The following is a 72,089-nucleotide window of genomic DNA, read 5'->3' as shown; positions in this document are numbered from 1 at the left end:
ACGCCACAGCACGGAGATGAGCACTGAGGCCATGCGCCCATTATATCCCAATCCAACCCAACGCCAACCTAAATAAGGGCAACGCAATCTCATATGACCTATTATACGCCAACCAAACCCTAACTTAAGTTAAAAAAAAAAAAACGAACCTAACCTAACCTAAGTTTCCGTCAACTTAATCCTGTCGAACCTAAACTAAATCGACATTTTAGAGAAGAAAATCAGAGGAGAGGGAGAAAGTTACCTATAGGGGGAACTTGAATAATACGATTAGTGATGCATTTTTTTATTCATTTTCATTTATTTATTTTATTTATTAACTAACGTTATATAGTTATCCGCCTGTCAATATTAAGTCTTTTGTCATTATTTTCGTTCCTTTACCTTTTTTGTATTAATCCAATCAGCACCGTAACGCATCTCCATATTCATTTTGCTGACTACTTGGTGATTTTTATACGGCTTTAGAGACTTATGTGAGGTTGAAATAGTGAAGACTCTGGCCATTAATTTCCTGACCTCCATAGACCCTTCCTAATGTAAATAAATCGTCGAATCATACTTAAAACTCATGATGATAATGCGTCTCAGTACTAAAGGGGTTCAATTTTGCTCCCCGCGTCTCCACAGAACAGCGGCGCAGCAAAACATCCACGTCTCTCTTGACCCATCTTTTTTTAGGGCTTCGTTTTTTTTTTTTTTTTTGTATATCCTCTCTCTCTCTCTCTCTCTCTCTCTCTCTGGCGGTAATCACATCACTGTAGTCTCTCCCAGGAAGCACAGTCCCTAGGCTCGCTGCAGCTTCTACAGCCGGTTCTAGGTCTGAGAAGTGGTGGGACTCTACGGCGCGGATTGAACGTCGCTAAATTGCTCCTGCGACGTTCAGTCCGTTTTGTTAGCGGACCGAGCGACAAATAAGCTGCCTGAGACCCCAATGCACCACACTTCCTACCAGGTGTCTTAATCCTTTAATTGCTCACACACACGTGCTCGCTGCATCTACACTCCATAGAAATGCGGTATGTAAGCAATTAAAGGATTAAGACGACCTGGTAGGAAGTGTAGTGCATTGGGGTTTCAGGCAGCTTAATAAGTTTACTACCTGCACCCTCTCGATGTTCGGTCCGCTAACAAAACGGACTGATCAAAATAAGATTACTGGTGACAATTTCACACCACTAATAAGCAAATGGTGAATTTTGGAGTACCATTAATGACAAGAGACTTTCCTCAGTTGCCACAGACGAACCTGAACTATTGGGTGGAGGAAGATGACAGGGCAGCATGCAGAATCCTTGTCACACAGGCCAGGAGGATCTTGGGCAACTCCTTAGCAAAACGTGTGGTGAGGCAGCGTGGCGAGATGGTAAGTGTGGCTGATATTGTGTCGTGCTGTGTGGCTGTGGTGGAGGTCTCGTCTTGTTTTGAATGAAAAAAGTTTGTCAAGGGAAGAGTATTGTTATACAAGAGTTTCAAGAGTTTACTTCACTTGTATATAATTTTTCTTTTGCTTTTCTGTTTTATTTATCTAGTGAAAAAAAAATGCCTACTTGTATATAATTTTTCTTTTGCTTTTTTGTTTTCTCTCTTATCAGTGAAAAAAATTGCCAAGGGAAAAGTATTATTAGACAGTTTAGAGCCAATTTACTACACTTTTACTTGTTTTCTCGTGCTTTACTCTTGATCTTCTCTTATCTATTTTTATCAGTTTCCTTCATTCCTCTTACCCATTCTCCTCACACTCTCATTGTTTCTTTCAAGGACATTTCTTTCTCTGTTCCTCCATAGATTAAGTTTTTGTAAATGTTTCACTGTTACTGTCAAAACTGATGGCTAATTTCTCCCGTAGTGTTAATGTGTTCTATCCCAGATGAAAACAGCAAAACTCCTTTCTTTATTATCAAAACACAACACTTCATTAAAACTGTCCTTGCTTCCCTTCACCAGTTATATCCACCTTGATCATCTCTACTACACCTACCTGTCTTCTTTCACCCACTCAGGTACAACACCAAAGCAAACCTAAATTCTTCTCCAAAACAACTCTACCTTTCAATCAGAACAATAACACATGCCATTTAAGAAACCCTACTTTCCTTTAAACACTCCTTCCCTGTTTTTACTTCTAGATACACCAAAATAGTTATTTTTTCCCATAAAAAATATATACACTCTTTTCAACCAGAACAAAAACACTCCATTTAACGAACCTTACTTCCTTTTACTTTACTCCTACATACACTAACAAATTTAAATTCTCCAAAACAAAACTATAATTTAAATACTATATCTTCTCTCAACCAGAACAATAACACACTTCATTAAACATTACTTCTCTTTAAATCCTCCTTCCATTAGCTTTATTCCTAGACACTTTAAGACAAATTCTTTCTCCAAAACAAACCTAACCAAAAAAATCACTTATACTTTCTCTCAGCCAGAACAATAACTCGCTCCATTTAACATTACTTCCCTTTGAATCCTCCTTCCCTTAGCTTTATTCCAACTCCACACCACTGCAACACCAAAACTTAAATTCTTCCCAAAAGCAAAATCCCCCAAAACATACTTGCACTCAACTAGAACACAACACATCAACTAAAACTATCCTTCCATCTAAACCTACCTTCCTTGCCTCCATCCAGATACAACCCAAAATTGCCTTAAATTCTTTATAAACAAAACCCCAGACCTAAATAAACTACCAGAACACAAGTAACCTCACTTCCTTTAAACTTACCTTTCTTACCTCCTCCCAGATACAACAGCAGTACAGACCTCAATATGCTGGGAAACCACTAGATCTCCCATGCCAACAGCCAACCAAGGGCAGGGTGAACAGGCTTGGTGCAGGCTGAGGAAGAGTTCCATCTCTACTCCTCTGAGGTGCACCAAGCTAATAGTGTCTTCCTTGTCCCCAAGATCATAAGAATTCCACTGGAGTGTGTGTTCTTCAGTACAAGGTGAGGCAGTGAGTGGGAGAGGGAGATGGGGAAACATTTGAAATGTTTCCCATTTTATTATCTTGTATATGTATCTAGACTTGTTGTTATTAGGGATTGTTTGGTGTTATATGCATGAATTTTGAGAGGAGAGTGATTGTCAGGGAGTTATTGCATGAATTTTGAGAGGAGAGTGATTGTCAGGGAGTTATGTTATGGGAGTTTATTGTGAACTAGAGAGAAAACAAGATCAATAAATTAAAGTAAAAATGATATATAATAATTATTATTCTAAATATTAATTATTATTATCATTCTAGAGTTTCGTTTGATAAAGTATAAAGCAAGAGAAAAAATTATATTGAAACGAAACTCATTCTCTCTAAATTTTATTTAAATTATAATAATTTTCCTCTTACTTTGCTTCTATTAATTCCCTTTATTCCACTTACCTCCTTGTATCCAATTCCCTTTATTCCTTCCTTATTGACCCCTTACCTGCATCCTTCCCTCATCCCAGGCACACTGTGACAAGAAAAGTGTTGGCAGTGCTTTAGCTGAAAGAATGAGTGTGCTGTCCTGCTGCTTACTCACTGCTGCTATGGCCACCCTGGAGAGACTAAGCATATTGACACGGGACCACCACAGTGACTTATCCATAGAGCACCTCACAGCATTGGGTAAGAGAGTGATGCACTTAACACCACACTTCACCAAGGTGGTGAAAGGAGGGATTGGTAGAGACTATTATTTTTCCCCATAAATATAGATTTTATCAATTTTCTCTCCAACACACAGCACTCAGATAAAACTATTACTTTCCCTCCTAACCTTTCAGTGTTTTCCCTCCAAACATTACAATTCTCTTCTGTTTTCCTCCAAGATTTAGCATTACAATTTTTTACACTTTCCCAGGTGTGTTGACCTGATGATCCTTTCCACCTCAGCAGTGTTAACACGAAGTTGTAGGATCTTCCTGAGCAGCATTGACCTCCACTCCAGGACACTGGAAGTCAAACCCCACCAGTAATCTCTTGGCAATGGCTTTTTATGACAGTTACAGCAATAAACTTACTTGACTTCTGCTATGACAAGAATCTCAATTATAGATATGTTATCTATATAAGTTTAGTGGAGGTAAGTTAAAGAAAGGGAATGAATATTCACTACCTTTCAAACATGTACAAATGGCTCCTTACTTCATGAAGCAGCCTTCCTACTTCAATTAGTACATATGGCTCCTTAGTACATGAAGCAGCCTTCCTACTTCAATTATTAATCATATAATACTGTTATTGTTAGTAGTAGTATTACCATAAAATATTTTAAGATCATTCCTGGCCTTCCTACCTCTATTAATATAATCATAATATTGTTACTAGTGTTAGTAGTACCATCATAGTATATTTTAAGATCACTTCTGGTAAAAATCTTCTTATCAAATCCTATATTTATGATTTCTCTATATCCTTACCCTAATTCTTCCATTATCATTTTTACTTGCTGTCAATAAAGTGGATCATTATTTCTTGGACCAAAAGAAGTAATGTTCTTATGAGCTTAACAAATCATGTCATATTTTTCATAGTGATTATGAATATATGACAAAAAAAGATCATCATATTACGACAGAAAACAATTTGATCGAGTAAAAATCAATGTCCAAGAAACTGCAAATGTCGTGTAGTTTGACTCATGAACTTCTCTTTAGTCAGCTGAGTCACGTACCTGGTCTTCCCTACTGAGTGCGGCCGTTAGTAGGGTCTATAGGCATCCTTGGGTCGCTTGAGCTGAACCTTTAGGCGCTTCATGCCGATCTTTTTTTTTTTTTTTTTTTTTTACATTACAAGGGCACTGGCCAAGGGAAAACAAAGTGTTGGAAAAAAAATCCCGCTGGTTGCCAGGCCCTGTTAAGAGGAAAGTAGGAGAAGAGAAAAACAAAAAATCTAAAAGGAGGGTCCAGTTAACGTAAGAGGTGTCTTGACACTCCTCTTTTGAAAGAGTTTAAGTCATAGGCAGGTGGAAATACAGACACAGGTAGAGAGTTCCAGAGTTTACCAGTGTAGGGAATGAAGGAGTGAAGATACTGGTTAACTCTTGCATTAGGAAGATGGACAGAATAGGGATGAGAAGAAGTAGAGAGTCTTGTGCAGCGAGGCCGCAGGAGGGGAAGGCATGCAGTTAGCAAGTTCAGAAGAGCAGACAGCATGAAAACAGCGGTAGAAGACAGATAAAGATGCAACATTGCGGCGGTGACTTAAAGAATCAAGACAGTCAGTTAGAGGAGAAGAGTTGATAAGACGAAAAGCTTTAGATTCCACCTTGTTTAGTAAAGCTGTGTGTGTGGATCCCCCCCAGACATGAGAGCCATACTCCATACACGGGCGGATAAGGCCCTGTACAGAGCAAGCAGCTGGGAGGGAGAGAAAATGGACGAAGACGCCACAGGACACCTAACTTCTTGGAAGCTGATTTAGCAAGAGTAGAGATGTGAAATTTCCAGTTTAGATTTTTAGTGAAGGATAGACCGAGTGTGTTTAATGTAGAGGAGAGGGAAGTTGAGTGTTATTGAAGAAGAGAGGATAGTTGTCTGGAAGGTTATGTCGAGTAGATAGTTGTAGAAATTGAGTTTTTGAGGCATTGAACAAAACCAGGTTTTCTCTGCCCCAATCAGAAACAAGTGAAAGATCAGAAGTTAGGCGTCCTATAGCATCTCGCCTTGAGTCATTTAATTGTTGTTGGGTTGGGCGTCTGTTGAACGCTGTTGAATAATGCAAGGTGGTATCATCAGCATAGGAGTGGATAGGGCATTGAGTCAGATTTAGGAGATCATTGATGAATAATAGAAAGAGAGTGGGTGATAGGACAGAACCCTGTGGAACACCACTGTTGATAGTTTTAGAGGAAGAACAGTGACCGTCTACTACAGCAGCAATAGAACGATCGGAAAGGAAACTGGAGATGAAGGTACAGAGAGAAGGATAGAATCCGTAGGAGGGTAGTTTAGAAATTAAAGATTTGTGCCAGACTCTATCGAAGGCTTTCGATATGTCAAGGCCGACAGCAAAGGTTTCACCGAAGTCCCTAAAAGAGGATGACCAAGATTCAGTTAGGAAAGTAAGAAGATCACCAGTAGATCTGCCTTTACGGAAACCATACTGGCAATCAGAGAGAAGGTTGTGAGCTGATAGATGCCTCATTATCTTCCTATTAAGGATAGACTCAAAGGCTTTAGAAAGGCAGGAAATCAAAGCTATAGGGCGGTAGTTAGAAGGATTGGAGTGGTCACCTTTTTTAGGGACAGGTTGAATGTGAGCAAACTTCCAGCAAGAAGGATAAATAGAAGTAGAGAGACACAGATGAAAGAGTTTGACCAGGCAGTGAGCGAGTTCGGAAGCACAGTTTTTGAGAACAACAGGAGGGACTCCATCCGGACCGTAAGCCTTCCGAGAATCAAGGCCAGAGAGGGCCAGGAAAACGTCTTTATAAAGAATTTTAATTTTAGGGATGAAGTAGTCAGAGGGTGGAGGAGTAGGAGGAATATGCCCAGAATCATCCAAAGTTGAGTTGGTAGCAAAGGTTTGAGCGAAGAGTTCAGCTTTAGAAAAGAAGAGACAGCTGTAGAGCCATCTGGATGAAGTAAAGGAGGGAAAGACGAAGAAGTAAAGTTGTTAGAGATATTATTGGCTAGATGCCAGAAATCTCGAGAGGAGTTAGAATTGGAAAGACTTTGACATTTTCTATTGATGAAAGAGTTTTTAGTAAGTTGGAGAATAGATTTGGCATGATTACGGGCAGAAATATATAGGGCATGAGTTTCAGCAGTTGGATGGCTACGGAACCGTTTGTGAGCCGCCTCTCTATCATTGACAGCACGAGAACAAGCAGAGTTAAACCAAGGCTTTTTAGCTTTAGGGTTAGAGAAAGTATGAGGAATGTATAGCTCCATGCCAGAGATAATCACCTCTGTTATGCGCTCGGCACAAAGAGAAGGATCTCTGACATGAAAACAATAATCATCCCAAGGGAAATCAGAATAGTACTGCCTTAGTTCCTCCCACTTAGCAGAGTTAAAATGCCAGAAGCACCTCCGCTTAGGCGGGTCCTGAGGCTGCACTGGAGTGATAGAACAGGTAACGGAAATTAGATTGTGGTCGGAGGAGCCCAACGGAGAGGAAAGTTTAACAGAGTAAGCAGAAGGGTTGGAGGTTAGGAAAAGATCAAGAATGTTGGGCGTGTCTCCAAGGCGGTCAGGAATACGGGTAGGGAACTGCACTAGCTGCTCTAGGTCATGAAGGATAGCAAAGTTGAAGGTTTGTTCACCAGGTTGGTCAGTGAAAGAAGATGAAAGCCAAAGCTGGTGGTGAACATTGAAATCCCCTAAAATGGAGATCTCAGCAAAAGGAAAGTGAGATAAGATGTGCTCCACCTTAGAAGTCAAATAGTCAAAGAATTTTACATAGTCAGAGGAAAGCCATTCATTGCTTGGATTACTGCTCGAGCTGAGGCAGGGTTGTCTAAGCTCATGAACCCTGAAAATGATGGTAAGGTTACTTGTGTGGTTTGTAAAATGGCACTATACCTAAATGGAGGTTAGCAGGTAGTACCCACTCTACACTCGGGCCAAACCATTGCTATATCATTGTAACACTTAAAATATGCAGACATTTAAAGATAAATTTAAGTTGACCTAATGTAGTTTTGAAAAGATTTTGACATGTCAAAAAGTTTTTGAAAAGATTGTCAAAAAGTTTTTATCTATTACATTTTTTCATGCAGTATGGTAACTAGTCTTGATAATATCTATTGCATTTTTTCATGCAGTATGGTAACTAGTCTTGAGATAAATATCAAAATATAGTACAAATACTCTTTATGGTGATTTGCCCTGAAGATTCCAATCTGCCTGCCACCACTACAAGTGAACATTTGATAATACTATCAACAGTGTCTCACCGAAGCACTTACCCTGATTGGTGGCTTTATCAATGAACACCTTGGAGATCACATTTCCAAAGGGAAGGAACATCTGCATCAACTCAGCATCACCAAACTCCTGCGGCAAATGGTAGATGAAGAGGTTGCAGCCTTCAGGTCCTGAGATGGAGCAACCTGCCAAAATGACACACTGGTTAATGGAAGAACTGCACTCAGAGATGATGGCAAAGATAATAAAAGATATTCTGAGAAATAATCTGCTGTTCATCATTTATGAAATTGTAAGAATTAGTGTTATGATTTCTTATACAAACATCAATCAAAGATGGCTTTAATACTATTTTTTTAATAAAATGGAAATATTAAGCATGCAAGATTTATCCTTATGCAAAGTTAATAACTTAGTATAAAAAGATTGCTAAAAACATCAATATTGTTCATACACTCAATTAAAAAACACATTGATGCATTACTAAGTTATGTAATAATGCACAGTTTTTAATTTTTGTAAGGAAATGCTGATGATCAGCACCTCAATGTTTCACACACAGTATGTACGATTTTACGTTCACATTGCTGTAAAGTATGTTACAGAAAGCTGTAAAGTATGTTACAGAAAGCACTAAGCAGACAGGATGTGTGGAGCAAAAGGACTAACCCAGTCCTGGTGTTGGTGTCACATTTCTGTCTCCCATTCTCAAACTACATTACAGAAAGCATGAACATGTGTACACTTGAGATCATGAGTCTAAGTGTGAGTGACTAAGGAAGAGTTGAACACAGTGCTTCTACAGTTAGAAGCAACAGTACATGACCAGCCCTTCGGTCATAATTCACGGGAACTAAATGAACCCCTGCACTCCACTCCTCAGCTACTACACAGGTGCCAATTAAGACCATTTCCTAAGTATGGAGTTAATATGAAAGAGCTTAAAGATCTCATTGTATGGAATGTCTCACTTAACCTGACTTATGCAATATATTTCTAAATTATCAGATGACTTGTGGAAGCAATGGGCAATAATCATCATCCTTACAAGAATATCAGGAACTTGTCAAGTCAGGTAACACACAGCAGGTATCGGAGATGTACTTGTTCATGATGAGGGACTGCAATTATTTTTGTGATAAGGTATCTTATTACTAAATTGTTGGACTTGGAGTCCAGACCAACACTACCAAGTAGTTAGAGGTAAACAGTGCAAGGGGAACAATTACATACTCAATTGATAATCTCTATCCCTTAGAAGTCAGTGTTTTTAAGTGTAAATGGATGGAGTGAGTGGGTTGGTGTTCCAGCAGAACAGTCAGATCGTTATTGTTAAATCACATCCAATTCATGCCTCTGCTCTGAAATCCTCTAGTCTAGATTATGGCAAGCCTTGACCCATCTAGCCTCACAATTTTCTGCAGGCAAGGGCAGTGAGGAGGAATATATATATTAACTAAAAAATTAATATGATGCTGTATGTTTTGTAAATACCAAAATATGAGTTACCATATTTTACGGCTTACAAGATGCACTTTTTTTCCTGAAAAATACTACTGTGTCTTTCAAGACGAATGTTGTATTGTAAGGCAGCATCCAACCTCAAGTGAGCTTAGACACTTGACCGATAGCAACCTGGATTAGTATGTTGAGACATTACATGATGATGTTAGCTTAAGTACTATTTAATTCAGCCTTTTATATTATGTAAACTCAGTACTTGGCTGTCAAGACGAATGTTGTATTGTAAGGCAGCATCCAACCTCAAGTGAGCTTAGACACTTGACCGATAGCAACCTGGATTAGTATGTTGAGACATTACATTATGATGTTAGCTTAAGTACTATTTAATTCAGCCTTTTATATTATGTAAACTCAGTACTTGGCTGTTACAAGTATTTCCAATACCATAATCCTTCCCGCAGCCTACTCGGCGTGTGGAGAAAACAGGCTGCTCCCTCGTCACATTGCCACACACACACACACACACACACACACCAATGACCTATTGCCAGAGAGACATATAAACAAAATAATTGGAGAAGTATTGAACTTATTGAGGAACATAAAGAGTGGCGTTCGTATATTTAGATGAAGAAATGATGAAGAAAATAATTACTGCAATGATAAGACCGAGGCTTGAATATGCAACAATACAGTGGGCTCCGAACTTAAAGAAACACATAAGGAAACTAGAGAAAGTACAGAGGGCTGCAACAAAAATGGTGCCTGACTTAAGAGATTTGACTTATGAAGACAGACTGAAAAAAATGCAACTTCCAAGGAAACTAGAGAAAGTACAGAGGGCTGCAACAAAAATGGTGCCTGACTTAAGAGATTTGACTTATGAAGACAGACTGAAAAAAATGCAACTTCCGACCCTGGAAAACAGAAGAGAAAGGGGAGACCTGATAGCAATATACAGAGTGATGATTGGCATGGAAAAAATGGATAGGGAAGATCTGTGTATGTGGAATGAAAGAATGTCGAGAGGGCATGGGAAAAAACTAAAAATGGCCACTTATAGGAGAGATGTGAAAAAATATAGCTTCCCTCATAGAAGGGTGGAAGCATGGAATAGTTTAGACGTGGAAGTGGTCAACGCAAGGAATATTCATGATTTTAAGAAAAAGCTGGACATTAATAGATATGGAGACGGGACAACACGAGCATAGCTCTTTTCCCGTATGTTACAATTAGGTAAATACAATTAGGTAAATACACACACACACACACACATCATGCCAGGTGCCTTTATACCTTTATTAATAGAACATCCAAATGGCTTACTCGTTCAAGCAAGAGTCAAAACTACACTTGTGAATTGTATTCACATTGATAAAGCCTATGAAGCACAACTGCAAAATAAAATAAACACAAACTGCAGCACTGACGTGTTCGGTTTCGGTGATCGGACAAGTGATTCTGTAATGTAAACAAAACGTCCAATACATGCCGTCGCCCGCCCTTAAAACAAGAAGAGATGGACTGTTTCACTGTGTATATGTATTTACCTATGGTATTTTTATTTACATAGTTTTAAATTTGTGGTGAGTGCTCCAGCAAATTTGTAATGAGTGGTGAAACAATAGTGTCTTGCAGACTCCTTGCTTGTGATGTTTTTGTGTTCAGTGGTCGGGTATATGGTAAATGTGTTCTTGTATGAGAATGACTTTTTTTTCTTAGAAATTTCTTTCAAATATTAGGGTGCATCTTCCATGATGCAGCGTCTTGCAAGCCGTAAAATATGGTAGTTTTAAAATAATGCACTTGCATCCGTTGAAGGTCACTGTGCAAGTCACATGTCTTTTATATGGGCCTTCAAAAGGTAAGTGGACGAGTAAGACCTATACTCTCTCTCAAGCACTCTTAGTCTCAAAACTGTTAGAGCTTACCTACCTGTTCTAAGCAACAACCACGTGGCACCTCTGCGACCACACACTACCAACACCAGACTCCATTTAAGACAGCTAAGGGCTAAGGCTAAGAGAGGCCTACACTGTTTTAGCTTGGGCTAAGCCCTCACTGGCAGCCACTAGCCCGAAGTGATGTAGGTATCAGTAACATCTTTTTTCTTTTTTTTTTTTCCTTTTCTTTTTTACTCTGCCTCCACTTGTGAAGTATCAAGTCCCATGCACGTTGGGAAGGTGGGATACAGCAAGACTGTTGTTGGAAGCATGCCAGGTCATTATATGGGTGGTTGTTGTTTCTCATGGTCTATCAATAACAATTACAAGCAGCTCAGGTTAGGGAACCAAGACAAAGATAACAGTGCTGTACTTATGAACAATGGGAAAAGGAATGACTTGGATTGCCTGATCAGTCTCTACTGCTTGCTGATGCAGTTGCTGTGCATGCAGCATTCTAATGGCAAGGACACTGGGTTGTTAACTATACAATGAAGAGTACTGGGGTGGTCTGGAGGTTGCGTGGTGGACTGCAGCTCCAACCAGCAACTGGAGCTCAGACATTTCAACAGAAAAAGAGGCACCAACCAAGGATCACACACAAGACTTGTTTGCAGGAGAGCAGTGCTATCCATCACATCATGCTGCAATCTGCTGACAACTGATACACTGATACCTTGCACCTCTTGAGTCTATCATCAAAATCAAGATGAATTTCTTTAGTCAACAAAAACACAAGATGAATTTCTTTAGTCAACTAAAACACAAGTATCAAAATCAAAGGTTTAAGTAACATTTTCACACCAACTGAACTATTACAAGATACAATGCTCTTTAAGACTCAACCACAAAACTTCACCCATTACTTAATCAACACTTGTCCCTAATGTCTCATCAAACTTGTCTTACCCAGTCTGGACTCTGGCATCAGCACCTGCAGCAATGGAGCCAGTCAATATACAGCCTTGATGCTGCAAGACTTCTGCATGAAGAGCTAACATTTGCTTCCTACTTTACACACTAAATTTAGCATTGCTCCCTCATCATTAACCTACACAACCATCCTTGCCCTCAAATGACCAGTCCAGGAAAACATTCAATAGAATGACTCACCAATAGAAAGAATTTTCTGCAAGTTTCTATCCTTGTGTCACAACATGGTCGTGTGTCAGCAGCAGCAGTTGTCAATTCCATTTCCTGGCTCCGTAACACCCGCCTCCAGGCTACAACAGGATGACGCGTACCTGTAGGTAATTCATGGTCGTATACTAAGAAATGTGAATTATGTATGAATCAAGTGTTATTCAACACTAATTTAATAAAATCTGGAAATTGAGATGGTTATCAACTCATAAATTATGATGACAAATACCAGTCTTTTATTTTAACTTCATGTTGTTTATATTCTTTTAAACTTAATTCAAGCAACACCCAAAAAATCCAACCAAAATACATGATATCCTTTAACAATCTTTGAGAACTCTGGTAAACATTTACCAAACTAAAAAATGTGTAATGCAGGAAAAATTTTCAGTGAAATGAATTTCTGAGTTTCTTGAGCCTTCCATCACCTGAATCTCATACACTTTATATTTCTGCCCAGGATCATACAAAGTCTGTTCTTCAACTTGCCAAACACTCCTTCATTAACAGAAAATGTCAAAATGTTTTAAAATCCAACTCCCGTTGAGATTTCTGGCATCTGGTCAAACACATATCCAATAATCTCCAGTAATCTGTCAGGTTCTTGAATAATTTTTCCTTATAGAATGATTTAAATAACAGAATCAAGAAAACCTCAGTGACTTGCATTATGTCCAGTCATAACAGCTTCAAGACTTGGGTGTCATGTGGTAGTTAGGATTTTTTGAGTGGTGAATAATAAATGTAGTAATGTGCATTGCAGAAATAATCAGAAAAAAAAAAACATTAAAAACTAAGTGAAAAGTTGAATTTTTTTGTTGTGGTGGCGGCAGCGAGCGTTGCTGTCACTATTGAGCAGCTGGATTATGTCGAGTTAGCTCAGGTTACATTACATTAGTTTAGGTTAGGTCAAGTCAAGTCCGATCAGGTAAGGTTGGGTCAAGCAATGCACATAATTCAATCAATGCCTTCCCCAGCCTACACAAGACTTCCCACATTTCACTAAGATTGTTAGGGATAAGGAATAGAAGCATTACTCAAAAACTTGACATTTATGACAAAAAAGGTATCAAATGAACAGGGCCATGCAGAGACCATTGGAGGGGCAGGGGCTCAAAAGTTTGAAAGGGGCACATGGAGCATGAATTTGAGAAAGGATACAAAAACATACCTGACTATAACAGGCTGAATTGTAGCAACCCATATTCATCAAGATAACATCGAATCACAACATACCACATCATTGTTCATACTCAAATTACTCGATGTATAAATTAGATTTGAAGTTACGGGTTAGGTATTTCATGACTTTCAGCTTAAATTTGGCACCCCTTAAATGCTGCAAAAGAGCACTTCGGGCATCAAGGTTCAAAGGGGCAAGGGCTTAAGCCCCCTCCGCCCCCCTCCCCTCTGCACGGGCCTGAAAATGAATTAATCAACCAAGTATTACCTATCAAAACCATTCTGCACGTTGTTCAGACATTGAGACAGGTTGGAGGTGGTTTAAGGCAAACACAGGTGTAGGGAGTGGAGTTTATTTCCCCACCCTGAAGAAGCACGGCGAACACCGGTGCTTTCCTCTCATCTCCTCTAAGGCAATTGGGTTACGTTAAACTTTGTAAAATGTAATTGCCTACACCAAATAAAATCAACACATTACAATATCGCCTCGATGTAGCAATGACGTAGTGATGAGAGTTGAGAAGCCCTAGAGTTGGTAGTGATGAGATACATGTGACACTAGTTTTAACGTTGGGTTATTATTTCATTTATCTATTTTGTGAATATCACTCAACAAGATGACAGGCATTCCAGATAAGTTTGCACCCTACCTCCACCATCACTAACAATCACATCAGTAAAGTCGAAGGTACCACCAGCCTTAGCTTCAGCGGACAGACGTTAATCTCCCACGGCAGCAGAAAAGTACTGAACTTACGGGGGGGCAGCCCAGCTCCGAGCGTATCGGTTCACTGAGACAGTAAAACGATTTGCTCTATCCTAACTATTTTCAAAAGCTACAGAGATGATCAGCCGGGTTCTCAAGACTTTCTTATAATAAAGGTATAAAGAAATGTTGTTACTCTGCTACTAGAATAGTAAGAACACCCTTAAAACCCCGTATAACTTCATCTAAAGCCTTTAGAAAGTAGTGCACGTGTGACGCAGAAGTGTTTCGGATTTTGGTTACTGGGTTCATCCGTTTGTTCGGCTCTGCCACTTTTCACAACCTGCACCAGTCTTCTTAGCCACCAAGCATAAAACAAACAGCTGCCTCTCTCTTCCTCCCTGGCCAGACTCTGACTCCTGAAAGCATGAGTAGGACTAGGACTGCAACTTACTAGATTACTAGCTGACACCACACGACAGAACGGCGATTAATTATTTAACTACTGTAAACAAGAGAACGATGTAACTGGTATTCAGATAATCTTAATTATTTCAGTAACTCATAATTCTTGAAGATAATTTAATTATGTATGTGACTTTCCTGAACCCATGGCAAGTGGCGACTCTAAATTATCAACGCTTCACGCCACAACAGCAGGCAATGACTCAAAAGTGAACCAGTGAACGACGCAACTGCTGGTATTAAAATATTTTAATTTCGTTAACCTATATATTCTAAGGACAATGTAATACTGTACGTGACTTCCTGACCTGTGTGTGTGTGTGTGTGTGTGTGTGTGTGTGTGTGTGTGTGTGTGTGTTCTGCTAAAAGTTCTTCTCTACACATAAAGGTTTACTTCTGACATTTTATTTATTATTTTTTTTTTCACTACTGTTAGACATGTTTTCTTAATCCTCATCCACTCTGCGGCTTTCTCACTGTACTACAGCCACCTCAGGGCATCATATTCGTTAAACAATAGATATAAATTAGAATGACATTTTTTTTTTTTTTCATAAACTATTCAGAGGTATTTTTCATCGTTCCACATTTAAGCATCACAATGTATAATAATCTAGTCTTTTCTTTCCTTTCTCTTTCTTACTGAAGTTCTATAAATTGTATATAGCTTTAAATGATGTGAATTGTTCCATATTGCACAAAGAGAGTTACGGAAAACCACCTTAGTTGTTGATGCTCGAAAAGATTCTATAAATTGCCTTTTAGTGATGTAAACTGTTCCATGTTGCAATGAGTTAAGGAAGGAAGGAAGGGGACAATCATTCTAGTTGATACTCTGACAGATTATATACATGCTTTCCCTTTGGAGATGTAAGTTGTCGTATTGCAATGGGCGAGTTCAGGAAGGCGGAGATCTTTGTTACTGAAGCTCTAAGAAAATGAATACTGTTTACCTTTACTGATATACCTTACTACATTGTGCACTGGAAGAGCTAAAGGAGACCATCTTAGTTGCTGTTGCTCCAAAAGACTAAACATTACTACGTATAGTAACCACACAGTTTTGCTTAATAGGGTGGAATAGAAAGCTCTTCGTCTCATCAACTCCCCTCCTCTCACTAACTGTCTTCAGCCTCTTTCTCACCGCCGAAATGTTGCATCCCTTTCTTTTTTTTTTTTTTCGTTATTTTCATGGTAACTGTTCTATTGATCTTGCTAACTGCATGCCTCCCCTCCTCCTGCGGCCTCGCTGCACAAAGCTTTCTTCTTCCTCTCATCCTTATTCTGTCCAACTCTCTAATGCAAGAGTTAACTAACCAGTACTCCCTGCATCTGTATTTCCGAATTCCTACAACTTGTCTTCTTTTATTAAGAGGGAGGTATCGAGGCATTTGCTCCCTTAATTCTAGCAAACGGTTTTGGCACTTTTTACACTTTTTAGAACCAGCACTCGTGGGCCTTTTTTAACTTTCTTTTTTTTTTTGCCCTTGGCTGGCCCTTTTCCCTACGTAAAAAAAAAAAAAAATAGTGATGTGAATTGGTTATCCCAGTGAGAGTTAATGATACTATAAGGAATCCTCTTCTGGCAATACCGATAGTTAGTGCTAATAGTTAAATTGATTACAAAAGGATGATTTTTCATTGATAATAAAAAGAAAATGAAAATGGTAGACGTGATAATAGTGGTAGTGGGTGTGTTGTGTAGTGGTGGTGGTGGTGGTGGTGGTGGTGTGTGTGTGTGTGTGTGTGTGTGTGTGTGTGTGTGTGTGTGTGTGTGTGTGTGTGTGTGTGGTGACGTGTGTTGCCAATGTACTATGTATGTAGAATTCTAATACATACAAACGTCATTTTATTTTGTACAAATCACACACACACACACACACACACAAAATTTCACTGAAATAATACATGTACATTGTGTTTAACCTATACAAATGTCTGCCCTATCTTTCAATTATAATATCTATAAAATTTCAGAATTGCATAAACATAGTCACAAACTCCTCCAGATGAGTGTTATTAGTGAATATTGTTTGTAGGGTGTCATATGTGAGGTGTGGGTGGTCATTCCTGTGTTGTGCACTGAGTGGAGAGGAACAGTACATGTTCCTCTCTGTTTGTATGTGTGTGCCATCACAGGGACACACGCTGGTCACGCGGGGTTCGACTCCACCGTCCCACCTCAATTCGCAGACTGTGTGACATGAAACGTAGTCTGGTACATATTGTGTGGTGCTGTAGATTGGGTGAACCGTTAATGATGGATTCATACATGTTATATACGAGTATGTTGTTAGCTTTGTGGCGCCTGGAGCTTTTCTCTCGCAGTTAACATGATCGAGTCCATCAGAGTTCCTGTTTCTCAATCTTATTTGCTCCAAAAACTTATAACCTGGAGTGTTTTCTTCTTTACACACACACACACACACACACACACACACACACACACACACACACACACACACACACACAACATAAATATAACTATAACCTTTTAATTTCACTGTCAATGAGCAAACAACGTGACAATGATGAGCGGATTTGGAACAGCACAGCATGCCGCGTGTGTGAACCCAAAGCGATGTTTAAGATCAACAGAAACCAGGAAGCTTAATTAAGCAGCACAGCATTTCATTGGAATTAATGTTTTTTTTTTCTGATTAAATAAGGAATGTGTAAATTGCTGTGACGCAGCATAATTTGATTTTTGCATTACACGACTATACAATGAAGCTTTTCATTTTGCAACTCAGCGAATGATCTCAAAAATAAGTGTTTGTTAATGTCATTGATACATTGTCCGACGGCATGAACAGACAATGAGTGCAAGGCGGCGGAGTCTAGCGGCCAAGGGGGGAAGGGCTTCTAAGTACAAATTAACCAAAAAGAAGTCAAACGAATATAGTGAGAATTTATTAGAGACGATTCATCATCACTGAGGAGGAAAACAGGCATGATAATCTGAGTCATCACGTCTGTGGCTTGTGGGAAGTCATAATGAGTACAAGGTGTTTTCAAATACGGACCTTGATGAGGAGACAGAACATCACGTGAGCTCATTAGCAAACAATGGGTGCGAGGAACAGGATGGAGGTGGTCGTGAAGAGTCATATTTTCTGTGCGTGGTCTTTATAACAAATACTCAACAAGATGTCTGGATTAAAGAAAGGAAAGAGTTGATGCATGGTAAAATCTATTTTATCACGCTTTCTTAAGTATTGACATTCTTTAGAACAACACAACAACATCAAACACAACAACAACAACAACAACAACAACAACAACAACAACAACAACAACTACTACTACTACTACTACTACTACTACTACTACTACTATTACTACTACTGCTGCTGCTGCTGAAGCAACAACAATCCCCTTACATTTCAGTGCTTCAAAAATAAATAAATAAATGAAAAATAAATAAACAACTTGTCATATAACACAAGTGAACTAACTAGTTACACAAACACTGAACACGGCTCTTCACTCCCCTTAGGAAATGTTTCCCATATATTAAACTACAAGGGAAGGCTGAATATATGACTGCTTACGACAGCAGCTCACCAATGTGTCAGCACGTCCATCAAATCACGATGACACAGGATAACACTTGGTGATCTCGATGGACTATTCTACATGACCAGAGCCCCATACAACACAATTGTGCACACACATTCGCTGGTCCCTGACCAGTCCAGCTCAAAGGTAAACACCTAGAATCATATCAGCAAGAAAGAAATGCTCTTTTTTTTAACATTTACGAAAGAAGGTAGCGAAAATCATACTACTACAGACAACGGACGAGGTTTGTATTGAAGATTAATCCTTTGAAAGAATTGCTGATTCCTACTACCAGCTCCCGCTCAGGGAAGGCACGTAAGTACATAGCAAGGGAGAAATACTGTTTTTCAAAAGAAGGTATAAGAAAGGTATACTATAACATGTAGGAAAAAATATATGCATTGAAAGATTAGCACTTTGACTGCTGTGGTTTCTTAAGCTTCGTAAATTGGTCTAGCCTAAATACAACATGGAAAGAAGGACATTAACAAAGAGTTTCAACCTTTCTGTGTCTTGTTATGTGTTTTTAGTGAAATCGTTTGTTAGGATCGGCGTGACAAGAGTCACAAGGCTAGGCCTCATTTCTAATCTGTGCAGCGAAATGGCATCAATACGTACTTCCATTGCTTACATCCTCCCTCTACGATCCGGCTCAGAAGCGGAGTATTGATATCTGCCTTTAAAGATATATAATGCACGCATTTTTCAGAATGAAACGGAATTTCATTCTTTGGTCCACGATGGTGGTGGTTGTGGTGGTGACAGCAACAGCCTCACAAAATGGTCTCGCAGCTGTAGACTTCCAGCACCAGGCCGTGCTGGACCAGCGCGGAGCATTCCTCATGATGTGGACACCAGGGAAAGACAGTGTAACGGTGGAGGTTCAAGTGAGTGTATGATATGGCAAAATTTTAGTGTTATTTAGTTTATTCTTGGAGACAGACTCCTTTCTACAGGCAACAGGACAGATTTAAATGGTCTCCTCCCACCTTCCTGTCTCACAGGTGGCCACCACTGGCTGGGTAGGCGTCGGGTTCTCGCCCAACGGAGGAATGCGTGGCGCAGACATCACGCTGGGATGGGTGGATTCCCAGGGGCAGCTGCACGTGCATGTAGGTCGAGGGTCTATCTTTAGAGTGGCAAACTGTCGTGTTCTTAAATTTCTGTGTTAAAACTGCAGGAAGACAGCCAAAGTTCAGCTTCCTGTGCAGCACCAGCACATGAAGGCATTGTTGCGCTTCACCCACAGGATCGCTACGCCCACGGCATGACGATACCCGTGGTGGACATCGCTCAGAACGTGGTGGTGGAGGGCGGCTACCAGAACGACACCCACACTGTGATGCGCTTCTCCAGGCCTTGGAACACCTGTGACACCAAACACGACATGAAACTCTCGGTACGTGACCCGCTGCAGACGCAGACAAGGAACAAGCAAGTGTTAGTTGAATCGTGTTCTGAAATACGGACTTTTAAGGGTGTCATTATGGTTCATGTGACAAATTAATGAAATTTCTAAATAATCAACAGAAGAAACACTTTTGAGAATATGAATAATCATCTGTGGCCTTTAAATACAGCACGCAGACAAGAGTGTTTCAGAATACAGGCCAATGTGTGAGTGAGTGAGATGGGGAGCGGGGAAGGAGGAAGGTGAGAGGGTGGGGGTGAGAGAAACTGCATGGCGAGTGAACAGGCACCACTTCACCCTCAGGACGACACAGTGAGGGTTATCTGGGCCTATGGCGACGAAGACCCCATACACGAGATGGACATGAAGCACCACGTGGAGCGAGGGACCAAGAGTATGTACCTGAGGGAGCCCAAATTCAGGCGTCCATCAATGACGGATGACATCAAGGCCTGGGACATTCGCGCACCCAACGTACGTACGCGCGCACTCTCACCACACTCTATAAGAAATATAATAAATGAAAAATTAACAGTGAATAAATAAATCAATAAAAATGACAATAATATATGAATGAATAGATAAAACTCAGTTCTTCAAATTTCATCTAAAAATTAGTTTTGCAGTGTAATAAACTTTTCTAATGCATATTAGACATATAGAAGTTACTGCACTGGTTTCTGGTACTAGTAGTAGTAGTAGTAGTAGTAGTAGTAGTAGTAGTAGTAGCAGGGAGGCGGTGGCGTGGTGGAAAAAGTGGTGAGCGTGGGATCGGGACACGTCCATTTGAATCCCACCACGTGCCGTCTTGAAACTTTGTCATTTGTTGAGTGGTTTAAAGTTATCTACATGTCACCATAATGCCCGGGATCTAAGTGGAGGTGAAATTGTCTTACACCAAATATGCGGTTGGGTAGTGATATGGGTACTTAATATGGGTACCACTGTAAATAAAATTACCTGCGCCATTAATGGGTGGAAGCTGGACAGCGCTTCCCATACTCTTCAAGCATACTTACAGGCGTTATAGGCTATAACCTTATAAATATATATATATATATATATATATATATATTATTATAGGCGCTACAGGTTATAACGTTAAAAAAAAAATTGCCGTAACAATAGTAGTAGTAGTAGTAGTAGTAGTAGTAGTAGTAGTAGTAGTAGTAGTAGTAGTAGTAGTAGTAGTAGCTGTTGTTGTTGTTGTTGTTGTTGTTGCTGTAGTAGTAGTGCTGCTGTATTGTTGTTGTTGTTGTTGTTGTTGTTGTTGTTGTTGTTGTTGTTGTTGTTGTTGTTGTTGTTGTTGTTGTTGTTGTTGCTGCTGCTGCTGCTGCTGCTGCTGCTTGTTGTTGTTGTTGCTGTTATTGTTGTTGTAGCAACATCAGCAGCTGGAACACTAGGTATTTTACAATGGCTAGTTTCTCGTTCATAAAGCAAGTCTCTCTCTACATCACCTGTACAGGTTAGCGTGCCCTCCCACACCGACACTCTCTACTGGTGCAAGCTCGTCAAGGTGCCAGACTTCGGCACCAAGGTCCACGTTATCGGGGTGAGTGGTACCTGAGGTCCATTGACTCTTTAAAGCCTGAGACCGCATTCTCAAACGCCAACGTCGTTCCTCTATAACTTTAAACAAGCTCTACCAGAAGTTATTAAGGTTTTCAGTTGATGTTTCATGATTGAGACTGATTCGAGGCCGATAACCAGCATAGTCCGTCAACTCCAACTGTGACTATATGGGCATGTGGCACGCTACCCGAAAGCCGATCTTGCATATAGGGTTGTCACTGAAAGGGATAACACATTATGGAGGAGGCCAAGGGGACGTGTACAGAATTCATGGCTGCGGCAAGTCTATGCCTCTTGCTGGGAGTTACTTGGTACAGGAAGGGAGTCTGCATGGAGACTCGCGAGGCGTGACCGCCTGGAGTGGCGCTACAGGGTAGGCGAGGCGATGCGCTCCCCGGCGTATGCCCCCCAGTAATTGATTGATTGACTGATTTCGTGATTGTACAGATAATCTAAATGAATGGCAAAAAAATATTTATGAAAGAAAAATATGTGGCCATTGAAAAGTTTAAAGACTTCACCACTGGGAGCAACACTAATGAGTATCTGAGCAATTGCCCTGTGGCCATTCAAAGGGTTACAAGGCTTCTGTATCACTATTACAGGGAAAACACTCGTGACAACTCAACTAGTCATCGCAGTTATCACACACAGTTCAGAAAGAATTCTGCATCACTAATCTCAACATTAATCCATTCCTTTGCCACAACAGTTCGAGCCACTCATCTCTCAAGAAAACCTGCCCTATGTACACCACATCCTGCTCTACTCCTGTGGTGACATATCCCCGCACCTAGAGAAGTGGGCGCAGCATGATGGTGTGCAGTGCTTTTCGCCCAACATGCCGCCCTCCATGACCGCCTGTAAGAGCACGTTCAGCGTAGCCTGGGCCATAGGCAATGAAGGTGAGTCCCTGTCTGACCGCGATATGTGAGGCTGGTTGTCACACGAGTATATGCTCTTAGTTTCAATTTTATATTAGGGTAAGGAGAACTGGAGAACTAATTTAATTTTTCTCTTCTACAAAAAAAAAAAAAAAAAAAAAAAAAATGCAGACACACTGTCTTATTTTCTTAGTATAGAGGTTTTGTTGAATTTTCTGTATGCCTAAACATGTATTGGATATCAACCATATTAGCACTTGTGCTAATATAGATCAAGACACGAATTTTATATTTTACAATTGCAGATGCAAATGTTAAGTTTTATCGATCATTTTTTACTTATCCATCTATTTGCTTACTTTTATTTTTTTTATCAAAACACGAACCAGTCAACACTCGCCTAGGTTGAAAATACCACAAATCTGTCTGCTTAATAGAATATATATATATATATATATATATATATATATATATATATATATATATATATATATATATATAAAAAAAAGAGTATATCAGTTCATGAACAGCCTGGAAGGAATGAAAGTAACAGCTGGGAGCAAGCTGGGGATTCACATATCAAGGGCATTGGGAGCAGAGCCGTTACGCTTTGCCCAGTGTAGTGGAAGATTATGCAGCGTCCTTTTTCCATCTCGAAATAAGAAAAAAATCAGTAAGCCATGCAGTCGTATATGGACTATTATAGTTTTGAATAAATCAAAGCAAAGGATGAGAGAGAGAGAGAGAGAGAGAGAGAGAGAGAGAGAGAGAGAGAGAGAGAGAGAGAGAGAGAGAGAGAGAGAGAGAGAGAGAGAGAGAGAGAGAGAGAGAGAGCCAACGTCCAGGGAGTTATTCTGGTTTGTCTATGTGCGTGTCAAGTATAATCGTGACATGAATGCGGGACAGGTGCAGCCAACGCCCAGAGCACCAAGTTATTCTGGTTTGACTAGAATAGCTGCCACCACTACCACTCACTACCACTACTACTACCCCTACTACTACTACTACCACTACTACTACTAGTAGTAGTAGTAGTAGTAGTAGTAGTAGTAGTAGTAGTAGTAGTAGTAGTAGTAGTAGTAGTAGTAGTAGAACCAGCACTAATAATTCCAGTAGTGGTAACGGTGCGCGTTGTTCAGAGCCTGGCATGACATAGGTAACAGCATTGATTCTCACTGCAGGGGAGATGTGGCCAGAGCACACGGGCATACCGCTGGGGGATGGCAGCGGCGTGTCTTACTACGTCATGGAGATACACTATGACAACCCTAAGCTGACGGGAGGTAAGCGCCAGCACACCACCACGTCCTCTTGTGTCTTCACCGAGAATGAAGTGAAGTGATTAGAATTACGTGGCACAGCAACAATTAAGGTCATTTGACGCCGAATTATAGTATTGCATTGAAATATTACTAACGTTAAAATGAAAGGTAAAAGACTAAGTATCAAAAATAATATTGTTCAAAGATAAAAGAGTAAAACCCAGAATAAATAAGAACTAAAAGCAACAAACTAAGTGTGATTTCATTACTGCAAATGTAACCTAACCCCATAATTGCTATACTGATTCCACCCACAATTTTTGGACATTAATTTTATAGTTGTGTTGGGGTTTTGAATAGCTCTGTAGCTTACAAAGAACAATATTAATCTAATACTCCACTTTCTTCTTTTCTGTGTCCATGCCAACATATTCCACAAGTTTGTGAATGTTGACATGATGACTAAAGCAGTAATTCAGTCATTATATTAATCTTATCATGCAGTACCACTCTGTCCTCGAGTGTTCAACGATAGAACATTAAACGAAGACCAATAAAGACTATCATAACGCAAATTCTATACCCTACTTAACAGGGAAGTCGACAACAAGTGTCTTTATAGCAAAAATCATAATGTCATCCCTGCCAGGCATTGTGGACAACTCTGGTCTCCGCCTTCTTTACACGGAGAAGCTGAGGAAATATGACGCAGGAATCATAGGCGCTGGCCACAAAGTCTCGCCACTAATGATCGTTCCCCCCAAACACACCTGGAAAACCGTTGCTCACTGCTCGGGTTACTGCACTCAGACGGTAAGGCTTTTTCAAGTCTGACATATGACAATCCTCTTTATTGTTACAAGACATACCCTTCACTTAAAAAAAAAAAAAAAAAAAAAGACGACGACTCCAACATCAATCTTGAAATCCCATTTTGAGGAGGGGACCATGAATGTCCCCACAATGTTCTCTAGGTATCGACCATAAATATCTGACACCCCCCTCAACTTTTTCTTCATTAACTTTTTTTTATCTAATTTTCAATCTGTGGAACAACACCTCTCCTCTGCTAAACCTCATTTTCTTTTTCTCACCGAAACACAGGTGTCTGAGGTAACTGACAGTAACTCCTTTTCTGTTCTCTAATACTTTCTCTGTCCTCATTTTCCTTCCAAAGCTGGATATTGCGTCTGTGTGTCTGACTTGCTCTCGTGCTCTCTTGAATCTTCTGAGTTTCCTGTCATCTGGTTTCGACTCAAAAGTCACTCTTTAACTAAATTTATCTGTGTCGTCTATCTCTGCCCTAACTCTTCTGACAATAGTAAATTCTTTGACTATTTAACTTACAAAGCGGAGCACATTCTGTCTCTCTAACCTTTCACAGAGATCTCCATACTTGGAGATTTCAATGTTCACCCACCAGCTTTGGCTTTCCTCTCCCTTCACTGACCATCCTGGTCAACTACCCTTCAACATTGCTTCCTACATGATCTAGAGCAAATGGTACAGATACCTACTCGTATTCCTGACCGTCCTAGAGACCCACCCAACATTCTTGACCTTTTCTTTACCTCTAATCCTTCTGTTTATGCTGTTACCCTATCTTCTCCGTTGGGCTCCTCCGAACACAATCTTATATCTGTATCTTGTCCTATTTCTCCAATCCCTTTTCAGGATCCCACAAAGTGGAGGTGCCTTTGGCGTTTTGCTTCTTGTCAGTTGGGGAGACCTGAGGAGATATAATGTTGATTTTCCCAGGAATGATTACTGTTTCCGTGTCAGAGACCCATCTCTATGTGGAGGCGTACATTCCTCATTCTTTTTCTCAACCCAAAGCTTCTAAATCTTGGTTCAACACAGCCTGTTCTCGTGCTATACATGGTAGACAGGTTGCCCACAAAAGGTACTTTAGCCTTCCATTACCTGAATTTCATGTACTTTATATTTCTGCTGGGAATCATACCAAGTCTGTTGATCAACTTGCCAAACACTCATTCATTAATATAAAATGTCAAAATCTTTCAAAATCCAATTCCCTCTAGCATCTAGCCAAAAAACATCTCCAATAACTTTACTTCTTCATCTTTCCCTCGTTTGTTTCATCCCGATGGTACCACTGCCATCACATGTCTCTAAAGCGGAATTCTTCTCTAAAACCTTTGCTATTAGCTCTACCTTGGACAATTCTGGGCTTATCCATCCCTCTTCTGCTCCCTCAGAAAACTTCATATTATCAATTAAAATTCTTCATAATGATATTTTCCATGCCTTAGCTGGCATAAACCCTTGGAAGGCTTATGGATCTGATGAGGTCCCTCCTATTGTTCTCAAAAATTGTGCCTCTATGTTGACCAAACTCTCCTAAGTTTGTCTATCTACTTCTGCCTTTCCTTCTTGCAGGAAATTTGCCTATATTAAACCTGTTCCTAAAATGGGTGACCGTTCTAATCCCTCAAACAACTGCCCTATAGCTTTAATCCCTTGCTTGTCCAAAGTTTTTTTAATCTATCCTCAATAGGAAGATTCTTAAACATCTGTCACTTCACAATCTTCTATCTGGTTGCCAGTATGGCTTCCATTGGGGATGCTCTACTGGTGCTCTTCTGGCTTTCCTTATTGAGTCTTGGTCATCCTCTTTTAGAGATTTCAGTGAAATTTTTGATGTTACGTAAGATACATCAAAAGCTTTTGATAGAATCTGGCACAAAGCTTTTATTTCAAAACTGCCCTCCTACGGCTTTTATCCTTCTTTCTGCAACTTTATCTCAAATTTTCTCTTCGACCGTTCTATTACTGTTCTGGTAGACGACCACTGTTCTTATCCTAAATCTATTCATTAATGATCTTCTTAACCAAACTTTTTGCCCTATCCACTCTTATGCTGATGATACCACCCTACACCTTTTCACGTCCTTTCAGAGACGACCAACATTTCAGGAGGTCAACAGGTCACACAAGGACGCCACAGAACGCTTGACTTCAGATCTTTCTAAGAATTCTGATTGAGGCAGAGAAAATTTAGTAATTTTCAATGCCTCAAAACTCAATTCCTCCATCTATTAACTCAACATAACCACAACAACTATTCTCTCTTCTCCAGTGACACTCAACTGTCCCTGTCTTCTACATTGAATATCCTCGGTCTTTCCTTTACTCATAATTTAAACTGGAAACTTCACATCTCATCTCTTGCTAAAATAGCTTTTATGAAGTTATGCGTTCTGAGGCGTCTCCTCCAGTTTTTCTCATCCCCCCCAACTGCTAAATCTATACAAGGAACTCATCCACACATTTATGGAGTACTTTTCTCATGTTTGGAGGGATGGGGTGTTCCGCTCACACAGTTCTATTAGATAGGGTGGAATAAAATTCTTTTCGTCTCATGAACTCCCCTCCTCTGACTGTATTCAGCTTCTTTCTCACTACCGGAATGTTGCACCTCTTGCTATCTTTTACCGGTATTTTCAAGCTAACTGCTCTTGATCTTGCTAACTGCATAACTCCCCTCCTCCTGTGGCCTCGCTGCACATGGGGTTTCTTCTTCCTCCCACCCTTATGCAAGAGTTAAACAGTACTCTCAATCTTTCATACCTTTCTCTGGAAAATTCTTTAACTCCCTGCCTGTGTCTTTATTTCCAACTTCATTGAAGAGAGACGTTTCAAGACACTTATTTTTGTCCTTTGGCTGACTTTATCGAATCTTTAAGGAGACTGGCGAATGACTGGTACTTTTTTTTTTTTTTGTTGCTTTTGGCCAATTCGCCCCTCTTATTTAAAAAGAATAGATACCGACTACATTGCAAACATAAATGGCACTTTTCTTTTTCTCTCTCTCTCTCTCTCTCTCTCTCTCTCTCTCTCTCTCTCTCTCTCTCTAACAAATGCGTACCTGAATATGGATGCATACAAAATATGCAGACAAGATAGTCATAATCCTCTAAGCCAGGGAATTTTGGTGTGTAATTCACCACGGTCGTCTACTGGTCACCCAGCCAGCCTTTTCCATTATGGATCAAGCTCAGAACTCATAGACCGATCTTCGGGTAGGATTGAGACCACAACACACTCCACACACCGGGAAAACGAGGCCACAACCCCTCGAGTTACATCCCCCTAACTATTTGCTGCTGGGTGAACAGGGGCTAACATTAAGAGGCTTGCCCATTTGCCTCGCCGCTTCCCGGGACTCGAACCCAGACCCTCTTGGTTGTGAGCTGAGCATGCTAACCACTACAGTACACAGTGTGTGTGTGTGTGTGTGTGTGTGTGTGTGTGTGTGTGTGTGTGTGTGTGTGTGTGTGTGTGTGTGTAATTCACCTCCTCGGTCGTCTGCTGGTCACCCAGCCAGTCTTCCCCATTACGGAGCGAGCTCAGAGCTCATAGACCGATCTTCGGGTAAGACTGAGACCACATCACACAACACACACCGGGAAAGCGAGGCCACAACCCCTCGAGTTACATCCCATACCTATTTACTGCTAGGTGAACAGGGGCCACACATTAAGAGGCTTGCCCATTTGCCTCGCCGCTTACAGGGACTCGAACCCGGCCCTCTCGATTGTGAGTCGAGCGTGCTAACCACTACACTACGCGGCGTGTGTGTGTGTGTGTGTGTGTGTGTGTGTGTGTGTGTGTGTGTGTGTGTGTGTGTGTGTGTGTGTACTGTCTCCTATATGCGTTCTTTTCTTCCCGGTGAGGCCAGACCTTCCCCCCAGAAGGCATCAAGGTGTTCCAAGTTTTCCTCCACGCGCATCTCCTCGGCCGCGGACTGACCGTACGACACATCCGTGAAGGCAGAGAACTTCCTGTTATCTCTCAGGGTCAGTGTGTGTGTGTGTGTGTGTGTGTGTGTGTGTGTGTGTGTGTGTGTGTGTGTGTAACTTTGTTCACTTCGGTCGCCTGCTGGTCATGCAGCCAGTCTTCCCTCCACACACTGGGAAAGCGAGGCCACAACCCCTCGAGTAACATGCCGTACCTATTTTACTGCTAGGTGAACAGGGCTACACATTAAGAGGCTTGCCCATTTGCCTCACCGCCCCCGGGACTCGAACCCGGGCCCACTCGATTGTGAGTCGAGCGTGCTAACCACTACACTATATGTGTGTGTGTGTGTGTGTGTGTGTGTGTGTGTGTGTGTGTGTGTGTGTGTGTCTTTACCTAGTTGTAGTTTTACGGGGCCTAGGCTTTATGCTCGTGTGGCCCGTCTCCATATCTACACTTATCCAACTTCTCTTTAAAAAGGGTTACTTTTTTTAGGGTACCTCTTATCTCAAAGCCCACCCGCTAGGAAACCGTTGCCCAGAGTGAGGAAGCCCAACCTACACTCAGAATGTGGACAGGATTCGAACCCGTGCGCTTGGAGACCCCTTGAACGCCAAAGCACGCATGGTTCCACTGTACCACGTGTGTGTGTGTGTGTGTGTGTGTGTGTGTGTGTGTGTGTGTGTGTGTGTGTGTGTGTAATTCACCTCAGTCGTCTGCTGGTCACCCAGCCAGTCTTCCCCATTACGAAGCGAGCTCAGAGCTCATAGACCGATCTTCGGGTAGGACTGAGACCACAACACACTCCACACACCGGGAAAGCGAGGCCACAACCCCTCGAGTTACATCCCGTACCTATTTACTGCTAGGTGAACAGGGGCTACACATTAAGAGGCTTGCTCATTTGCGTCGCCGCTTACCGGGACTAGAACCCGGCCCTCTCGATTGTGAGTCGAGCGTGCTAACCACTACACTACGCAGTGTGTGTGTGTGTGTGTGTGTGTGTGTGTGTGTGTGTGTGTGTGTGTGTGTGTGTGTGTGTGTGTGATTTTCATTTACTCATGTGAATAACGAGTAGCTACAGATGATTTGCCACATGACAACATCAGTGTACGTAATATTACGGCCAACTCTCTTCCACCACATGTGCTGCTGCCTCCACGCTCCATTCCCATGGGCACCATATCATCTTTGAGGCGCGACAAGCACGGGATTAGTCGACATGTGGAGAGACAAAGGGTCTAAATGTAATGGCTAATTAATAACACTCAAAGATAATGCATGAGAAGGTTGAGCTCTCAGTGATTGCTGTGTCATACATGCATGCACGACTACACAAGCGCACACACACACACACACACACACACACACACACACACACACACACACACACACACACACCGCGTAGTGTAGTGGTTAGCACGCTCGACTCACAATCGAGAGGGCCGGGTTCGAGTCCCGGTAAGCGGCGAGGCAAATGGGCAAGCCTCTTAATGTGTGGCCCCTGTTCACCTACCAGTAAATAGGTACGGGATGTAACTCGAGGGGTTGTGGCCTCGCTTTCCCGGTGTGTGTTGTGTGTTGTGGTCTCAGTCCTACCCGAAGATCAGTCTATGAGCTCTGAGCTCGCTCCGTAATGGGGAAGACTGGCTGGGTGACCAGCAGACGACCGAGGTGAACACACGAGCAAAGTTGCTTCTCTAGCGGTCTTGTGAACGTGTGGTGGAAATAAATTTCATATTAATCTTAAACTGAATTCCTGAGGCTCCAAGCAGAGCACACATCCAACCTTACCTAATCCTTTCCCTGGGCAGACACCAAGCAGAAAGTACACATAACTGTATGAGGTTGTAGTGATCATCTCATTCATACATCTCATCTCCACTCCATGTTCTGTTATGTGTACCACTCCCTAAATACTTCTAAGACAAACTATTATAAACTCATTTTCTTTCTCTGATACTATTTCTATATATATTTTACAGTACTACATTCATTCATATACGCTGTACACACATGCACTTTCTTATACTTCACTGCTTTCTACACAGACGATTCACAAGCAGATACATGATATAAGAACACCTTCGCATATCAATCATGTCATTCATTTCCTACTAAAATATAAAATGTAGACTTGATTGTTTTACCAATAATAAAATAATGCGATCTGATCAGTCTTCTAATGAATATCATCAAGCATCCACAATGTCACAGTTCACCACAAACCCTCCCTAGGTCACCACCAAGCTACCTCAAGATCTGCTACACTCCCTTTCTCCCCTACAGACCTCAACTATGACTTCAACTACCAGCAAGGGCGCAGACTGCCGCAGGAGGTGACGGTGCTGCCCGGCGACTCCCTCATCGTGGAGTGCCAGTACGATGCCAGACACAAAACAGTGCCAACCTTCGTTAGTATTGCTGCTTTTCATTTTATTATTTTTCTGTTTCAAAGACTATCAATATGGAAAATTTCGCTTCATAGTTTCACTCTATAATTCTACAGAATTTCATTTAGTATTTCTTCCTCTTATTCTGACTGGTTATGCTATCACCAATATAATCAATGTGTTAGTTACCAGCAACATGTCAGTCTCCTTACTGTAATTATACAGGAAATCTTCACAACTTACGGCCTCACAAATGCATTCATAAAATTATTACAAGGATTATTTCACCTGCGACAAGATTCAACGATTAAATTATAAGGGAAAGTTCACACATATATATGAGTTTGAAATCCCTTTCTGCACTCCATTAGAAATGCACTCGAACCACAGATAGCATTACTGCTCCTTGAGAGAGAGAGAGAGAGAGAGAGAGAGAGAGAGAGAGAGAGAGAGAGAGAGAGTCTTAACGATCATCCCAATTCTAGGGTGATCAATGTGTAAGTGAGCACACTCACATTCACACACACACACACACACACACACACACACACACACGCGCGCGCGCGTGATGTGGTCTCAGTCCTACCTGAAGATCAGTCACTACGAGCTCTGAGTTCTTTCCGTAGGGGAAAGGCTAGCTGGGTAACCAGCAGATAACCGTGGTGAATTACACACACACACACACACACACACTACACGGCCCGGTAGCTCAGTGGTTAGAGCGCTGGCTTCACAAGCCAGATGACCGGGGTTCGATTCCCCGGCCGGGTGGAGATATTTGGGTGTGTCTCCTTTCACGTGTAGCCCCTGTTCACCTAGCAGTGAGTAGGTACGGGATGTAAATCGAAGAGTTGTGACCTTGTTGTCCCGGTGTGTGGTGTGTGCCTGGTCTCAGACCTATTCCAAGATCGGAAATAATGAGCTCTGAGCTCGTTCCGTAGGGTAACGTCTGGCTGTCTCGTCAGAGACTGCAGCAGATCAAACAGTGAATTACACACACACACACACACACAAGTCAAGACCATCAGCTGACAATGGACCACATTCTGAAACTTCTACGCTGCACCTCCACTACATCCAAATGGCTCTATAACTAAAGGGCCCTGTAGATCTAGACAAGTGAGTAGAGTGGGTGGTAGGGAAACACAAGCTGATAGTACAAACCTTGCATCAGCTTGTGTTTCCCTACCACCCACTCTTATGGTTCTGGCAACAGATTTATGAAATCTGAATATAAGCAGAAAAGAAACAAACTTGAGAATTTGGCTAATCATCCCTGTGGGCTTGGAAAATAGTTGTTCTGAGAGCAAAGCATTTGGGAACACGGGCCAATATCACAGGACAGAATAACAACTCCTGGACATTACAGGGCGGCGAGGGCACCCAGGAGGAGATGTGCCTGGCCTTCCTTATGTACTACCCCAAGTTGTCCATGGCCAAGTGCCATTCCAGCCCAATGTTGGAGAATCTCTACCGTCCGCTGGGAGTGAAGACCATCGCCAGGAATACAAGGTATACATGTACTACCATCCCAAAATATTGTTTTTCTTTTTTTCTTTTTTATTTATACCACGTGGGCTTTTCACGAGGATTTATGGATTAAAGGAGATACTTTTTGGGGTACCTCCTATCTCAAAGCCCACCCACTAGGAAACCGTTGCCACAAGTGAGGAAGCCCAACCTACACTCAGACTGTAGACAGGATTCGAACTCATGCACTTGGAGACCCCTTGGACTCCAAAGCACGCATGGTTCCACTGCCCTTTCACTATTCAATTGTTCTTCACATTGAACTTACTCATCAGCAGCAAAAAATAATGCAAAAGGAGGAAAGAAGGAAGGAAGGACACAATCTCAGCTAGGTCTCACAAACACTGTATCATACAGTGCTGTGACCTCTCTCAACATTTCTTTGTGTATCTTACAGCACAAGGGGCAGTCACTCTCTTCCCTCACACTACTCTACATGTACTTTAAGCGTGCACACCCATCACTAAAAATTCTAAATCTCAAGTTTATCCTCTTGACTCTTCTTTGGAGAAGCACCTAAGCGACAAGCGACAATTACTATATATATATATATATATATATATATATATATATATATATATATATATATATATATATATATATATATATATATATATACGTATACCGTATATATACGTATATACAGTAATACTCCGCTTAACGAACGTTCATCTAACGAATTTTCAGTTTAACATACTATATAAATTTAGATATAAAAAAAGTCCACATAACATACAACCACATCCGTTTTAGCGAATTTTCTGGGCTTGAATTTGCCAGGTGAGGGACCGAACACGGCAGCTTCGCTGTGATTGGCTGGCTCCCCACCTCTGTCTCTAACGCTCCACAGCTGGAGCTGGATCCAAGATTCTTTAACAATGGAATGTAAACAAAGGGCGCATCATTGTATCACATACAAAACTTATGTACCACATTTCCACAAAGCTTTCCATTTTATCCATTGTAGAGTCACAAGTTCAGGTGGTTCTTTTAGCTTGCAAGGAAGATTCAATCTCACCAGCCTTCTCAATAGAGTCTGCTGACTCGAAAATAGTAGAGACAGTAGATGGAGTCAAGATGGTGGCAAGCATTGCTATAGTTTGCTCACCTCTCTCGTGTCTGTGAATAATATCCAGCTTCACTTCGAGAGTAAGAGACTTCCTGGTCTTCTTAGGAACGCTAGGCCACATTGCAGGGCGTTTTGGTGACAAGTTGAGCGAGGGAAGACGACACTGTTATGTTTTGAACAGGGGAGTGAGTGAAGCGCGTGTTGTCCTCGAGAGGCTTGATCTTGATCTTGATTCTACAGGTGTCTCAGGATTTCTCCTGAGGTAGGCCTTAGTATCGGCAGCTCCTGGTGTATTCAAAAGCCTGTCGGCTTGCTGGATAAAACTTCATGAAAGCGAGTTTGGGGTTCATTAAACTAGTAGATGGTAGTAAAATGAAACCTTCGTTGTAGTGAAATTTTGTTTTGTGAACCTTCATTAAACGGGGGTTGCCTGTGTGTATATATATATATATATATATATATATATATATATATATATATATATATATACATAGCCAATTTTGGTTTTGTGGCATGTAGTGTCTACATATTGAACTTTGGTCAGATGAATTCAATTAAGTTCAACAAAAATAAGAAAAATTAAACTTTTACTACCTACTGACTCATATTCAATTTTTCTTTTATCCTTCTGCAGTCACACAAGACTTCTCATTTTTAAGTGTGTTTATGATTTGTTACAGTACGGAACCATATTTAAAGAACAAAGCTGACAAGAAAGAAAAGGAGCTGATCGAGGCACTGTTGGTGAGGAAGGAGACTCCAGCGGTGACAGAGCTTGACTTGGCAGCGTACTACAAGGAAGTGGCTGTGATGGAGCCGGCCTGTAAGTGTGTTGGCGATGGGGTCAGTGTGGTGTTGTTTCAGATAATGGTAGGGTTATTTTTATCCTCAGCATCACCAACACCATCACTCCAGGCCACTACTGTCCTTTCCCGAGATAATGCAGGCAACGTGACATGGCATACTTTGTTGAGCATGATTCTTCTTGTGATTCCAAGGGCACATTTCACTAACTTATTCCTGAATTCCATAATTTTATTGTTGCTATCTCTCAAGAACATCACTTTTTGTTGGCTCAAAATAATTTTATTTGTTTTTTTTTTCTGTTGCTATATAAAATTCCTTTGGTGTTTTCATATATAAATGCATTTTCTCAACTAAGGTTTTTGTTGTTTCTGATTAGTAAATACCGATTGGTCTCCTACATTTATCTAATCTTTTACCATTATAAATTCTTCTTCTATCATAAAGATCAACAGTTCATTCTTAGCATTTCATCATCTTTCTGATCTAATAATAATAATTTCATCAACAGTCAAGTTTTTAAAAGGAAAGTGTCAGCAGATGAGAAAGCTTAAGACAGAGAGATAGACCAAAACACAGTGATCTTCAGCATTTACTTTCACTGTGTCTTGCCTCTTCTCTCAGGTTTAAGTCCTGTGATCTGTTAATAACCCACCAATACAATCAGCACATCAGACAGCTGAAGATAGAGAGATAAAGCAAAACATAATAATCTTCTGCATTTACTTCAGCTGTGTTAAGTCTTAGGTCCTCTGATTTGATATTAGTCCACCAATGATCAAGTTTTGTAAGACCACCAACAAATCAGAAAGCTTCAGTTTGCACGACAATGCAAAACACGCAGTTAGTTTGTACAGAAGGCTACATGACTGTTGATCCTGAATGTACATTCTGAGAGAAGACACAGTGAAGCAGGGCCCAATCATGTGACCATCCCCCTCTCTGTCCCCTCACAGCACTGAAGAGCAAGACTTTGTACGACATTCTTTTTGATGAGGAGACATGGAATGATGAGAGGAAGCTGAAGAAACTACAAAAACGGATAGAATTTAGTCCCCACCAAGGATATTGTAGACTTGGTGATGAAAATGGATTACTAGTAAGATGTGATGTTTATTTTCTTTCCAATATTACTGAACGCTTTCACAAAATGTCTATCATTATTTTACAACATCAAAATCAGCAGGGCTTGTTATGTTTCATCACCCCAAAGTGCAGCATTGCAATCTTGACATGTGAGGACAAGCAAATATTGTAACTGCAATTAAGCAATTTTCTCATATGCTGTATAATTTTGTATCTTGTAAGCACATATAAGTCTTGCAAGGCATATAGTCAGTTTGTCATGTAGTATTTAACAGAGAGAGAGAATCACACACTGGCAGTGTTACAGTGTTTCGGTGTCCTCAGATGGTGAAATGACTATACTAGACTTGAACTGAGAGATTACAGCACCAAACAGCAAAATTTCAACCCTGCAGTACAGTGTCAATTTGCCAACTGATTATTAAAACATAAGCATAAACATGTGTTGATGAAGAACACTGTACAACAGTTATCATCCTACCATACTGCATCAATTTGCCAACTGACACACCACAGCATCCTCATCACGCAGTAAACACATCCCAGAAAACATCATAATAGTAATTATAATTGGAAAATGAATGTGTTATACCACCACACTTCCTTGCAGAAATCCATCCTAAAGTACCCGCATTTCACCACCATCAAGACACTGGATGATGAGTGTCTGGCGCCACAGGTGTCTCCAGATCACCTGCCCCCGTACCAAGATGAGTCACACAACACACAGAGATCAGGTAAGCAGATGAAGACAGATATATGGATAGACACAGATAAGGCTGACTACATATATGAATAAAGAAGATAAGTTTGACATATATACATACAATTCTGTATAGTTCTAATGATCACAGAAGTGACTGATAATGAGACAGATGGGAGGGTGTTAAGCTGGCACCACAGTAAACTAAAAGAGGGAGAGGAAACAGAACCAAGAGGGGACATTTGATGCAGTGTAATGATCTGTGACAGGAGAAGACTAAAGAAGAGGAAGGAAACGCTGAACAAAAGCCAACAGGCAGTCAAGCATAAATGGATAATGTTTCCAAAATTTTTTCAGTCATAGAGAAGGAAGATCCTGCCAGCCGTGCCCTCCAGCCAGCTGTCATCCTGCCCTCCCTCCTCGCCCCACTGCTCCTCCTGATCCTCTTCCTCCACTGATACAAAGACTCTCATGGAAAGAAAAACATTATACACTGCTATTGGAAAGTGCTTGTCATATTCCAAGCAAAGCAGAAATAAGTGCATTTGTTCCATTAATGATAATAATAAATAACAATAATAATAATAATAATAATCTATAATACAATTATGATATAAATATGATAACATTTCAGCCAACAGCAATATAGAATATGCAAAGGTTTCAAAGCATATATATATATATATATATATATATATATATATATATATATATATATATATATATATATATATATATATATATATATATATATATATATATATATATATATATATATATATGTATATATATATATATATATATATATATATATATATATATATATATATATATATATATATATATATATATATATATATACACACTAAATCCTTTGCTATCATGCCTTCTGATGTTGGATTGCACTGCTATCACGCATACTTAAAAAGCTGCACATAGTATTTCTACATCGCACATGAAATTACTGCTATCACGCACCCATCATTCAAAAACTTCCAGGTTATGACTTCACGTGATAGTTGAGTTTCTCTATAGTACTATACTTTTATAGAGAAGTGTCCAGCAACAACAAGAAGACCAACTGAAGAGCACAAGGAGAGATAAATGTTTTCTGCTGGTGTAATGTGCTGCTACACTGCTTTCAACAGTATATGTTTAAGTAAACAAAACATATTTTTTCCTGAATTTGACTTGCTGGAATCAGTGTGCGTCTTCTATACCCGTGTGTTCTATATACCATCACATACGTATGCTAAATAATATGCTAAAAAATGTATGCTGTTATTATGATTCTTGATTAGATAAGTTCTTTTTATATTGTATTATTTCTTCATTTTATACTATTATACAGTATAAAAACTGGGCAAAAAGTAACAAAAAATGACAGCTTGTAGGTCCTAGGGTCAATCTGAATTATATCCATGGGTTCTTCTTTTTTGTTATCTCAATTTTGGCTGTGATTCAGTGATAGATGCAACAGTTAGATGCAATAGCAATGGGTTGAGTGTGTGTGTGTGTATTTACCTAGTTGTGTTTACCTAGTTGTAGTTTTACAGGCTTTATGCTCGTGTGGCCCTGTCTCCATATCTACACTTATCCAATTTTTCTTTAAAACTATGTACACTCGTTGCTGACACCACTTTTTCCCTCAAACTGTTCCACGTCTCAACACATCTTTGTGGGAAACTATATTTTTTAACATCTGTCAGACATCTTCCCTTTCTCAGCTTTTTACTATGCGATCTTGTGCTTCGAATGTCATATTTTTCTCTCAGGATCAATTTATAAACTTGTATCAGATACCCTCTCTCCCTTCTCTGTTCCAGGGTTGGTAGATCCATAGCCTTTAGTCTCTCCTCATATGTCATCCCTTCAAATTCTGGAACCATTCTTGTAGCCATTTTTTTGTAGTCTCTCCAGCTTCTTTATGTGTTTCTTTTTATGGGGGCTCCACACTACCCCTGCATATTCCAATCTGGGTCTTATTATAGTACTTATCAATTTCTTCATCATTTCTTTGTCCATGTAGTGAAATGCTACTCCAATATTCCTTAGCAAATTATATGTCTCTCTGAAAATTCTATCAATATGGCTTATCGGTTGATTGTTTTCTTCCATCATCACTCCTAAGTCCTTTTCCTTTTTTACATTCTCCAGTTCTACTCCATCTCCCATCTTATAGATTTCCACAGGTCGTCTTTCACTCTTTCCCATTTCCATGACATGGTTTTTGTCCACATTGAATTCCATTTCCCACTTTTTACTCCATTCCCAGATATTATTTAGGTCTTCCTGCAGTATGTGCATGTGTGTGTGTGTGTGTATATATATATATATATATATATATATATATATATATATATATATATATATATATATATATATATATATATATATATATATCATAAAATTGTTGAGCATGATTATAATCATAATGAATAATAGTTTGTAGCAATGGTTCCAAACCTACTTATAAATGTCTCATTGCTATTATTTGTAATTACATTCAAATCATTATCACTCAAAATAGAGTTATAGCTGTAATGTGAATGGTTGGCTTGGGTGAGAGGAGGGCATCACTGCCTGACAGACACTGCCTTCACAACACAGGTGAGGGCAAAACAGCCACTTGCCAATGAAACAACAATAATAAAGTACACAGAGTGTGTAATATACCTTTTTCTTCTATTCCCCTGCAGTCCATCAAAGTCCATCTCAACTTCAATTAAACAAATAAAATGGTTAATGTCTACAATCAGTCCTTCTCAGTAACACAAGAAACAACTACATGCTGTGCTAATATATATGCTCACTTTACTTCATGTTTAAGTTTCTTTCCGGTGCACGATTTTTACTGGCTTGTAGTAATGCTTTGGAAAAATCTAAATTGTCAAAAATGGTCTATTTAGCTTTTCCAATCCCAAAAGAAAACATTTTCTCGCAAGGTCCTCAAGATTTTGGTTCTTGGGGAGGGGATTGGTGATGATAGGGAGGAAGGACATGTTCTCATAGGCGGATTTAGGGGGGGGCCATGGGGGCCATGGCCCCCCCCAGAAGCTTGATTGGCGCCCCTAAGAGGCCAACCTTGCAATTCAGTGGGTCAGATTCCCCATTTTCTCCACAATGTCCCTGGAAATTACAATTGAAATTGAAATGCATAATATTTCTTGGTTGCCAAGGAATAGGATGCATTCTGCATTCTAATACTAATTTGATTTAGCGACCAAATTAAGCGATAATCGTGAGAGATGTCAAATCTTTAATAATAATAAATCAGCTGAGCAGCAAGCTGCCAGCCTGCCAGTCATTCGTCGGCGTTCAGCTTCCATGTTGGTTGTCTAGCGGGCAGCCACTTAGCCGCCAATGACCACTAACTTCTACAGTTCTCCCCTCTCGGCAAGTTTCTACTCATTTTTAAGGTTAGTACCGACTGCACTAATAATTACCCCGGCTTCTCCTATATTATGATAATGATGAATGTGCAGCTGTAGGCTACTAGGCCTACTCTTATTTTTATTTATATGAAGTTCAAAACTGCATTAGGCGTGCTGGAACGCACAACAACTGAGTGTTCGTTTTTGTGGCAGAGTTTGTATGCATGATTTTATTAACTCTAGTGTACATACTAGGTTATTGATTTATAATTTCGAACCTGTAAGTCTTACTAATTTGTTATAAAAAGAAATAGTATAAAGCTATGCCACGAAGGAAGTCAATAAAGGAAGCTGAAGGAAGACAAAGTTGACTACAGACGAAATAGACGAACGATTCAGCAGAGGCAAGATTGCCAAGATGGCACTTTTCATTAGATATATAATTTGGGTTTGATCTCTAACAAATTTTTGTAATATTATAGTTATAGCTAGGCTATATCACGTGTTTAAACTAAAGATGATTAAAGTGTAATTGAGAACCAAGCAGTCGATTAAATGCCTATCTACTATAGTCTCTGCACTTCATGAGATGATGACATGGGCAGACAGAGAAGCCAGTTCCAAAGCCAGCAGTCTTCTAGCTTCCTTAGAAAGAACAGAAACATTAGTCTCATTGGCTTGCCTTCAAGTTATATCATCAGTTATGAGACCATTGTGTGCTGCACTTCAAGTAAAAGGTGGTGATATCACCCAAGCATTAAAGCTACTGAATGCAACAAAGTGTGAGCTACAGTCTATGCGTGAAAGCAGTGAAACATCCTTTGCAGAGATTTTCAAAGATATTGAGTGCACAGCAGAGAAACTGGGAGTTGAAGTAAAGAAACCCGTCTTCCATCTAGATGCATTTATCAAGCACAGGAGCATCCACTGAAGACACTAACTCATATTTCAGAATCAATGTGTACATTCCAGCTCTTGATGCTGTACTCAGAGATTTCAGTGAAAGGTTTGGTAAGCACACTGAACTGTCTGCTGGACTGAGCTCTCATTCCTAGTTTTGTGTGTGACAAGTCATGGGATGATGTACAACCTGCATATGCCAAATATGTCTCGCTGATGAAAACCAATCCCATAGAATCTTATGTAAGAGATGAGTTCAAGATTTGGCAGAGACATTGGTCATCATGTGAGAAAAAACCAACAACAGCAGTGGCAACAATCAACGAGTGTAAGGGTATGGAAGGGGTATTTCCCAATATGATGACTCTACTAACTCTCTTGGCCACACTTCCTGTGTCAACTTGTGAGGCAGAGAGGATGTTCAGCAAGGTTGACCGTACGTGCTCTGCTATCAGAAGCACAATGTCTGAAGAGAGATTGGAGGCTCTAGTTCTGCTTCAAACTCACCGAACTCGTCTTCCTTCTACAGAAGCAGTAATAGACAGATTTTCCATGTCTGCTCAAAGGAAATTAGCATTTACTTTATAGAGGCTTCATGAGAGTGATGACACCCAAATTCATTGCTGACTTGTTGCTCATAAAATTTATTGTATATATTTGCTTTGAAGTCCAGATTCTAGAAGAGATTTTGATTTAATTTCAGTTTGGTTTGGTTGTGTTAATAAGGAGAAAGGAAACTCTATGTTACAATTCTAGTCCATTTTCAATGTAGTTCATTTTATAATAACTAGAGAAAAGTAGAAAACCAAGATCTATTTAATCCTTGAAATTATATAATAACTAGGGAAAGTCATGATATATCTAGTCTTTGAAAGTATAAAACTTGCAAGTAAAATGATTATTTATTTCTTAAATGTACATTGATTATGATTGATATTTATTTCTATAAATATTTTGAATTAGAAAGTATTTTATTTGACCTATTGCAATTTTCTTGTGAACAAATACTAAATGACATTTCTAAATAGCAAAAAAATTATTGTTGAAACACAGGATTTTTTCTGAGAGCCATTGCTCAGGTGGCTCCAAAAAACACATAAAATAGCTCAAAATCTCAAAATTTTCTCGGGGGGGCTGGGAACCCCCCAGCTGATAGGGCTCGCTTCGCTCGCCAATTCCTCTCGCTAGAAAAAAAAAACGCCCCTATCCTCATTGGCCCCCCCTAGAAAACCTCTCTAGATCCGCCTATGCATGCTCTAGATACTTACCAACAGAATAAAGAGAGAGCATACACCTTCCTGATCATATCCGTGCAATATACCTTGATATATAAACACGGGGAATGGATAGAAGGAAAGTGTCAACGCAAAATGTCTACCTCCGACTGGTGACCTCGTGACAGTTTCTAATAATTGCCATCAAAATATATCTCACGACCACAATGACACTTCTCGCCGTGTCTTACCTTCACTGGTGGTAAATATCTCCAGGACACAATGCTGGGCCGCGCCGCCTCAATACAGGCTGGACATATCAAGACACATCCCTTCTGTCACCTCCACGCCACACACACATACACGCCCACCAAGCCTGCCTATTTTCTTGCAGCTGTTTGGGCTTATCAGGTTTGATAATGTTGAGTTCCGTGACAGGTTCATTTTGCTGTTTAAGTTAATGACAGACACAAGATGATACTGGAGTTTGAGGAAGGTTTACGCAATACAGCCAGGCAACTTCATCTTTCCGTTCAAAATGTAAACAAAAAAGTTGCCAAAATAAGCCTTTTTATTTATTCATCTATATATATTTTTTTTTTTCTGCGTGATCAGCACTCTTTGTATACTTCACAGAAAGTATATTTAATTATAAGATTACTGTTCTGTGAGACAGGGATTTTGTCTAAAGTTCTTTTTATATAAGCCACTTAAATATATTCTACCCACTCACACCATGTGGCCCTCCTCCACTCACTGTCTGCCATTCACCCACACGGCACACAGACCAACACTGACTGACCTCCTGGGTGGCTGCACAAATACCTATCAGGCTTTCAAGACACCACCTCACCAGGACATTCCTACACAAAACAAATCAACTTCACTGCATATAGCCTGACTACATCACCTCCGCATCCCGGACCTTTTGGGGCACTAGAGCAGTGGTTCTTAACCTGGGTTTGATCGAACCCCAGGGGTTCGGTGAGTCAGTTTCAGGGGTTCGGTTTGATTTGCAGTAAATATTCATTTTTTTTTTTTTTTTTTTTGTGAAATTCAGGTTTGTTGGTTTTGTTCTTTGAACACAGTGATTTTGTGTGCAAATGATGCATGGTACAGTTTGTGCACTAATACAGTATATAGTAATTATAGTTAAATACATAGGTTTGGAATTTGAAGAAAAAAAAAGCACATTTTATTTTTCCAACTATGAAGAGTTCGATGAATGCATGTATGGAACTTGTGGGGTTCAGTACCTCCAACAAGATTAAGAACCACTGCACTAGAGGCTGTGACACACAACCTGCACGGCCCCAACAAACCCCCAAGAAGAAGAAGACTTAAAAATATTGCTCTCTCTCTCTCTCTCTCTCTCTCTCTCTCTCTCTCTCTCTCTCTCAACAAATACACTATGTAGACTTTATTATAAGACCATTAGATAGGAATCGTGATAAGAAACATTCAGGTATACTGCAATTCTCTATTTATTCTTCTGAACGTCGAAACAACAAACAGCACGTGGTATTTCCAAATACACAAATAAATCAAAGTTTACATATAATCATAAACCTACAAAATTTGTATCACTTGAGATTACTTTCATTAGAGGTTATTATATAAAGCATTTAAAAACATTGTAGTCTATTGCTCCTTCTCGGCTAGCCTCGTGCGTGTTGTTTTGGTTGAGCGACGGACCACGTGGTTTTGTTTACGTGCTTTGTTTCTGCTCCAGGCGTCCCGTTAGGCCACTGTCTCCAGGCGGTAACTACTCTCCCCACACCCCGTATTAGACCTACTTTGCCTTATCAACAATATCCAAGAAGGGAGAAAGCGCGGAATGAAAGCTGTGGATGGTTTTTATGGGTGGAATGAGTTGTTTCCAAGGACGAGTAGAGGGGAGGAGAGAGGGAGAGAGAGAGAGCAACCCCCTTAAGCCGCCACGCCCATGGAAACACAGCACACAAACTTCCTCACGTTAATCATGCTGCTTAACTGTGTCATAGGAATAGTCATACATACACCAAGGCCTTATTTGATGTGTGTAGTGTTTGGGAAATATGTGTAGGTGGTTGCTGTATGGAATGATGGGGTGACAGCAGCTGTGAAGGTCAAAAACGAGAAGTTCAAGGTGTTTCCAAGGGTGAGAGTGGCTTTCTTTAGCGGTATTTTGCACGCTTGAGACTCGTTGGTGGAAGTTTTCAGCGCAGTGAACCAGTAGAAGGCAAGCCAGAGTGAACCTTTCCGATAGGAGTGTGGTCAGTTATGTTTGTATTGTTTTTAATTCAGCTGTCACTGTACGGTAATGATTTAATTGTTATCCTTTCTTGTCATCTGCTGCCCTTTTTGTCACTGTTCTGGTCGTCCTGGGTAGGTAAAAGTAATGGGGGCAGTGATATTAATATTTGTTTTGGTATTAAGCTTGTTTCATTGTCATTTTTACTGTCTGGTCATGTTTTTTTTTTTTTTTCATAGACTACACACTTCCTGTTTTGTCAGAATGTGTTTTGGCAAGCCAGTGTGACAGCAGTGGTGTCAGTCATTTGTTTGAATTTGTCAGTGTGTACATGGTTATAGTTTAATTGTGATTCTTGTCATCATTCATGTTATTTATATGTTCTTATGGCCAGGATGTGTTTTAGAGCCATTGTCTTATTATATTGTATTTTCTTGTCAAGTTTTGGACAATTACTCTTGATACTTATATACTGCATAAATTTAAATGTGGTTCATTAGTCACAATACACAAGAGGTAATTCAATTTTGTTTATTCTGATTTTTATTTATTTATATTTTTTATTTATCTTATTTTTAGTTAACATAATTAAACTAATAAATTGATAATGATGGAGACATTTTTTCTTTAGTCAGCCACATATACTCACATATAACCACTCAATTCCTCCACACACACACACACACACACACACACACACACACACACATATATATATATATATATATATATATATATATATATATATATATATATATATATATATATATATATATATATATATTTTTTTTTTTTTTTTTTTATCAAGTAAAAAGCTACAATAATGGTAAACAAATAAAGCTTTTGTTACATAATAATACAAATAATTTTCCTCATATGTAGCACAAGAGCACAAGAAAGTATTTTACTGAAGTAATACATGACACTCTTATATCATCCTTCTTTTAAGAATGAAGGAGAGTATTTAACTTCCTTTTTAGACAAGTTTAGAAAATATGGTAATAGGAAGATATTTTTAGTTATTGATGGAATGAAAACACTGAGAATTGTTACTAATTTGGTGACCATGCATGCACCAAAATAAATAAGTGGTAACAATAATCAATCAATAAAAATAGTAATACTTTAGGGACACCTTGCAAGATAGCTCATGTTGTGCTGTGGCTTAGAAAGAGTAAAGGGAGACTGAAGGATGAGCAGATGTGTGGTGGAAGAAACCTGACAGTGTCCTCTTTTCTTCCTTATAATCTAATTTTTTTATAAATATGATTTTCAGAAATAATACCAGGAACATGAAGAGTGAAGAGGAGCCCACCACAGACTCTGCCTCGGAGTCTTTGGACCAGAGTGAAGTGCAGACGCTAGTTGAACTACAGCTGTCGGAAGTGGACATGCTTCAGGTGAGGCTTAGCTGCAGGTTACTGTTTAAAGTTAGGGATTGCAGTGAAGAAGTTAACTAAAGTCTATGTTGATATTTTGTTCTTATTTCAATGTGAAGTTGTATAGAAACTAATTAAGGATTGTGATATGGATATATGAACATATGCTGGTAAATGTACAAGAAGATTGTACTTGTATACTATGAATAAAAAAAATGCTCTGAAGTAAAGGTCAACTAAAATTTATCAGACTTGACAAGATTATGTATTACAGTTGATATAGTGTTTTCATATTTCCACCATCAAAAGAATCTTAAAAACAGGCTTATGTGGTGTGTCTTTATTATATGTTGTTGATATATGGCTTTCATATATCTAGAATTTTAAGTTAATGGAAAATAATAATAAAAAATGCATACTTACATGGTGTGCATCGTTCCAGTCAATGTTCCCCGGGCCCAGAGAGCTGGTGGTGGACGACCCGTCGGTGCTCTGTGACCTGAGGGACTTTGCTGAGGGCCGCATCACTTTGTTGCCGCCACGCCTCGAATTCGTGATAAATCTGGATGTGGAAAAGGTGCCTCTTCCATCCATTCCTAGTGCATGATGAGTGTTTGGTACAGATTTGAGGTGACATACATGAGCCACTATCTGGATTTTATTACTCTTGAGCTTTTGTTAAGGTAAGAATGTAATGCTTTAAGAGGATATGAACTTGCATGTATATAGGTAAGGAGATAGACAGAGAAATGTAACTATAATTGATGTATTAATTGATAGTCCTTAGTCACCACCATTTTCTTAATCTATTTGTGGTTTTTGTAGAATGTTTTAAGTTCATAGTATAAATTTATAATGTGTTAGATATACATGAATGGTTGATTAATGTTTTGTAAATGACAATTGAGATGTTACTGATACAGTATACTTAATAGTGTTGTTAGTGACCTTGTGGTTAACTTGTCACACACCTGCACTAGTTGCTTGCTTTCCCTAGCCTCATGAAACTCCTCACTTATCACCAACACTTGAGTGGTTAAATGAATGCCTGTGTGAGTCAAAAGATGTAGGGATATATATATATATATATATATATATATATATATATATATATATATATATATATATATATATATATATATATATAATTGAGAGTTGCAAATATCCACCTCATAATCATTCTTTCACCAGAGAAAAGTTTGATAATTTTATCTACTTTTGGAAGAACTTTTAAAAAAAGTGGACTCATACCCTAAACAGGACAAAGACAATAAAGAATTGATAAAAGGAGAAAATGGAAAATGCTAAGAATTATTTATTTACTAAATTGTAATTTACTGTTACCTTGCAGGGTCAGCTGAGCATGAGTGTTAATCTGCCCCACCAGTACCCAGCTGTACAACCGACAGTGTTTGTGCGCTCCCAGACTCTGTCACGAGAGGCTCAGCATCGCCTCAACCAGGACTTGCTCACGTTAGTGCTCCTGGATTAAATATCTCTATGCTTAGAATGGCAGTAGTATTACCTTGAACTGTAAAGAAATGGCAGCTTATGTGTGGCTGAAGTGTGCATGAGAAAACGTTACTTTCTTTCTGTTGCAATTTGGAAAATTTTACTCCCATATTGTTGTATTGGTTAGAATGGTCATCTGAAAACCAAGAAACTTGGAGTTTGAAAATCAATAACTTGTGTGTGTATTTTCAGGTACTAGTAAGTATATTTGAAAACTGAATGAACTTAGACACATGTCAGAGGTTGCCTTTAAAGTATGTCAAGTACCTATTATCCTTCTTATCATTTAGCCATAGTTCCAGAAAGCAAGAGATTGTATAATGATGATAGCTTGTATTGCAGGCACCTCAAGACCATACAGGAGGGAGACCTGTGCATAGGACCAGCGGTCACATGGCTGCAGGAGAAAGGTGGAACATTTTTTGAAGACTACCCACAAATGGAAAATGCAGAGGATGCTTCAGTGGAAACAAAAGATGACAAATTTGCACGTCTTTGGATATATTCTCACCACATCTATAGCAAAGTAAGATGCTGATGCTGAATGAATTGAATATTTATCCACTGTATTCTTGCACTGTTGAATAAGCACTTATCACTCTAATGATTTACTTAGTCACATAAATTTGCTTACAGATTATAGTTAGATTAGTGACATGGGTATATAAGTTTTCTTTTATGTTGCTTCATTACGTATATGATATTTGAGACATGACAGTCAAGGCTGACAAAATATTAGTTTAATTAGCTGACTGGTAATGTTTCAGAAAAGGCTCTGTTGTGACAGTCTTGCTCATGTTTGAACACCATGGCTAATTTATCTTATCTTCACACAAGTTTTCCGGTGTTTCCATGATGCATTGAGGCGGGAATAGTGTTAGGTCTTGTGTTAGATTAATCAGAGAATTCAAATTTTCTTACCAAGTTGATATATTTTTTTTATTTCCAGATAAAGAGGAAAGATATACTTGATTTGTCTCGAGAGTTTGACTTGACCGGGTTCTGTCTGCCAGGCAAGCCGGGCATCATCTGTGTGGAGGGACATTCTCAGAACACTGAGGATTGGTGGCACAAGGTGAGGAGAGCCAAGACCTTCTGCTTGGAAAACCACAAATTGTCTATACAAAAATACAATGTGACTAATGAATTTGAGAAGTGTTGAAAACACTAGCCCAACAATATCCCTTAATCATGTATTCACTAGATTCATTGCTAGATCTTTAAGAATGAACAATACTTAAGTAATTTCAAACCACTTGCTGTAAAAAGAAATGTTAGACACCAATGGTTCTTGAATGGGAATCTCAGTAACCTCCATGTCTTAGCACAATCCAGTTTTAAAATCTGAAACTGTTGCATATATGCCATTAGTACTCATTACTTCCATGGCAAGCTTAAAGACATTGCTATATTATTTTGTAGGATTATAGTAACAGACCTGGTACAAAGAGTCCTTGTATCATTACACACAAACGAGTGTATCTGCTTTGTATGTCAAGCATCTCAGTTCTGTGGCAGGGGACAAGTGTCAGCCTGACCATACATTGGCTGAGCTGGAATAGTGCTGCCACTATCTTCCCTATGTATCTGTGAAAGATCAATAAGAGATAGACTGAGAAGGTTTAACCCCTTCACACCGGATGTTAAAAAAGCCCGCCTGTATGATATACGGGTGGTAGTGCCTACCGAGCTGGAAACTTGTGCAAACTTGTCATACTTGTCGTCTTTGTGTATTATGCTGCAATTTTTAGTCACTATGTCGCCTTCGAAGAGGAAAGTGGACGCTTCTCTCTTCGGAGAGAGAGAGAGAGAGTGAGTGAGTGATATTTGCTAATATTAGACACAAGCGGGACCCATGTAGCTTATCTTTCGAGAGGAAGAGGGGGAGGGAGGGAGGAGAGGGAGACAAAGGGAGAGAGAGAGAGAGAGAGAGAGAGAGAGAGAGAGAGAGAGTGACATTTGCTAATATTTTAGACACAAGCGGGACGCATGTAGCTTATCTTTCGAGAGAGAGAGAGAGAGAGAGAGATGGGAACAGTCTATGCCATTGGGTAATTTTAGACACAAGGCAGGACGCATGTAGCTTATCTTTTGTGAATGGTGGAGACAAGGATGGTGGGAGGAGCACTAGGATTTCAAGGACAGCATACGGTGTGTGTAGTTGGTATCCAACATACTATACGGGACAACTGAACTGAAGAAAGCTCAGAAAAGAAATATGACGTCTACGTAGGCGTCACCGTATTTGCTACTGGGGCTTCATGACGCCCACATAGGCGTCACCGTAGTGAAAGGGTTAAGAATGAAATTTTGTGTCTTTTATTTACTGTTTTTTTCTTGTATATTTTTTCAATTTCCTTTTTGTTTCAGGTGCGGTCATGGAACTGGCAAAAGATTTTGTGTAAGAAGCGTGAAGAAGTCAACATTTCCAACGACCAAGACTTGTCTGCATTTCGGAGATTTTCAACGTTTGAGGAGCTCGGGTCAGAAAACAACATTCGGGTGAAGAATGGCGGGTTCCACGTGAACATGGGAGATGTGTTCAGGTACCTGGAGGAGCACGAGTGTGGCTACGTGTTCAAGGATTATTTTGGCATTAGTGGGAGGCCAACATGATTTTTATGCTGAAACATGATAAAATGAAGATGTTGCTATATATTATGTAGTATAAAAATATCAGAAATTATTTTATGGAGTCAAAGACTGAATTTTATAATATAGAGTATATAAATTGCTATATGCACAAATATATTTGTCTGGATAGATGGTTCGGGAGTATAGCTGTTTTCCAGTCAGTGCAGCCAAGTCTGCCTCCACCTTTTCCCTGCCTTGCCTCTTAACACTGATGGACTGTTTGTATTTACTGAGCTGGTATTTTCTCAGCTTTATTTTGGTGATGGCCACATCTCTCATATGATGATGGATACTTGTATGTGGACAAAATAAGTAAAAGATAAAGAGATTTTAGCAAAGATAAAGAGTTTTTAGCAAGGATCTGAGAAACATAATTACACAATATTGAGACATTTTTGTATGGAGGAAGATTCTAGTCCATTTATGGAAAGGAGTTTCAACTTGAGTGACACTTAGTACTAATAGATAATGAAAATAAGCAAATTCTTAAAAGATAAACAAATCCAGATCCAGTGTAGATTGGAATCCATCAACAATTCTTGTTACTGATCCTGGTGAATCAGATCATCACAGGTAATTAATTCTGTTCATATTAATGTTCCACTTCCATTGTACAAAATAGCCTCCATGGATTGATAGAGCCATGCTTGGCCTGGCAGAGCCTCACCTAGGCTGCCTCACTAGCAGCAGCACAATGCTTTGTTATTAAGATAAACTGAACACCGAATGCTTGACCCATTTATTCATTGCAAATGCAGGAATATATATATTCAACTATGCATGTAGTACAAAGCTTGATGCATAAAATATTTAAGATTATAATGCAGTAGCAAAAAACATCAGCAAACTCATAACAGCAGAAAACATTTGTCTACAAGCCAGTAAGAAAATAGTGTTTTTTAAATTGTCTTAAAACTCCTTCATATCTTCACAGTCTACTTCTCTTATCCTTTGCTTCATCCTGACACTACTGTCACTCACCTAAATGAAAAGTTATGTATGGTTGTGAATACATAGATACTAGTTATGTGGTACCTGAGATTGGCCTGTATTACTATATAGTTGTACGACAAATTGTCTGCCTCATTGTCTGGAGCATTTTTGTTTGAATGTTTGTCCATTGAGGATCCACAGCCAATACAGCATTGGTACTGTGTGGTGACTGACACTGCCAATGCCTAACCTGAAGTAAGGTGTTGTATGTTGCTCTCAGGTCTGTTTCAAAGTGTTTCCAATACAGATCATCTATCTCATCAGAGGTTGCCTAACTTTAGTGTGTCACTGTTGTTGTTGTTGTTGTTGTGTGCATTCTGATACATCCTTTGTAATTTAGTATAAGCAAAACAGCTTCAGTCTGGTGTTGAATTAAGAGGCTTTGAGGTTACCAATATGTGAATTCTTTCAAGAGAAAAATATGGATATCAATCAATTATGGGTTTGCAAGGACTTGTTCATGTAAGGTTTTAGGCAGCAAGACATCAATATGTATCGCTCACTGAAGTGAACTTACCAGCTTAAAGTGATGCATGTAAAATATGGCATTTCTCACTACAAAATAATTGTTTTTAGATATTTTCTCTGAAAGAGGCAAAACTATTTCAAGCTTCTAAAGCTTAAAATAACAAATAATCATGCCCTAATTTAACATTAAATGACCAGCATGTATAGCTCAACCCAGGATTAAAAGAGGAGAGAATTCAGTGACAGTTTCCAATGAAATGAAGGAACTGAAATGTGTATAGAGGATTATTCTGATCTGAGATAATGAAAGAATGCAAACGTTTGAGTATAGAATACAACTATTTATCAATAAATCAAGTCAGTGTCCCTGCAAAGAGGTAGATGGCCAAGACTGCACACACAAACACATCCCAAGACTAAATTCAAATTTACTATGTTCAAGCCCTTTATATATCTTAAATGTTTTTTTTTTTTTCTTTTTCTTTTTTTTTTTTTTCTGAAAATCAGCCTTCAAAATAGAAATGATTATCCTTGGAAGATTTAGAAAGTGGAATTGGTATGAGCAAATATGAGCAAAGAATATGAGGTTCAACAGCATGAATGTTATTTTGGAATTAGAACAACACAAGCTCAGTTTAAATGCTGCATGGTGTGACTAGACTAATAAAATACAATAGAGGAAGGCTGTCTTCTGTATCTTCAGAAAGTAGTGTAGAAATGTAGTGTAACGTAAAGATATGTATTTAGTGGAACTGAACGGCATGATATGAGGTGTTATGCTTTGTTAAACAGCATTGTCATCGGGGTGACCCTTCCCCTCCTTATTGTAGGCCTCTAGTCTGTTAACTAATTACAGTTGCCAAGAAATATTGTGCAAGACAATTGATTATACAGAGTGGTGGTGAGATAAAACAGGATGAAACACAAGTAATTTGTCTATCAACTACAACAAAGTACTTCTGCTTCACCCTTTGCTTCCTCTCACCTCAGCATTCTACATGTTCCTCACACTCATCAAAACATTCCTGCAAGTCACAGCATTACACTGTTACTAGCATCCTGGAAAACACTGTGAAGTGGTGCACGCTTGGTCGGTCTGGGTCCAAACTTCTCTCACTACTACTCTATATTCCAGATGTGGTGGTTGTTCCTAAATCAAAATGTACTCTAAGGAAAACTATTGCTCACTAGTAACTATTTCATACATCATTTTCTTTTTCTATTAGTATTTTAGGTATAGGAAATGTTCTAATAATCAGTAAATTAAAACACATCTGCAATGATCAACCTCCATTCAGCCTTGGTGATTGGTAACATGTCTAACTTGTGTCTTTACCTTGAGTGTCTTGCCAGGGGCTCAGTCCCTGGTAACATCCTCTCATGGTCAGTTTGTCCTGACCAGTTTAATTTCTCGAAAAGGCCATAATGTGTTATGTATGCTGGCGGGTGGCAAGCAGTTGATGTGTCTTTTATGGTGGCTGTAGGCAAGCAGCTTTGTGATGGGATGTATGATAGACTGATGGGACTTCGAGTTATACCATGTTTTGTAAACCTTGATTGCAAATTGGCTTTCAACCTTGGTGAAAATTACAAAATACTGTATCTCAAATTCAGATTACTCTTTCTGGAGAAAAATCAATGAGGCTGCTTTAGTAAATGCATTGATCAACCTTCAGAGCAAGCACAGAAACCAGATGGCTAAAGTTTTGTATGTTTTGCCGTTGCTACAAAGTACAAAGTAATGTTTCTCAGATTTGGGATTTTCTTTCTGGAGAAAAAAATGAATGAGTCAGCTTAAAAAAAAATTAATCAGTCTTCATAATACGAACAGAAACTAGTTGGCAGATGTAATTTCAAATTTAGGTTCCTCTGTCTAAGGAAAACAAATCAAGAGTGCTTAAGAAAAATTGTTGATTTTCATATTTCATAAGAATAGAAACTTGTTATCAGATGTCAGTTTCATATATTCCTTATTGAAGTGTTTTGTTTGTGGCTGTTGTGTTGTTACTCATGGTGGACAGGTAGATTCCTCACCAGTGGATCCTGATTACAAACTTGGTGAATTTATATTAATAATTACCACTATTTTGGTATTTTCTCTCATAATAGTGTGATCTCAGAAACTGGAGAAAATAATGTATAGGAGTTACTAAAAATAATATATCTTTTTATTTTTCAATTTGTTTACTCTGGTTTTAGCCTTAAGGCATCAATTACATAAACATTAAGGGCTCGCTGTATTCTGCTACTTAATATTTTATTATCTTTAATTCCTATCCACAAGACAAGAATTTTTAATGTCTCCAAAATATTCTGTATGTAAGTGGCAGCTTAACAAAACAATGACAGAGAACTGGGAAGCCTTCATTCCAAAATTTCCCACATCTAACTTGTGCCAAGGCAATTCATTAGAAAGCTGTTTTCTTCATTTTCCTTTATTCATTGTGTACTTATTTTTTGTCGTCATTATAATTTCCTTCCTGCAATGGAGTGTTCCTGCAACTCCTACAGCACAGTGTGTACAAGCACCACAGAATGCCATGTTTTGCTCAGCACCAAGTAGTGAGGCCAGTGTTGCCATTAGTATTGCCCTTGGTGGGAGGCCATGTGGCAAACCCTGCACCTGGCAGCCAGCAGTGACATTGTCAAACAGCATCAAGGTGTAGACATGATCATAGTGATTGATGAACATACTGTGTATGTCCTGTCTGTACCATGGCCTCCTTAAAGTTGCTTTATTTTAATTTTATATCATTATGTAGGTGTATGTAATTGCATATGATGTATTGCCTACTGCTGCTTGTGCTTTGATCCAAGGGCATAGCATAACCCTTACTTAGTTTTTACTTTGAGCTATTCCAATATTACATATATTATGGGCAAAGTAGTGTATTACAGTTACAAGTGTGGACAAGTGATACACACTGGTTTATAGGATGTAGGTACTGATGAAGTGTAGCTTCATATTTCCAGATACTTTGGTCTTTGTTCTTGGTAGTGTATGATCACAACTTCAAAAAATTGTTTCTATGGTAACAAATGGTCTCTCTATTGCGTTCTGAAGTTTATATTTACAGAGTCTTATTTATATGAGAATATATTAAAGTTTGTGTATATAAGTAATTTTATTTGCCCCATTTACTCTCTCTCTCTCTTTATATATATATATATATATATATATATATATATATATATATATATATATATATATATATATATATATATATACAGTAAGGTCTCGGTTTACGTCAGAGTTACATTCCTCAAACATGACGTAAGTCGATTTTGTACGTAACTCGAGTTTCCGTACATTTCAAAGCATATTATCGAGTTTTCAACCAATCATTGTTTATGGTCATTCAGGTAAGTTAAAGGTTATATTGTTATATTATTTACAACTATGTAGGAATATGAAACACAAGCTTGTTTTTGTTGTTGATTAGGGCCATGAACACGAAGGACTGCAGGTTGCCGAGAGGGGTGGACGCCTGACGCCGCCAGGAGGGTGGGCAGGTCGAATGTTGTGACGCCCACAGGGCGGACAGCTGGGAGCGTAGTGCAGTGCAGTGGGAGTAGAAGCGTGGGCAGCGGGGCAGGAAATGCAATAGGGATCAGCAGACAGGCGCAGACGGTGCAAGTCAGCTGCGAGTGTCGTGTGGCCCAGGCGAAGGCTCCAGAGTTGTTATTGTTGTGATGGGTGTGCGATCCCTCAAGGTCGTCAACCTCCCCATTTTCTTCTTCCCTCCCTCACACACAGCTGCTGCCTCCCTTCTCATGTCTTTTAATTATGTCCTCTTTTTCTTGTAGCATAATGGTTTTCCTTTTCTTAGCATCACTGCTGTCACTAAGAAGTTTTCTCTTTGGTGCCATTGAGCAAGATACTAAGAACTTGAGTCAGTAAACGCAGAAGTAGGATAACACTCTTGCCAGGGGCGATGGTGTGGTGGAACTGAGGCAGGGTGTTATTGTATTCAAGCGTGAGGCGGGCGGTGTGGCGGGCAACCACCAACAATAACAATAAATCCCGCACTTTACGATTTATAAATTTTTTATTTTTTTAATCTTAAATTGCCTTATAGTGGACTGACGTAACTACGAGTTTGACGTAACTCGAGACCGACGTAACCCGGGACTTTACTGTATATATATATATATATATATATATATATATATATATATATATATATATATATATATATATATATATATATAAGCCAGTTTTTATTGAATAAAGATGCATCTACAGTATGCCTGTTTTTGTCAAGACTATGGATTTAGGTATAATTTCCAATAGCATGCACAGGCCTAATAAGATAAAACTGACAAGTGTGAGAACCAAAGTGTCACCCTTCCTGCCTCTCGCTGAGCTACATTACTGAGTTATTCTGCTCCAGCCGTCCCACACCTCCCAAAAAAGGAACAATGCAGCAGTGATGGTGATTATGATGTACATCTTTCCACATCTTTTTTTTTTAAATGGAAAATGAAAGAATACATAGAGAAAGAAATATTTATAAATAGTACTTACAAATCAGCTTAAGATATTTCAGGTAAGTGTGGTAATCTAACTCTTGCCTTCACACCAAATATCTGGAAATCATTACATTTTCACTGCCACTTTCAGTGGTTGACCTTACACAACCTCCACCACAAGCTACTGTGGAGTGCATTAATCAGAGAAGACGTGCCTACCGTGCATGATGATACTAGTCTCAAAGTTTAGTCATGTGGAGGAATAGAAGGAAGTAGGATGACAATGTCATACAGTACAAAGATGGAATGAATAATGTAGGAAGACCCTCTAAGACAATGCTTCCCAGCCTGTCATATGTGTACCATTAGTGGTACACGAAGGCCTTCCAGGTGGTACATGAGCACTTTCAAGATCATATGCAATTTTTAGTTAAATTAAATTCATTAATTTCTCAGAAAAGTTATTACTGCCTTACACATGATAATATGGCATTGATCAGCTTATGGAGGAGAAACAGAAGCATCTCTCACATTAAATTGAGTTGTGTTCCTTGTTGTTAGTTGACTTGAGTATTCTACTTGTGAATAAATTGATATTAGCTGGAATTGAGGGTTTTTTTCTGGAACCAGGTGGTACGCAGGGACTGTATGGGACCACAAAGTAGCACTCACATAGGAAAAATTTGGGAACCACTGCCATAAGAGAATAGAGTACTCAAATACCTGTATGGAGTTCCCAGGACCCAAGTGTGACCACAAACAAGGTGCTCTGAACTGTGTAAGTATGGGGAGCAGATAGCAGGTGACACATGCTGACCTGTGTCAACAAGCAATTTAGCTGGAAAGATACTATCCCAACCCCACACTTGTTGAAATGTCACCTTGAGTTTAATGGTGGTCTTTGTGGTGCTGCCTCCACACCTTCACATCACAGCTGAGTCCACAGGGAGTTTAACAGTTAGCTCAAGGCACTGACATGGCTAAATTCAAATATAGTAATTAAGCACAGCAACCAAATACCACTGAAAACCAAATTTCACTAATAAGCCATTGCCCAAAAAACAAAGCCAGTATAACAAGAAACAACTTAAACAAATGCTTCATGTTGGGAATAAAATATTTAAAAGGATACTGTAATTTTCTGAGTTTTAGCATGGAATGTTTCTAATTTCCAATATTTTTTTATCACTGCAGTGTTTTCAAGCACAATTCAGCAATATAACAATTTTGTCCTAACTCTCAATGTGTCACTTGCAAACAAGAGCACATAGAGGTAGACTATGCAATTGTGTTAAATACATACTGTGCTTTGTAGAAAATCACAAACATACTAAACTATCAAGAAGACTGAGTTAAAAAATAAGAAAAAAACTCACAAAAATTGCAAACAACAATTGTTTAACAGCACACAAGCTTCACTCATAGGAGATCATAGAAGTAGTCAAGGCCTTGGCCAACTTCCCACAGGGAGATGCCAGTGCCCAGGTCATTGGCCAGCTGTACTCGCAGGGCCACCGAGTGCAGGGTTGGGTAGAAGGCAACATGACGCCCAGACCTGGCTCTGGAAAATTATGTTTGAAAATTCACAAGCCAAGCTTCAATGTACTCTATGTGTCACACTAGTAAAAAGTTAAAAAACAGCAGCATTAAATATAAGATTTTTAACTTCAGTAAACATACTTGTACTCAAAAAAGTGTTCCTTGGAGACATCATCATAACTGAACTTTGGCTTGTAGGTGGCCAGGAGGTCAATGTACTGCGGCCCAAGGATGTGGTTACCACCCGTCACACTGTAGTCCAGCCCGTACAGGTTCAGACCAAGCAGGATCTGAATCACAACATTTAAATTTTGTCTCAGAATCCTGACCATTATATATCAGAAGACAACTATTTCGGAATCTAGTCTAGAATTTAAAAAGTATAATGCTAAAATCAAATTCCTTGGTGAAGTAAACAACAATCCTAGAAGTGCCACTGTATATCATGAATATTTAATGATACTGGTGATCTCTTCCCTCCCCTTCTTTTTCCTTCCTAAAAGTCTGAATCAAGTCTGAATATGCACAATCTAACCACTGTGGGTAAGGATAAGAAAAGGATACAAAGCATAAGTAAAAAATGTCAAGAATATAACAGAAGAAAAGGAAGCAAGTAAAAACAGAAGACAATTATAAGTTTGAAAATATTGCAAGTGGTACATATGTAAAAGAAAATGTAGAAACAACACTGATTATATACATAAAAAACCACACCTTAGAGCGATCAGGTGAAGATGCATCAGGAACCAGCCTCTCCACACAGTCACGCACCCACCACAAGGGACTGTTTGGACCTGTAGATACACACTGCTGGTTAGTCTGCACTTAAATCACTTAAATGATTATGGTGGTGGAAAGATCCAAACAACACACCATCATATCTCCTTTCTATTACCATGTATGTTCTTATCCAAGCTTTTAATTCCTATCTTTTGACTACAGTGAACGAGGAAGGCAGGGTAGCAAAGAATGAGAGACAAAAGGATGAGGGGAGACTGGCCAGTATTCCTAAACACTTTGCTCTCTCACCATCACTACTTCCCAAAGGCGCTAATTAAAGATGTTCATGTTTTTAAGAGTATTTTTGTGGCTTCAATGATGGATTGGCAAGATTTCTAGATCATTATAAGGAGAAACTGTCTTGAAAACAAGGCTAGTCATCACAGTGGCCTTGGAAAACTGTCGGAGTGAGAGAGCAAGGCATTTCTGAATACGACCATAAGATCAGACACTGCAAGGCGATACAAGGACTGCAATAAATGGGAACTCTTCTGTCTGGAGTTGGAGGTGAGATTCTTTGGAAGTCCTGGTGCAATGGTGTACACTCATTGGTTGTACAGCACCTCATCTCTGCAAGTGTTAAGAGTGAATTACATGTCATCTTTATTCTGGAGTGTAGTTAGGTTGTTAAGAGGGAGGTTTCGAGACATTTATGCCATTCTTTTTGGCTAACTCGGATCTGCTCGGGGACTAGCATCTAAGTGGGTTCTTCTGTTTAACTGTTTCCGTTATCCTTGGCCAGATTTCCCTTCTTAAAAAAAGAGACTATCCCTTTCCATGATCATGAGTGAATGAGTGTGGGAATGTGTGGTGCTTTGTCTAGTCCATTCAATGCAGGACTGCTAGCCTGCTGTATAGATCGATCTTTACTCTGCCACTACACTAACACCTCTACACACTTGAAAAATTAACCACTGAATAAACTACTAATCAAGATAAATATTGTTCCTAGTTTAACACTCATAACTTAATACAAAGGCCAAGAAGTGTAAATAATTGTACTTCACCCTATTGAAAATAAATTTAGTAGGAAGGCATGTTAAGTAATGTCTAGATCATCGCATGTGGGAGTGTGTTTGAGAGATAGCTAGACAGACACACAAGGCATATAGATCAGTAACTTTAAACATCAATGAACCAGACAGGGAGTCATCAAATTCCACACCTGGACTCTGGAAGCTGGAGAAGTCGTAGGTCATGAGAGAGAAGGCATCCACATCATCCACCAACTCCCTGAAGTGTTTCTCCACAAAGGATCCTGGAGAGTTACTGAAATATTGCAAACAGATCTAAATTATTTCATTGGCAACACATCTTTTTTCCCTTTTCTTCCTTTAAAAATTCCACTTTGCATGTATAAGCAGACATATTGTAAACATTCTAAGGATACAATCTTAACAAAGGCCATGCTAGCAAACACTTACTTCTGAAACATTATAAAGGCTTTACTCATTCATTACCAGCATTTCCTCTTATCCTTTCTGCTCCCTTTAAAATTTCACTCAACATTGTAAATATCCATGGACATAATCTTATCTATTTCAAGCCACTAGAAGACTAACCCTACAATTTCTTCATGACACATGGAAATATACAACAAGCCATCAGCCCTACATGTGGACACTCTCACTACAGTCTGTTTCTAATCATTTCAAACTCCCTGTAGACTCACCACTAATAACCAGATGACTGAGTCTATTTCAAGTCCTCTTTTAAATTCCCTATTGATTCAGCACCAGCAAACCATGATCACTTACTCTTTTCCAGTCATCTACCAACATTCTTTTTTATCTCCTTTATAATTCTAAAATATCAAATAAATCTGCATGTCACACAGCATTACTAATTTGAATAAATGGAGTCAGAGGAGTGAATGCCCTCTACTTGCAGTGAACTTGTATACAGGGTACTGATGAACAAGAGTAAGAGTACATCAGATTTGAGTGCTCCAGTTCTGATCCAGACACTTATCCTTCCATTAAGTATTTTAGGGATTGGCACTTAGTAGACCTTTCTTTTAATTCTCGTGTTGTCTTAGGTAAATATTCATTTAACAAAACAAAAGAAAAAATGGAGATGCTGAAGTTTGAGAATTTGAGTCTTGTGCCAAAAAACACTATTGAATGATAGTAAATAAATGAGACTACTTATCACTCCCTGCCAAGACATTACAAGAGTAGCATTAACCTGTGCCCTCTCACTCTTATGCCAAGGCAGGAGTACCAACCCTTCCCCTCTCCCTGCCATGCCAACACACTACAAGGGAATACTAGCCTCTGGTACACAGCAGGAGGGATGACCAGGATGAAGGTGTAGCCAGCAAGGCGGATGCCCTGGGATAGCTCTCTAATGAAGCCAGGAGAGGCATCCAGCAGCTTCTGTGTGGGAATCTGACTCCAGATCTCCAACACAATGCCATCAAAATTGTGTTTCTGAAATAGATGAATAGCACACGAAAAACTGTATTTCTATTGTAATTATTATACTCCCATAATCAATAACATGTTACAAAAGACAATAAATTTCCAAAACTGAGTCCAAAATATGGTATTTCTGAAGTAAGAAAAAAATAATTGAAATAACATTAGATTTTCAACACAATGCCAAGAAAATTAGGCACTGTAAATGAATACACAATTCATGAAGAAAAGTATGATTCTGAATACAAAGTCAGCAAAAGTACACTTCAGAAATGACTAAAAGAAATAATAAAAAATTGTATACATTTACAGTACAATAATAAAAACAAACATCAAAACTACATATCAGAGATAAATAAGTGATAAAAAAAAAAAAAAAAAAAAGTATTAGACTGTCCAGGAGCAAACTAACAATATACTCAGGCATTTATGAAAGTGAATGTTAGAGTGAAGAGAGTGAAGCACCTCTTTGAAGTCAGCCAGCAGTGGGACAGCCTTCCTTGCCACACTCACCTTGATCATGTTGACAATCTCACCGATAACTCTCTTCCGCTTAGGCTCAGTGTCATACAGCTCCCGGAAGTCCCTCGGCTGCCACCCATCAAACAGCAGACGGGGAACAACTGCACCAAACAGAAACAAGGCAAAACACTGTTAAGCTATCATAGTTTAAGGTTTCTGCCTATCTATTTACAAGACCTCATCCTGTGAAGTGTTGCTGAAAAATCTGTATTTAGTATCTGTATAACAACATTCACTAGTACAGTATTTCTTCACACCTTTCCCTCCAGGTCTGTAAGGCATAAAGGACCATCTCTTACCACACCACCACACCACACTGTGCTACGTTTTATCTTTTCTTTTATGGAAGAGGGGAAGCTGGCCAAGAGCAACAAAAAATAAAAAAAAAATAAACCACTTGATTGCCAGTTCTCTAAAAGATTAACAGAGTTAGCCAAATTCTGGAACGAATGTCTTGAAACCTCCCTCTTGAAAGAAATCAAGTCGTGGGATGCTGGAAATACAGAACCTGACAGGGAGTTCTAGAGTTTACCAGAGAAAGGTATGAATGATTGAGAGTACTTCTTAAAGTTTGCATAAAGAGCTTAAGCTTTGTATATAAACTAAGATCTACTCGATAATACATTAATTTTACCAGTGTGTGTACAAAACAGATGATCTAATTTTTTTTTTCTCTTGTATCTTATATTTCTTACTATGCAAAATTTAATGAAGGAATGTTAATTAATAAAGTTCAGATGAAAAAAAAAAACAAGGAAGTAATCAAGTCAAACAAAATACAAAGCAGTACAAAATTATACCTCAGAATGACACCAACAAGAAACAACACACTAAGCCTACACATGAAGTAAAGCCACCTAACTTAACCTAACCTAAATGGAGCCTTACTTTTAACATTGGCTGACTGTCCAGCCTTCTTCACCTCCGTCAGCCAGCCCTGATCCACATCATGGTCTCCGGTGATGATGGTGTTGCCTGCACTGTACTTCAGCTGCAGCCACACCGGCGACACATGGGTGAATTTCCCTCCAAACACCTTCACCACATCATAGCCATGGTTGTTCCACTGAAACCACAAACCACTTACCAATAGAATGATCCTTAGTCTGACTGTGCAGGACCGTAAGTGTTCTGGTTGATATTTTTTCAAGAATAAACACACACACACACACACACACACACACACACACACACACACACACACACACGGCCCAGTAGCTCAGTGATTAGAGCGCTGGCTTCACAAGCCAGAGGACCAGGGTTCGATTCCCCGGCCGGGTGGAGATATTCGGGTGTGTCTCCTTTCACGTGTAGCCCGTGTTCACCTAGCAGTCAGTAGGTACGGGATGTAAATCGAGGAGTTGTGACCTTGTTGTCCCGGTGTTTGGTGTGTGCCTGGTCTCAGGCCTATCTGAAGATCGGAAATAATGAGCTCTAAGCTCATTCCGTAGGGTAACGTCTGGCTGTCTCATCAGAGACTGCAGCAGATCAAACAATGAATTACACACACACACACACACACACACACACACACACACACACACACACACACACACACACACACACACACACACACTCTTCTCTTCTAAACCTGCAGTACACATAGCTTTAATCTAAAACAAAAATAATAATAATCAAACATGAAGATCCAAGGCCATTACTAGCTACTGTTTTCCTCTTAGAAATAGTGAGTGTTATGAGGTGTCTTACCGGCGTCACATAGGCCAGGGTCATGCGCTGTGTGGCCCGGTGTGTGGTGTACTGGTGGTAGCTGGCATGGTTGTCCACTATGTCCTTCCACTTTGGATGTTCCGTCACCAGGCCACGGTCATGCACAGACCTGTCCACCTGGCCTGTCGTCACCTGCACCAGTAACATGCAACTTGTCAGTTAACACTGAAACTCACTGCCTGCTTCCATGTCTCCTCTTCCATGACTGGAATTCTTTCAAGAAGATATCAAGATACTATCATCCAATTTTGAATGACACTTTTCATCTTTCTTTTCAATGTGACACCTCTATGGGCCTTTATTGTACTCTTTTTATTATCCTTGGCAAATATCCCTTTTATATAAGACATGCAAATAACAAATAACAAAAAACTAACTCCAATACACATTCCTTGAAATAATTCCAATCCTTTATCCTTGTTTAACAAATGTATACATTTCATTTACACATTTACCTAATTGTTCATATTTTTTTTTTTTTATATATTGTTTTCATCTTTTCAGTCTTCACTATGACATATGTTATAACTAATAATGTGAAGCAGCCATCTTGCAGGAATATAATTGCAATTTTGAGAGAGAGAGAGAGAGAGAGAGAGAGAGAGAGAGAGAGAGAGAGAGAGAGAGAGAGAGAGAGAGAGAGAGAGAGAGAGAGAGAGAGAGAGAGAGAGAGAGAGAGAGAGAGAGAGAGAGAGAGAGAGAATGATTCCTAATTAATTCCTGAGAGGGTGTTTGGTCCCCTGTCTTCATGGCAACAACAGTCATAGTGACAATTTGGACAGAAAATAGCCTCTGGACTCTATAGTAATTTGACATTCCTACAGGCTGGTTATCATGAAGCCTTAATCACTGCCCTTTGAAATTTTAAACACTGTAGATAAGGTAATAATAATAAGTGTGAATGGATAAACACTGAAGCATTACATAATTCATGAAGCATCTCTTGGCACACAAAAAAGCAGCATGATGGCAGTCAACTTAGCATTCCGCAGAAACATGTCAACACCTTGGCTCGGTTATCAAATATGTGGAGGAATTCACCAATGTGGCAACATGAACAGGCTTCCTCACTGACAAGACAAGAGGTGCCAGTGTAGCTTCCTGACAGTGCCCAGCAGGATGTCAGGAAATATTTCTTTTCACAAGTACTCTCCAATCTCTGGCAGCAGCAATGGTATGGGTCTTTTAAACTCCTTAACCTCTTCAGTACTGTGACATGCTTTCATATTAACCCCCTGTGTAACATGATGCATTTTCATATTCATTCTGCTTACTATTTAGTTATTCTCTAAAGCTTCAGAAACTTATATTGGGTGCAGAATAGTAAAGACTCTGGCCATTATTCTTCTGACCTCCATAGACTCTTCCTATGTCACTGAAATCATCTAATCACATCCAAATTCATGGTAAAAATGCATCCCAGTAATGAAAGGGTTTATTCTGGTTACTATTCTGGCAATTTTATACAACTTCAGAAACATATGTTGGGATTCAAATGGTAAATACTCTGGCCAATAATCTTTTGCCCTCTATAGAACCTTCTTGATGCAAATAAAAGTGTCTAATCACATCCAAAAATTGAGGTAAAAATGCACCTTAGTATTGAAGGGGTTAAGATGTCTGCTTGATATATTTCTTTACGGTGGTCTAGTGTGAAGCCTGAGGGTATGTGCTCTTAGCGAGGGACAGGTGAAGGGTAAGCCCACACCTTGCACCAATGGACAGGAAATGGAGAAAATAAAAAAACTCATATCTATCATTACAGCAGTATTTATGTGATAAAGTAATGAACCAGGTGGTGCATGAATAGTGTGCATTTGAGAAGGCAGAGGCTGTGTATGGCAAACTGAGAGAGTAAAAAAAAAAATTCCAGTCCATACTTTGATTTCTTAACCTCTTCAGAACTGGGACATATTTTTACCTTGAGATTTGTTTACGATTAGACCATTTTGTTAATATTAGGAAGGGTCTCTGGAGGTCAGAAGATTAATGGCCAGATTCTTCACTATTTAATCTCCACATAAGCTTTTGAAGCTGTATAAAATCACCAAATAGCAACCAGAAGGAACATGGCAATGTGTCATGGTACTGCAGGGGTTAAAACTAGGAACTAATGCATGGTCTCATTTTAGTTTTTGGACAAGAAAAGACAAGTGAAAGTTTTGCCTACATTAGGGTATACTGTAATTCATCATCAGCAGTGGCCCAAGACATTTCACTGAAGTTCACCTACAAAAATGTCCATTCAGATTCAGAGTAGTTTTATGCATTATGTGACGAGAAGATCTTTATGCCACACAATTCTTAGGATTATGAAGAGCTGGAAGGAGACCAACAGTGACTAAGCCAACAAAAGAGGTGAAGGTGGCTCCTGTGATTTGCAAGACCTTAATATAGTATGCGCAGAGTACTGAAATTCCTTGAGCATTCACCTTGGAAATCTTTACTCGTCTGTCACAAGAATGATATAGACTTTGTACTTTACAGAGCAACATATCACTACCCTATTAACCTCTTTAGTACTGGAATGCATAATTACTGTGAGTTTTATGTGTGATTAGACAGTGTTATTTACATTAGGAAGGGTTTATGAAGGCTGGAAGATTAATGGCAAGAATTTTCACTATCTTAATCCTTACATAAATTTCTGAAGCTGTATAAAATCATCAAATAGTAAGCAGAATAAATATGAAAATGTGTCCTGGTACTGAAGGGGTTAAGTTGCCCTTACTGCACTAGAATGTGACATCCTTTACTCTTGCAACAGAGAGTGACGAGCTCTCAGGAGTGTGCTGAAGGAGTTAAATCTCTGTCAACATCACCATTAGCCACTGCATATTTCAGATGGACACTTTCACTTCTACTAAGACTTTGGACACCACCACTACTCTCCAGTTCAACATAACTTTAAAGACTGTATGATGTGCTGTGCAAATTCTTGGTTTACATGGTATTCACGTACAAAGTTCCTCTTGATGCCTCCCTAAAATAGTGTCTTAATCCATTGGTGTATTATGTATACTGCCAACAGAAATTGTAGTCTAAATGAAAAATCACACCTATTGATTTTCTGTACCTTGGAATTGCACAGGTTCTTATGGATTCAATCAAAGTTGAGGATGTCTTCTTCCCAACTCATCTGCACATAGTCATGGGAAGCACTGTGACCTGTTAGCCTTGACAGAATCATATCTTATTCTCCTTTTAACACATGTTTTAGTAACACACATCGACTGGATTTATCACTCTGACATTTCTTTTATTGATATTTGATGGGATAAGTGTTCATTTACCATGTCTGCCTCACACCAGGAGACTCAACTATGTTCTATTGCATACAACTTCATGTCCATCACTACCATTACATTATTGTAGAGTGAGTAAAATCTGATGTATGTTAGCTGAGTTTTGGAAATAATTAGCAACACCACTGAAGTACACAGTCATCAGAGAAAAAGTTTTGTATATTTTAATGAGAAAGCTGAAATGTTACATCCTAAATATCAAAGTTAAAGAAAATTTGTTGTATGACTCACTATTAACAGACATAGATAACAGCCTTGCCCAGTCACCTAAATAACAGTAAACATTTAAAACTGTCAGAGGATTATGCACTCTCCTAATGAAGTCGTCCCTCCATATCTCCTCATTTCCGTCTCCTCCTTCACAGCTGACATGACGTGGGAATGAAAATATGATAACCAAAACCTAACCTAACCTTGCTATTGGTCAGAGGAATTCTGAGGAAGACATTATCAGCTGTGCGTGTTGCCTCAACTAGGTTACGTTAGCTGGGTTAGGTTATGTTTGCTAGTTTAACCCCTTCAGTACCATAACAAGTTTCCATATTCATTCTGTTTACTCTTCAGTGATTTTATACAACTTCAGAAACTTATGTGTGAGTAAAATAGTGAAGACTGTGGCCATTAATCTTGTGACCTCCACAGACCCTTCCTAATGTCAATAAAATGGTCAAATCATACACAAATCTAAAGGTAAAGATGCATCACAGTATTGAAGGGGTTAAGTTAGGTCAGTTTTGGTTATCATAGTTTACATTCCCTCATCATGTCAGCTGAGTAAAAGAGCAGTGATGGGGGAGCTGGGAAACGAGGAGAGCTGGATGGACAACTTTATTACAACAGTGACAAAAATTGTTATTAACCTCTATGCATTTCCATATTCACTCTTGTTATTTAGTGATTTTACAGTTTCAGAAACTTATGTGAGGGATTAAAACAGTGAAGACTGTGGCCATTAATTTTGTGACCTCCATAGATCCTTCCTAATGTCAATAAAATAGTCTAATCGTACACAATATCAAACTAGAAATATGTCCCAGTATTGAAAGGGCAAAATTTCAGTCATCAAATGCTAAAATTGACGCAGATGGAACTATCTTGCTGTCACCTCAATTAGAACAATGATAGAATAAGATTGACAATCCATTATACTGAGCATGTCCATAAACATAAAAGTATAAAGTAAACAAAGGAAAAGATAACACTGTCTTGCCCTAATTGTAGCACCTGTCAGTGGCGGCGGGGCAGGTGTCAGGTGGAGGCAGGAAAGGGAGGTGGAAGCCATATCATATCATACCTTGCTCTCCGGCTTCTTCTTCTTGTCAGCTCTGGATAACGTGCAGGAGGAAAGGTACAGCAGGTGCAGGAAGATACCCAGGCGCAGGAACATGTTTGTCTGACGTGTGTGTTGTGAGGAAAGGAAAGAAGAGAGTGCTCCCCTGGCCCGGCTGTCTCTCTTGCTCGTTGCGTCTTTTTAACGGAGCATTATACTTTTCTCGTCTCATTTTCTTTCATCTTTTACGGTTTCTTGTATTATTTTTTTTCATATTGAGTTTTTATTCATTAGATTTATTGATTATTTGATTTTTTATGCTTCTTTTTCCTTCTTATCCATATAACTGTAATTCTTCTAGAATCTGAAGAAAAAAGATATAATTATAGTATGGCTGTGATCTTGTATTTCATGTTCCTCTTTGATCTTCTTTATTAACTACTCTCTCATCCTTTTCATAAACTATATATTAACATTTAAGTTCAATTTTTTGTATCGACTTTTGTAACGTTGCTTTATTAATCTGCTGGTGGGTTTAACATTTTATAGAATCCCAGACGGTTTTTGTATGTTGTGTATCTTCCTCTATGTCATGTATAGATTCCGACTCCACATTTATCTTTGTTTTCCCCGCTCTTCTTCCGTCCTTCTAGCCTGCCCACAATTTATTCAGATATCATAATATATCTGTTTTTAAAGCAGGGACACGTCGACGGGATGTGTGGTGTTTTGAAGCTCCATGTTATCAGAGAGTTCGGTGCGCGGGTGATAACACTTCCGAGAGAGAGAGAGAGAGAGAGAGAGAGAGAGAGCATGGTACAATAACTCTCGTTATTGTACCATGAGAGAGAGAGAGTAGTAGTAGTAGTAGTAGTAGTAGCAGCAGTAGTAGTAGTAGTAGTAGTAGTAGTAGTAGTAGTAGTAGTAGTAGTAGTAGTAGTTGTTGTTGTTGTTGTTGTTGTAGTAGCAGCAGCAACAGCAGCAGCAGCAGCACCAGTAGTAGTAGTAGTAGTAGTAGTAGTAGTAGTAGTAGTAATAGATATCAGTGTCAGTGCCACCTACACATTCTACTATCTTGCTTTCGTATATTCATATCGACCTCTGGAACTCCCTGCCAGCTCCAGTGCTTCCCTGTGGCTCCACTTCAACAGTGAGGTGTCAAGACTTCTCTGATTTTTTTTTTTTTTTTATCCTTTTGACTATTGACGCCTTCATTTATTTACCTTATTTATCTATATCACCTATTCATTTTTAATATCTATCTATTCTTTTAACTTGATGTGATACCTTCCTTTATTTGTCTTTTATTGTTCCAGACCAGAGCCATCTTTTTTATGCAGCAACTTTTTATCCTATAATTTGACAATCTATCGATCATTATCAAAACAATTCACATTCAACCCTGCAACAATTTTGTCATCTTAGCTCGACTACTTCGGCAAGGCTTCATTGATGACACTGGAGTTTTCAAACTGGGCGAGCAACTTCAATGTTTTTCAGGTGCGACTTTGCTTTTGTGACTTTGCCACCGGATATGGTGGTTCGACTGCGACTGACATTTTAGTATCATTGACAGAATTATCGTTAGTTTGAGTTCAGCTGACGCATTCACACACGTCCGGCATGGTATCAGGTTTTGGCTCTCCGTGTCAGTTCCATCTCCGTGCCATGAATGTCGTCTGTCGCCAGTGATATTTGCAGTTTTTCACGGACGCCGGGTGTGTTTTGAGTTTGTCCACAGGAAACCAGGTTGACTTACTTATTAAATTGGTTCGGAATCCCGCTGTCCTGCATGCTTTAAAAGAAGACTAGAGAGATATATGGATATGATAATATGATAGGTGATAATAGGTAGGTATTTAATAAAGGGACTGCCACGTGTAGGCCTGATGGCTTCCAGCAGCTGCCCTTATTTCATTATGTTCTTATTTGTCACACCCAGAGCATATGGACACCAGTCTCAAACAAGGCATTTGGAAAGATTCGTTCCACCATCAATATTAAAGAACTTGTACAGAGTGCCAAACTCTCTTTCACTTTACCTTTTCTTCCATGTTTCATGTATCCACTTTCTTTCCTTCAACTTGTGCTCAGCCTCTTCCTCTTCATCAGGAATTATGTCAGTTATTGCCAACTCCACATCTAAAAACTTTGTCATTTGAGAAATCACTGATATTACCCAATACGGAGTCATTGCGGATGTGCGTGAATAGACTTCCTTGAAGCGTCATAGATTCCGCTGACATTGAACTGACACTGATCTGATACGCCACTGATATACTCATGTGCATGAAGAGACCTTTGCTGACTGACTTTTGCACTTATAAAGTTCACAGATCAAGGATAAAAATGAGTAGAAAAAAATTCTGATGGAAGTTATTAATAGATTCTTTTAATGATTTTGTGACTAAAGAATGAAATAAAAATGTAAGCTTGAAAATCTGTCAAACAGTTTAAAAATGTGGGCTGTGATGTGATGTCTCGTTAATAGATGATACCAAACTGTCATCCAGTGATGTTCTCCCTAGTGAAAATAGATGTTACTTTACTTTATATCCGTGATGTTGTCGTTAATAATAAGAGATCTGTATACTCTCCAATCCTTATAGTAATCTACAAGAAAGGAATGAGACGAATAGATTTTCAAATTTCTACACAGTTTAAAGATTGGAGGCGGCTGTAGAATAAGCAAATATGTCTCAGGGTGATTAGTAATGAGGGAAATATGTACCAACTAGTAGTCGAGGGCTTACATGCAATGATATCTACTCTGTTAGGTGATGTTCTTTGTGATATCAAGGACGAGTTACTCTATTTTCGTGACCTTATCCTCAATAATAAGCGATGAGAATATAATGTTTTCAGTGATGTTCTCTTGAGTAACAAGCAACAAATCTTTATCATATGTACTGGCTTCTTGTTTAATATGCGATAAGACTTTACTTAATTTCCGCAATGATAAAACCACTCAATTTTCTAGGTATTCCCAACTATGTGTGATGAACTTTACTTTATGTTCCGTAATGCTCTTTTTATTAACTTCTTCAGTACTGGGGATGCATTTTTTACCTTGAGTTTTAGGCATGAGTAGACAATTTTATTACTTTAGGAAGGGTCTATGGAGGTCAGAAGATTAATGGCTACAATTCTCATTATTTTTATCTCCACATAAGTATCTAAAGCTGTATTGAATTATCAAATAGTAAGCAGAATGAGTATGAAAACGCGTCATGGTACTAAAGTATATCTAATGAGAGGCAAGACTTTTCTCTATATCCGTGATACGCTGTCTCTAAATAAGGGATGTCTTAGCTTTATGTAACGCGATGTTCTCTAATACCAATAACTAATAACTAACGCTGAGGTACTTAACACATTCTATTTCCGTGATGTTCTCTCTCCTAGCAAGAGATGAGACTTTACTGTCTGCGTTATGTGATCTGCCCCGTTCCGAAGGCTTACATTTCTACAGTAACGTGTTACGTTCACCGGTTAAACTGGTAAGATTGGCATCGGAGAGCCGGTGAACAATAACAATAAAAAAAAACACTGCAGGTTCAACTGGTGAGGAAATGTAAAAGGGGGTCACTTTAAAAAGCTACTTTAATAACCCATAATGAAATTGACACATATATAACAAGAAACATGAAACACATATATAACATGAAACACAGGAAAATGGCATACACATATACATATAACACAGTAATAAATACAACAATAAAGAACCCAACTTAATACCTAACAATAATCCTAATCCTATATAGAGGCAATGTGGAAAACACGGACGAGGGGAAGTGATACTTATGCGGTGTCGCAGTGGTGAAATGCTGGGTGATGGTTGATCCCACGGCAGAACCAAGAGGCGTTGTGTTCACTGGTTGAGGCTTGGATCTCAACTGCCAATCCAGAAAACCAAGAGCTGGCTCAACACTTTCGGTTGAGTCGAAAGGGGCCGCGTGAATCCAACTTCGGGACAGTAGCCGGGCTTCATGAAACGGTGACGTGGAAGGTTCACGAGACGGTGACGTGGAAGGGGAGGCGGAGAGGTGGCGAACGAGGTAACAAGCGGAGGAGGTGATGGTAGTAATGCATGTTACGGGCGGGCCGTAACATTTCCTCCCCCCTAAGACCTCCGTAATGGGCTCATGAAGGAGGTGAGACGGGAGATCTTGATAAGGCGTCGGCGATGATGTTGTCCACCCCACCACCAGACACAGCACCTCGCAAAGGAAGAACCTGCAGAAGCTTGAAGCGCACATCGGAGGAGACGATGACGAGGAGGCGATACACGAGCCAGACAGCGGTGATGGTGGTGAGAGAGACCAGCCAGAACCAGATGAAAATGTAGATCTTCTCGTTGATGATGTTAACCGCCAGCACACACATGGTGTCGTGGGTCTCGATGGTTCCCGAAGGCCGAACTTCCTGAAGGTGCACTTGGTGACTCTGGGGAAGATGCGTGTCATGGGATCGATGCGCTTCTCGGGGTCCATGTCAGGGAAGTTGATGACCTCCGTGCCGTAGGTGAGGAAGGTGCCGCCCAGGAACAGGTCGGTGAAGTAGATGTTGCCCTCCAAGTCCTGAGTTATGTAATTTATAGCCCTCTGGAAGGTGGCGGGAGCATTAGACACGCAAAGGGCATCACTTGGTATTGGTATAGTCCGAAGGGAGTGATGAAGGCGGATATTATTTGGGCCTCGTCCGAGAGGGAATCTGGTAGTAACCTTTAAGCAAGTCTATAGTGGTTACAAATTTGGCTACTCCTATACTATCTATAAGGTCCTCTATCAAGGGCAATGGGTAGGAGTCTGGCAATAACTTTTAAGATCAGACTGTTGTGAAGGTGTTAAGGAAAGAAACACCTCATCAAGGTTGGACATGATTTGGCTGTTTGAGGGGCGTCCTTTAGGTGACGAGAAGAGGAATTCGATGTCGGACTCTTCCTCGGGGGGCACAGGACCAGACTCCTTTCCTATCAGACATACAGGTACAGCGCGAGACAAGTCGTCCTCTGGTTCTCTGGAGTGGTAAGGTTTCATTAGATTAATATGAACAAGTTGGGAATCCTTACGACGGTCAGGAGTGTGGACCACATAATTTAATGGACTTAGTTTTTGAGCCACAACATAAGGTCCCATGAACTTACTGTGAAGAGCATTGCCTGGAGTGGGGAGAAAAAGTAAAACCTTGTCTCCTGGTTTGAAACTTCTCATGACAGATTTGGGAAGAGAATTCTGTTGCATTTTAGTTTGAGATTTGAGGAAGTTTGATTTAGCAAAAGATCTGACTTCACTGATTTTATTCTTAAGGTTACTGATGTAGTCAGACACACTGGGGCTTGAAGGAGTATTTTGAGTAAACCATTGATCCTTTAATATTTTGAGAGGCCCCCTGATCTGTCTACCATAGAGTAATTCAAAGGGAGTAACCTAAAGAATCTTGAGGAGATTCTCTTAAAGCGAAGAGAAGGAAAGAAATACTTTCATCCCAGTCTCCTTGATGCTCCAAGCAATACTTCTTCATCATGG

The 72,089-nt window shown here is 39.5% G+C and overlaps 3 protein-coding genes and 3 long non-coding RNA genes across 10 annotated transcripts in view; 3 read left to right on the top strand and 3 right to left on the bottom strand.

Annotated features, from left to right (window-relative positions):
* Positions 1-4,761, top strand: part of LOC123512269 — a 6,764-nt gene extending 2,003 nt beyond the window's left edge. For both annotated transcript variants that reach the window (XR_006677055.1, XR_006677054.1), the window contains exons 2-6: positions 1,235-1,366; positions 2,760-2,963; positions 3,463-3,622; positions 3,858-4,079; positions 4,654-4,761. This is a non-coding gene — a long non-coding RNA (uncharacterized LOC123512269). The remainder of the gene's footprint in view (positions 1-1,234; positions 1,367-2,759; positions 2,964-3,462; positions 3,623-3,857; positions 4,080-4,653) is intronic.
* Positions 3,385-4,761, bottom strand: LOC123512271. Its single transcript, XR_006677057.1, has 2 exons — positions 4,671-4,761; positions 3,385-3,948 (listed from the first exon to the last, which is right to left on the bottom strand). It is a non-coding gene; the product is annotated as an uncharacterized LOC123512271 (long non-coding RNA).
* Positions 4,762-7,410: 2,649 nt separating this feature from the next.
* On the bottom strand, positions 7,411-14,380 carry LOC123512270. Its single transcript, XR_006677056.1, has 4 exons — positions 14,252-14,380; positions 12,390-12,520; positions 7,911-8,054; positions 7,411-7,474 (listed from the first exon to the last, which is right to left on the bottom strand). It is a non-coding gene; the product is annotated as an uncharacterized LOC123512270 (long non-coding RNA).
* Positions 14,381-18,371: 3,991 nt separating this feature from the next.
* LOC123512267 (DBH-like monooxygenase protein 1) lies at positions 18,372-36,474 on the top strand. The gene is made up of 16 exons (XM_045268550.1): positions 18,372-18,480; positions 19,046-19,223; positions 19,341-19,448; positions 19,586-19,735; positions 20,051-20,221; positions 21,213-21,299; positions 22,032-22,224; positions 23,385-23,486; positions 24,115-24,278; positions 28,168-28,285; positions 30,516-30,640; positions 31,989-32,131; positions 33,899-34,041; positions 34,979-35,121; positions 35,719-35,845; positions 36,169-36,474. The coding sequence occupies exons 2-16, from the start codon at positions 19,047-19,049 to the stop codon at positions 36,267-36,269; spliced, it is 2,052 nt and encodes a 683-aa protein (XP_045124485.1). The 5' UTR covers positions 18,372-18,480; position 19,046; the 3' UTR covers positions 36,270-36,474.
* A 6,481-nt stretch (positions 36,475-42,955) lies between these two features.
* On the top strand, positions 42,956-53,634 carry LOC123512294 (RWD domain-containing protein 2A-like). 4 transcript variants are annotated; one of them, XM_045268625.1, is made up of 7 exons: positions 42,956-43,060; positions 44,809-44,932; positions 45,354-45,488; positions 46,263-46,384; positions 46,766-46,949; positions 47,373-47,498; positions 48,794-53,634. In XM_045268625.1, the coding sequence occupies exons 2-7, from the start codon at positions 44,825-44,827 to the stop codon at positions 49,037-49,039; spliced, it is 921 nt and encodes a 306-aa protein (XP_045124560.1). In that variant the 5' UTR covers positions 42,956-43,060; positions 44,809-44,824; the 3' UTR covers positions 49,040-53,634. The 4 variants fall into 4 exon arrangements, with proteins under 4 accessions (XP_045124560.1, XP_045124564.1, XP_045124563.1 ...); XM_045268629.1 differs by lacking the exon at positions 42,956-43,060 and adding an exon at positions 43,121-43,439; XM_045268628.1 differs by lacking the exon at positions 42,956-43,060 and adding an exon at positions 43,121-43,520.
* A 1,380-nt stretch (positions 53,635-55,014) lies between these two features.
* Positions 55,015-66,771, bottom strand: LOC123512229 (chitinase domain-containing protein 1-like). Its single transcript, XM_045268486.1, has 9 exons — positions 66,583-66,771; positions 61,963-62,115; positions 61,141-61,318; positions 60,244-60,353; positions 59,585-59,742; positions 58,476-58,579; positions 57,245-57,324; positions 56,672-56,820; positions 55,015-56,552 (listed from the first exon to the last, which is right to left on the bottom strand). The coding sequence occupies exons 1-9, from the start codon at positions 66,673-66,675 to the stop codon at positions 56,411-56,413; spliced, it is 1,167 nt and encodes a 388-aa protein (XP_045124421.1). The 5' UTR covers positions 66,676-66,771; the 3' UTR covers positions 55,015-56,410.
* Positions 66,772-72,089: the final 5,318 nt, after the last annotated feature.

This window comes from Portunus trituberculatus, chromosome 33 (genome assembly GCF_017591435.1).
Source record: "Portunus trituberculatus isolate SZX2019 chromosome 33, ASM1759143v1, whole genome shotgun sequence".
In the NCBI taxonomy this organism is placed as follows: Eukaryota; Metazoa; Arthropoda; class Malacostraca; order Decapoda; family Portunidae; genus Portunus; species Portunus trituberculatus.
Note: the sequence above shows the minus strand (reverse complement) of the source record. Positions and strands in the feature narration are given on the sequence as shown.

Coding starts and splice junctions, on each gene's coding strand:
- LOC123512267 (XM_045268550.1), top strand. CDS start 19,047: ATGAAACGGAATTTCATTCTTTGGTCCACGATGGTGGTGGTTGTGGTG. Junction 28,286..30,515: donor ACTTCCTGTTATCTCTCAGG/GTCAGTGTGTGT, acceptor TCTCCCCTACAG/ACCTCAACTATGACTTCAAC. Junction 35,122..35,718: donor GTGATGAAAATGGATTACTA/GTAAGATGTGAT, acceptor ACTTCCTTGCAG/AAATCCATCCTAAAGTACCC.
- LOC123512294 (XM_045268625.1), top strand. CDS start 44,825: ATGAAGAGTGAAGAGGAGCCCACCACAGACTCTGCCTCGGAGTCTTTG. Junction 45,489..46,262: donor TAAATCTGGATGTGGAAAAG/GTGCCTCTTCCA, acceptor GTTACCTTGCAG/GGTCAGCTGAGCATGAGTGT. Junction 47,499..48,793: donor CTGAGGATTGGTGGCACAAG/GTGAGGAGAGCC, acceptor TTTTTGTTTCAG/GTGCGGTCATGGAACTGGCA.
- LOC123512229 (XM_045268486.1), bottom strand. CDS start 66,675: ATGTTCCTGCGCCTGGGTATCTTCCTGCACCTGCTGTACCTTTCCTCC. Junction 62,116..66,582: donor AGAAGAAGCCGGAGAGCAAG/GTATGATATGAT, acceptor TTACTGGTGCAG/GTGACGACAGGCCAGGTGGA. Junction 59,743..60,243: donor AGATTGTCAACATGATCAAG/GTGAGTGTGGCA, acceptor CATCTATTTCAG/AAACACAATTTTGATGGCAT.